At 37.2% G+C, this 71,483-nt stretch overlaps 6 protein-coding genes across 9 annotated transcripts in view; 3 read left to right on the plus strand and 3 right to left on the minus strand.

The window, feature by feature from the left end:
* Window positions 1–362: 362 nt before the first annotated feature.
* Window positions 363–2,211, minus strand: smim20 (small integral membrane protein 20). Its single transcript, XM_007248004.4, has 3 exons — window positions 2,041–2,211; window positions 950–1,006; window positions 363–810 (listed from the first exon to the last, which is right to left on the minus strand). Exons 1-3 carry the CDS (start codon window positions 2,147–2,149, stop codon window positions 770–772), a joined length of 207 nt encoding a protein of 68 aa, XP_007248066.1. The 5' UTR covers window positions 2,150–2,211; the 3' UTR covers window positions 363–769.
* Window positions 2,212–2,666: 455 nt separating this feature from the next.
* Window positions 2,667–10,179, plus strand: plaa (phospholipase A2-activating protein). Its single transcript, XM_007248005.4, has 14 exons — window positions 2,667–2,929; window positions 4,167–4,360; window positions 4,542–4,642; window positions 4,774–4,894; window positions 5,050–5,217; window positions 5,975–6,110; window positions 6,240–6,409; window positions 7,032–7,183; window positions 7,590–7,809; window positions 8,075–8,140; window positions 8,221–8,292; window positions 8,394–8,501; window positions 9,133–9,300; window positions 9,382–10,179. Exons 1-14 carry the CDS (start codon window positions 2,781–2,783, stop codon window positions 9,951–9,953), a joined length of 2,397 nt encoding a protein of 798 aa, XP_007248067.2. The 5' UTR covers window positions 2,667–2,780; the 3' UTR covers window positions 9,954–10,179.
* A 1,246-nt stretch (window positions 10,180–11,425) lies between these two features.
* Window positions 11,426–33,506, minus strand: tdrd7b (tudor domain containing 7 b). Of its 3 annotated transcripts, XM_007248006.4 has the most exons (17): window positions 33,387–33,506; window positions 30,214–30,420; window positions 29,201–29,345; window positions 25,941–26,139; window positions 23,836–23,918; window positions 23,135–23,358; window positions 21,756–22,342; window positions 20,242–20,431; window positions 19,990–20,101; window positions 19,405–19,607; window positions 18,709–18,843; window positions 18,204–18,287; window positions 17,677–17,811; window positions 16,937–17,047; window positions 15,563–16,101; window positions 14,543–14,703; window positions 11,426–13,938 (listed from the first exon to the last, which is right to left on the minus strand). In XM_007248006.4, exons 2-17 carry the CDS (start codon window positions 30,418–30,420, stop codon window positions 13,718–13,720), a joined length of 3,336 nt encoding a protein of 1,111 aa, XP_007248068.3. In that variant the 5' UTR covers window positions 33,387–33,506; the 3' UTR covers window positions 11,426–13,717. The 3 variants fall into 3 exon arrangements, with proteins under 3 accessions (XP_007248068.3, XP_049338862.1, XP_049338863.1); XM_049482905.1 differs by lacking the exons at window positions 30,214–30,420; window positions 33,387–33,506 and adding an exon at window positions 29,998–30,188; XM_049482906.1 differs by lacking the exons at window positions 29,201–29,345; window positions 30,214–30,420; window positions 33,387–33,506 and adding an exon at window positions 27,265–27,687.
* An 11,439-nt stretch (window positions 33,507–44,945) lies between these two features.
* Window positions 44,946–66,070, plus strand: LOC103033299 (SH3 domain and tetratricopeptide repeat-containing protein 1). Of its 2 annotated transcripts, XM_007248009.4 has the most exons (18): window positions 44,946–45,091; window positions 46,067–46,138; window positions 47,072–47,202; window positions 48,992–49,097; window positions 49,260–49,403; window positions 50,299–50,497; window positions 50,583–50,659; window positions 50,954–51,149; window positions 53,384–53,514; window positions 57,414–57,440; window positions 57,586–58,517; window positions 59,747–60,521; window positions 61,419–61,599; window positions 61,682–61,832; window positions 62,485–62,607; window positions 62,786–62,936; window positions 64,249–64,445; window positions 65,220–66,070. In XM_007248009.4, the coding sequence occupies exons 1-18, from the start codon at window positions 44,977–44,979 to the stop codon at window positions 65,490–65,492; spliced, it is 3,981 nt and encodes a 1,326-aa protein (XP_007248071.3). In that variant the 5' UTR covers window positions 44,946–44,976; the 3' UTR covers window positions 65,493–66,070. The 2 variants fall into 2 exon arrangements, with proteins under 2 accessions (XP_007248071.3, XP_015461027.3); XM_015605541.3 differs by lacking the exons at window positions 44,946–45,091; window positions 46,067–46,138; window positions 48,992–49,097; window positions 49,260–49,403 and having other exon boundaries at window positions 47,119–47,202.
* On the minus strand, window positions 53,514–56,658 carry LOC103032972 (gametocyte-specific factor 1). The gene is made up of 6 exons (XM_007248008.4): window positions 56,388–56,658; window positions 56,158–56,261; window positions 55,306–55,432; window positions 54,514–54,597; window positions 54,267–54,339; window positions 53,514–54,088 (listed from the first exon to the last, which is right to left on the minus strand). The coding sequence occupies exons 1-6, from the start codon at window positions 56,641–56,643 to the stop codon at window positions 54,010–54,012; spliced, it is 723 nt and encodes a 240-aa protein (XP_007248070.1). The 5' UTR covers window positions 56,644–56,658; the 3' UTR covers window positions 53,514–54,009.
* Window positions 66,071–67,897: 1,827 nt separating the features above from the next.
* htra3b (HtrA serine peptidase 3b) overlaps window positions 67,898–71,483 on the plus strand; it is a 13,190-nt gene continuing 9,604 nt past the window's right edge. The window contains exon 1 of the mRNA XM_007248010.4: window positions 67,898–68,676. Within this exon, the coding sequence (XP_007248072.3) occupies window positions 68,241–68,676 (436 nt within the window). The 5' untranslated portion in view covers window positions 67,898–68,240. The remainder of the gene's footprint in view (window positions 68,677–71,483) is intronic.

Raw genomic sequence — 71,483 nt, forward strand, 5'->3', positions numbered from 1 at the left:
CACAGCACCCATCACATCTGTTTCCCTGGAGCTTAGTCACCACACCTATCCCATCTTTCAGTGTTGTGTTTGAAAGCTACTTAGCTATGCTCTAAATAATAAATAAATATGCTGCAAATAATGTTAAATGGCCTGTTGGAATGTTGGGTTATTAATATTATTAATAAACAAAATATTAAATAGAAAAACATTTTAAATTTCCCATATCTTCATATCATTTGCAATGGAAACCATTCATATAATGCTACACTGTATCTCATGAATAAGTCACTCTGACTGAACGTGACCTATTGGATCTACAAGGCTTTGTGCTCCCCCTAGAGCTCAGCATGCTTCATTACAAACACAAACATACTAGATAGTTCCAAAAATCACATTTTATTTCATTCAGGAATAAATCATTCTATACATTACAACATATGACAATGAATGACACAATATTGTGGCAGGTATTACATATTACTGATTTTTTCCCCCAATGTAACTTTTTCCAGATGATGGCCTTACTCCAGAATTGTACCATTTTTCCTGTAATACACAGGCCAGCTATCAAAGACTGAATGAGTGTTAACGTGTTACAGCCAAGAAAACTAAACAGGGAAAATTAGGAGTCTTCCAGGGAATAAGCTTCTTTCACTCGCTTGCATGTTAAATGGTTCATTCAGTCACACTGAAGTGAGAAGTGCATAATGTCCCAGACATTTGCAATGATGTCTTTATGTTCATGAATCTCTTTTCCCATCTGTTTCTGCTACTGCCTTGCATCACATCATGACTTCGGTTTGAATGGATCTGACCAGACCTTCACTCCTTAAAATAGAGAAATCGCAAAGCATGAAAAGACACATGCCATACATACTGTTTCTCCATCTGTATGTTTCCTAAGCTTTTAGCTTTAGCTACACATAATACAGTACTTGAATGTTTACTGCAGAAGAACCAGACATACCAGCAGGCTGAATATCTGCTTGATTGATTCCAGCTCGGTTGATTTTCTGGATCTCCCCTGTAGAAGTTTAGGATTTAACATTAGACAGAGTGGTTGAGGTCGACCTCACAAAGGTTTGCAAAGGTTCATATCACTGCAATGCTGGGTTAGGATTAATAAACAAGCCTGACATACAGTACCACTCAAACGTTTTGACACACCCCCTTCTCATTTAATGTTTTTTTTTATTATTATTTTTTATTATTATCTAAATTGTAGATTACTAATAAAGAAATCAATACTATAAAGGAACGCATAGGAAAGTAAACAAAAAAGTGTTAAACAACCCAAAATATCATATATGTTTTATACTTTAGATTCTTAAAAGTAGAATGTCTTCACATTATTCTTTCAGGCGTTTTATGAGGTAGAACCTGGAATAAATAAGTTCCTAGAGGTACTAAGCTCTTATTAACTGCTTTTCCGTTACTATTAGCTCCATCTCTTCCCAAACCACCTGGGATGGATTTTTTATGTCAGGTGTTTGTGAAGGCAGAACCCCTTTTTTATCTTCTACCTAACTGCATATAGAGTTCCACATTGTTTTTGAGTCTTTAATACTAATCTACAATGTAGTAAATAATACAAGTAATAAACAAATTGGGGGCTGGGGAAATTTTCAATTCTTAAATGCATCTCGATTCGGACATGGACGATTCTGTATCGATTCACTGAAAACAAAAATCGATTTTCTGTGTCCAAACTTTTGAATTGTACTGTGGATTGATAGATATTGTTTAAATAAAGTTCCCAACAAAAATACATTTATATGTACATATTTACTTAGCTTACATTGTTACTGGCCACGCCATAAAATAAAATACAATAAAATGTAGCTAACTAGATAAAATAAGAGTTCTTAGTTATAGTCATACATGTTTCTATATAATTAGCGGTAGGGAATCTATCTTTCTAATTAAGAACCTTTTAATATATTGACATACGGTTATATGACAGTTGGTTATTAAAGGGTGAGAGCAGTTAGCTAACGTTATTTAACATCACTGGCAAACTAGTTATTCACAGCAAACTAGAAACGCTGATTAACTCACTGTACTCCTCTTTGTGAGAAAGAGGGTGGAAGAATATCGGGTAAAAAGCTGCAGTCACTGCGGTTACGAAGCCCCCGAATATGAGTGTTATTCTCAGGTTTCTCGACATGTCTGGACCTTGAGAAAGACAGAACAGACAGGTAGCTAGCTTAGCTAACCTAACTCTATCCGGGTCAAGTTCAGCACTCGGAAATTAACCCATTCATTGCCAGTAACTGCATTAGCAGCTATTTATTTTAGTATGCGTTCTGATTGGACTTAAACCTAAAAAAAAAATAAATAAATAAAAAAACAAAAACATAATTATTTAAAAATATCTTGTAAAAACAATGGTATTGTTAAATTAACATGTTATTTCTAAAAAGAAGAATAGGTTGTAATACACCATCGGAGGGCGCTCCCAGAGTCAACAATGAAATTGGTTCATATAGAGCTACTGAGCAAATTGATAGTTTATAAACGTTGAATCTTTTTTATACTAAAAATTGTACTTATTTCCTCATCACAGAACAATATCAAATATTTTAGTACAGGGGACTTTTATGTTGTAGTGTCTCTACATCTCTGCTGCGGAGGTCTTTTCTTTTGTAGAGTGTCTCTCGGTCTCTGCTGCCGGGGTCTTTTATTTTGTAGTGTCTCTCCCTCTCTGCTGGACGGGGCCGCTCGTGCTCTCTCAGTTCCGGGGCTGAATGAGTTTTGTTTTTTATCGTGCTGATTTAGCGGAGCTCTGAATTTACACCATGGCCTCTCCCAGCACCTACCGGCTCAGCTGCTCCATCCCGGGCCATGAGATGGATGTTAGGGGCCTTGCCGCCGCGGTTTTCCCTGAGGGAGGTTTCGTCTCCGTGTCGCGGGACCGAAGCGCCAGAGTCTGGGCTCCAAATTTAAGGTAGCCGGTTTAGCCGGCAGGCTACAGCTAACAACAGAGCCCAGCTAGCCTCGCTAACAGTGTTTATAGCAACCAGAGCGGCCGGCCGGGCAGCTCTCAACACTGTAACCATGGTTTAACTAGCTTACGTTACTCCTTCCACTATGATACTATTTTGTGAACGATATATCGTTCCTGAAATTGTTGCGATAAACGGTATTATTCTCAATTTTAGAACATTTAAATGCCACTGACATAATGATAACAGAATAGCTTAACTAATAAATTATAATGTTACAATTTTAAAGACAACCAATTTCTAATTAATCATTGATTGATAACTATATACTTTACCTACTGTAGTCCACACTAAGTGTAGGGAGTCACAGTTATTAAAACATTGCTCATTGCATGACTGGCTAAAACACTGTTCACTGTTATGACCTATATGTGAACAAACATACAAGCCACACAATAGACAATATCACAGTAATCAAATATTGTTCAGGTATTTACTATACAATAAATCGATTATATAATTATCGTGACAGGCCTAGCTTAGATTAATTGATTAAATAATATTGTTAATAAAGAGGCTGGGCTCTGATATAAAAGTTCTTATATTTTGGTAAATGATCATGCACTGATAGAGCTGGGTGATATGGTAATAATATTATATTTTTATATATGATGTACAGTATTAATATTTTGAAACACAGAGTATAGTGATTCTTATTTTATTTTGCTGCACATCATCCAATTAAACAGGATTTTTTATACTCTCTGTAATAAAATGTTGTACTGATGATATCCTCAATATGGTTTAAAAAACTGATCATAATATAAAAAAATATCAGTATATTGTCCAGCTATATTTGTCACAGTACTTTTTGGGACTATATACCATCCAATCAAAAGTAGTTAATTGTGACAGACCTACCCTAAAACGTCTGTAGAAGCCTTGAGCAATTTATTTTATTAAAAAAAAAAACTACAATGACACTTAAAACAGAAGGGATGTCTGAGGTTTCAGTTTTAGATTTTGCTGTTAGTTATGTACGTGGCATATTTGTGAAATGTCACAGTAGATTTGGAATGTGCATGTGCATGCTCATCGGCTTACTGACTCTATATCTATTAATACTGTCTCTCGCTGTTGTTAGTGGAGTGTTTACTTTGAGCAGCGAGCATGTTGCAGGTGTTCACAAGCTATAATTGAAAACGTGTCTTGGTTGCTTTGTATTTTCTTATTCTGTAGTGAAACTAGAGGTTACACGGAGATGCACTGTATGAACGGCCACACGAACTTCGTTTCCTGTGTCTGCATCATCGCCCCCAATGAAACCTACCCCAGGGGCCTTATTGCAACAGGAGGCAATGACAACATTATCTGCGTCTTCTCCTTAGACAGACCGGACCCTATGTTTACTCTGACAGGACACAAAAACACAGGTGTAGTGCTTTATAATACACATAAGTACAGTCCTTCTCATCTTATCATCAAGAAGAGTCAAGGCTGTGATTATTTGATTTTTCTTTTTTAAATAATGGATTAAAAATAATATATTTATAGAGTGACCAAAACCTTTATGGCCACTTATTCATTCCAAGTTTCTAATCCTGCTGTCCACAGTGTGCACACTCTCAGCTGGGAAGTTTGGGACGTTATTGAGTGGATCATGGGACACCACAGCTAAAGTCTGGCTCAGTGACAAGTGTATGATGACTTTACAGGTAATTCTGCCTTAAGAACTGAAGAATTATTTGTTTTTGAATTCTGTTTGCTTGGGAATTCTTTGTCCTGAGCTATTTTAATATGCGTGTGTGTAATGTATGGGTGTGTCTGCTTTTGTTTCTGTATGTAGGGGCATACAGCAGCAGTATGGGCTGTGGTGATTCTGCCAGAGCAGGGACTTATGCTCACAGGATCGGCTGACAAGACTGTTAAACTCTGGAAAGCTGGACGCTGTGAGAGAACATATTCAGGTGAGCCTCATAGACATTTACATTTTCATTTCTTCTGAGCTAGACTGTGTGCTTTTCTTTTTAAATGATCAGATTCAGTTTCGTTTTTTACACGAACCACAAGAGGTCAGTGTTGAGTTGATTGTGTGTGTTTTATTTATTTTTTATTGTTGCAGGTCATGAGGACTGTGTTCGAGGACTAGCTGTAGTGAGCGATGTTGAATTCCTGTCCTGTAGTAATGACGCCAGCATCAGGCGATGGATGGTGACAGGAGAATGTGTTCAAGTATACTACAGTCACACTAACTATATCTACAGTCTGTCTGTCTTTCCAAATGGACAAGGTGAGGATTTTAGTACTTATAGTAGTTTTTTGTTTAATAGAGTTTTTTTCTAAAGAGAGTAATGTGAACAATGGCGAAAATAATATAGTTTTATAGTCTTATATTTACATTTACAAATGGACAGTGGCACTTGTTATTAGAAAAATAATAAAAAGTCAAATGACTTTCCTAATCCCTAATAACATTTAGAGTATCTGCCGAGTCACGATCCAATACTTTAGAAATGCAGTAAAAAAACAAAACAAAACAAAAAAACACATCCAAGTGGTCCGTTAAGGTCTATTTAATAAATTGTATTTGCAATTGTTATTGAAACTGTATCCAAAAATACCATTTTATTACAAAAATGTGTTTGTGAAAGTCTTATATTGTACTAGGAAAAATAAGAGGAGAATGAAACGTGGATAAAAAATAGTTGATGGATCGATAAGTTTGCTGGCTTAGTGTTCATGCTAGCATACTCGAAAACAGGTGATACACATCACATACCCGCTTTCCTAGCCTACCAGCGTCCTAATCACTCCGCCTGAAGGGTACACCCACTCAGAAATCTGATACATCAGTCATCCGGAACTTTTTCACTCAATTCCGACCCTTTGAAATTATGTTATCGATCCTGATTTCCGATCACATGATTGGATCAGGGACATCTCTAACTGTCAGTTAATTTGAATGATTAGTAAATAATTGTATTAAAATATGAATTCATGACAAAGCTTCTTCTCTCTCTCTCTCTCTCTCTCTCTCTCTCTCTCAGACTTCGTAAGCACAGGAGAGGACCGCACAGTAAGGATCTGGAAAAATGGTGAATGTGCTCAGACAATCCGTCTACCTACCCAGTCAGTCTGGTGTTGCTGTGTTTTACCTAATGGAGACATCGCTGTAGGAGCCAGGTACACAAATGATCTACATTGTGTTTTCACTTACAAAATCAGCTGTACTCAAACATTTCAGACAGTTGATTATTATTGAAAACTAGTGTAGACACTTATTAATTACATTGATTTGCGAACTGTTCACAGTGATGGCATCATCCGTGTGTTCACTGAGAAAGATGAGCGTGTAGCGAGTGCTCAAGACCTGCAGGCTTTCGAAGATGAACTTTCTAAAGCTACTATTGATCCCAAGACTGGAGATTTGGGAGATATCAAGCCTGAGGAACTACCTGGAAGAGAACACTTAGATGAACCAGGTAAAAAAAGACTGGAATCTTTTAAACCCTGTCCTGGTGTTTAAGAAAAACATTTAAACATTTGAAAGCTTCCCACATGTTGTGTTAGACTTGCAATCAGCAGATTTTGTGCCTTCTGCAAATACCATGCATAAATGAAAAAATTCTATGGACTTTAGAACTCAACCTATGAACATGCCTTTACCCGGGCTACAGGTGTAGGTGATACAAAACTCTGCAGTAAAAAAAAAAAAAAAAAAAAAAAAAAACTTATTTACATTCTGAAAATTTGAGGATTTTGAAATCTCCTACAGGAAAGTATTGATTTCAGGAAAGAGCAAATTTTAGGATTTTATTCATTATATTTTGACAGTTGCAGATTTACTTAAATATTATACATTCTATTACAATTACAATTATAATTTTCAGTAATGTTCCTTATCAAACGTTCAGGATTTAGGGGTGTATTGTTATGCAGAAAATTGACAAAAATTCTGGCCTGTTAAGGGTTTGATTTTCCAAAATTATTAGGTATTGAAGCTCAGTAGAGTGTTGACATTTGAAAACCTGCCTATACATTACATTATTCTGTGAATCTCTTGAGCAGTTGACTTATATGTTGTGTTTGTGTTTTTGCGCATAGGCAATAGAGATGGTCAAACACGACTCATAAAGGAAGGTAATAACGTGGAGGCGTACCAGTGGAGCATGAGTGAGGGACGCTGGATGAAGATTGGAGACGTGGTGGGAGGGTCATCCAAGGACAGCTCTAAAAGAGTAATGTATGAGGGCAAGGTAAGAAACCATGCTGAAGCCTATTTAAAGTAGCGCATACAAGGAGTGCACAATATATCAATATATCTTTTCAACAACATCTATGCAAAGTGGATACACACACTAGTGATATCGCAGGATGTGTAATGTCATGTAATACAAGTTAATTCAGTGTAACAGCTTTTTTTTTGCTGCTTGATTCAAAAGAAAACACCACGGAGTAGATCTACCCAATATAATTAATTTTACTCCAATCTTGGGTAAACATGAAAAAAATGTAACGCAGAAAAAGACAGTTTTTCCCCAACACCATTTTTAACACCAGTTGGGTGTTTAGTGTTCAAATTGTGTTTTACAATAAAAACAGACTAAACTGCATAAAATGCTTTAAACATGCACATTAATACCTTTCACTGTTACTCTTCAGGAATACGATTTTGTTTTTACCATCGATGTGAATGAGGGTGGGCCCTCAATGAAACTGCCATATAATGTGGCTGATGACCCCTGGCTGGCAGCACACAACTTCCTACAAAAGAATGATCTGAACCCCATGTTTCTGGACCAAGTGGCTAATTTCATCATTGAGAACACCAAAGGCCACACCCTAGGGCCAGCTCCTGCCTCTGCTGTAGATCCTTTTACAGGCAAGTAGCCTAGTGGTATTGACCCCATTTACATATGGTCACTTATTGAGACTGGTATCTGCATTGTATCTTGATAAGATTTTAGTAACATGCTAAAAATGATCATGCTTGGCATCCAAATGCATCTCCAGTTAGTCTATCTCACATCTGTTGTATCAGGTGTAAATAAGGTCAATAATCTTGTCTTAGACTGGAAGGATTTTGATGGTTTCTGTAGATGTTTGTAGTTGAACTTCACTTTTAACTTCTTCTATATCCTTTCCAGGTTCAGGAAGGTATATCCCTGGGGCAGCAGATGAAAGACCAGGCTTTGGTGCTGACCCCTTTACTGGTAAGGATACACAGTGATCATACTCCATCATCCAAATTAAAACAGTGTATTGTGATTAAATGTGCTAAAAACTTTGGTAGGTGCTGGGCGATACATACCTGGATCAGGATCCACAGGAACAACACCTGCAGGTGTAGCTGATCCCTTTACAGGTATAACCACATACCACAATGTACACACTGAGATAAAGTTACTCACCTACTCATTTACATAAAACACAAATTGATATGTTTCCTGTGTGTATCTCCGTTAGGTAGAAACGCCTACTCTTCTGCTGCTCTCCAGAAGTCTGTCACAAATATTTACTTCCCCAAGATGGATGGCGTTTTTTTTGAGCAGGCCAATCCTACACAGATTTTCGGTAAGTCTAGTGACCCCTACTCAATTAGCATGAATTAAATGCATAATTTATTTTTTAAATAATTATAATTTGCACTGCTCATTTATTGTTCCTTCTAAAATCAAGGATAATATTATTAAAGTCTAAAAAAGGCTTCCTATAGATACTATAGATTCTGGAGCCTTGCTGTGAGAACTTGATTGCATTCAGCAACAAGATCTTTTGTAAGGCCAGGGTGTTATATGATGTCCACTCCACTTCATCTGCAACTCCTTCCACATGTATTGGTGATTTGGTATTGATTGAAAAAAACTACTAAAAATAAAACAAAAACCCCAAAGCTAATGAATAAATAATTAATAAATAAATATATATAATATATGAGTAATTATAACGTAACAAGCTTTTGTACATAAGGTCAGTTTCACAAGCAGGGGTTAAGTCTAGTCATTGACCATAATTTTTCCTATTTTTTTCCTTTTAGTTTAAAATGCTGCTTAGTCCAAGCCTAAACTTAAGCTCTGTCTGGGGAAACTACTCCTTAAACAAATTTAATAAAGTGTAGCAATATTTGTACAGTCTTAAATGTTACATTTCTGCATTGTCTGAAGTTTGTCCCGTGTTCTTAATACCTTGTGTGCATTCACATTAGCTAAGCTGCGTGAGCTGAATGGCAGTGCTCCAGAGGACCACAGACTAAACGACACGGTGCTGAGCAACCTGGAAAAGCTACTGCTCTCCATTTCAGACTGTAAGAGCCCAGATCAGCCCACAGCAGATCAGATCAGCATACTCTGGAGGACCAGCCACTGGCCTGAAGGTAGAGCTCAGACACAAAGCAATAGTGTGCGTGGACTGTGTGATATTTAATTACTAAATTTTATGTTGTAACTGTCCACAGATATTGTTTTCCCTGTGCTGGACATCCTCCGCCTAGCAGTGCGGCACCCTGAGGTCAACGCTCAGCTTTGTGGAGGTACAGAGGGAGCCAGTCTATGCAACCTCCTGCTGGGCCTCATGTCACCTCAGGGCCGACCAGCTAACCAAATGCTGGCCCTCCGCACCTTCTGCAACTGCTTCTCTGGATCCCACGGTCGCTCTCTCCTCCTGAGCCAACGTGAAGCCGTGCTGTCCCGGGCAGCCGACCTCCGTTCTGTCTGCAACAAAAACATCCACGTAGCTCTCGCCACGCTGGTGCTCAACTACGCGGGTATACTGCACGGCCGACCGTCCGAGATCGAAGCCAAAGCCCAGTGCTTGTCTGTTGCTAGTAGTGCTCTAGAGGTGGTGCAGGACAAGGAGGCTGTCTTCAGGCTGCTGGTTGCACTCGGGACTACAGTGGCTGGAGACAGCACAGCCAAAGACCTGGCACGCTCGCTGGGCGTCAACTCTCAGATCACAAAGTACGCCGGCGTGTCTGACCCGGCTAAAGTAGGCGAGTGCTGTCGACTAGTGATGGATGAACTGCAGTGATTATTACTCTAAAGAACTGAGCTGAGCGCTTTCAAAGACCTCACAAAAGTCGGCAAACATCTCCCTTACATGGTCATGGTCTTCTGTTCCCACCACCCACCAAACCCCCAAATACATAGTTTCTATTTAACTTGGTCTGATTTTTGGTGATGAAGGAGTTTGAATGTGGATGTGCATGATGTGAATAATAAACACTGATGTATTAAATTGTTTCCTAAAAAAAAAATGGTTGCATGGTTCTTATTCTTATCACACCCTTACACTCTCACTCAGGGCTAAGATATTTGACTAGATTTCAACCTTTTATCTCCATTTTTCTCCAACTATTCAAAGTTCTCCTTCTGCTGTAAAGTGCCAATTCGGAGATACAAAGTTTGTTGTTTTTTGAGTGTAAGTATATAAAGATTTCTGACCAGGTACATTAATTAACAAAGAAAACATAATTAAATATTGATCAAATACTAAACAAAAATAATTTGTTCTGTTTTGATAGAATTATAAAAAAAATGTCGATTCCAGTTTCTCAAATGAATATTGTTAGGGGTTGGAATATCTGTGATTCGGAGGTCTGTGATGTGATTATAAAATAATTATGAATTCATTTTAATGCATCTTTTTCTTCTTTTTCCTCATTACATGACTAACTGGTCCTATTAAAGTATCTGTAACTCCATAATGAATTCTGCTATTTTATAGGCTCGTTGACACTATTTCTATTTGCTTGAGAAAAAAGCATAGTTTTTTTTAATTAATCAAATAATACAAAAATAAGCTTCAGCCACAAATTTAAAACCAGCTACAAGGAGAGCAGAAAACAATAGATGATAATGTTATGGCTGACTAGAGAAACGTATATACTGTATGGAGCTGGTTTTAATGTTGAGGCTGATCTGTGTTTGATCAGATCTTCGATGACATGAGAGAAATGCAAGATCAAATCCTGTTTATGTTGGCAGGTCTGAATCGTTTTTTGGCATTTGTGAATCAATTCAGAATCGTCCACATCCAACTCGAGATGCATCATAAATAAAAAAATTCTCCCACCTTATTATTGTTAATGATGATTACCATCTGAGAATTCAAAACACTGAAGCTAAATCGAAAAACTGCCCTATTCACATCCAGTATACCACATTTGAACAATTTGTACAATCTATATTACGATGCAAGATGGGATTATTTCAGTGCACTGAAAATTCAGTACTACATTCAGGACATCACTAAAAAAATGCCAAAACCACAAAATAGGGCACTACACAGTGAATAACTAAGGCAAATTTGGAAACAGCAAAGTTTGGCAAAAAAGCTGTTTCTGTTGATCATTAAAACTAGAATAATTCATTCATTAGAATAAAGTACTTTCCCATAAATATTAATATATATATTGGATTTTTTTTTTTCTAAAGTACCTCTTTCTGGCATATTGTCCACCTGTTGTCTACGTAATCATCAATAAATACACTGCTCTCAGTGATTTCTTTTTTCTTAAACTTTATTTCTCAATCATTTTGCATATGCAGTTAACCCCAGGTTGAGTCATACTTGTCAACAAAATGTTTAGTCTACACATAATATTTAGCTAAATAAAACTCAGCTGTTTAACCACGCCAATGCTAAGGAAGTAGCTGGAGGTTGTCAAGTATGCTACTACTGTCACATTATTTGCAAAACCCCAAAAATGTCATGCAATCTGCTTACTCTAAATAATAATAATAATACAAGAAAATGCTAAATAAATAGTGTCAAAACCTGTAAAGCCTTAATTTAAACATGAGGAGCTTTGTCACATTAATGGATGAAAGGGAATGTTTCACTAGCTTTGTAAACAATTTATCAATTTCTCAGACTTCATCATGTAAATCTCTGGACTTTGGATTAGACATCATTGTTAACCAGGTCAAATGCTGAACCAGAAACCTTCACAAATCTTTCAAAAATTAGATATAGAAAGTGAAAATGCAAATGAACATTGTTCAAATTGTACCTTAAATACAACATACGGTATGTCTGGCATAATGCTCAGGCTTGGAGCATGTGTGTTCTTTGTTGGCATGATGCTCAGACCCTCACAGCTGTACGGCTAATGTAAGTAAAGTTATTCCTTACAGAAGAATAAAATAGATCTAACCATCTATAATTCTCTAACCTTCCCATACATCCACTTACCATATCCAGAAACTAGAAACTAGCCCTGTTTACACTTGACTTTAACCCCCTCAGGCACACAGATTTACTGATATAAACCAATTAAAGTATAATAAAACTATTAAACTAAAACAGATTTGTGTTGGGATTTTTAGGTGAAGGGTAAAAGGTACTTTCTGAAGTGGTTTCTACAAGAAGCCGGTTGGAAAGCTTGGGTAAGCCATGCAGAAAATCTACAGTTCTTACATTACTTCTTGTGTGCTACATTTTCTGTTCTAATAAACCAGTCAAAAGTTTAAGGAAATGTAGAGATTTCCTTTCTTTTCCTAAGTGAGAAATAACAAGGTTTCTTACACTGACCACTGTGCCTCAAAGGGTTAAAATGTGTCCTGTATCTGTTGTTCCCCACTTACAGTAATTTACATTAACAACACACCCTGCTAATCACTGGATCTAGCTGTCCTGATCTAGTGGAGCACGTGTGATGGGATGCAGCTAGTTTAGCTACATTCCATATGTGCTCCCACCTCTCTTATTACATTAGATCGTTTTAGGCCTCTTTTTAAAAACACAAAAGCAAAACATTTTAAACCCTTATTATTTTTCAGCTGAGCTTCATTTGTGGCTGCTAAGCCAAGGTCCATATTTCACCAGCTTTTTTCTGTGTAACTTCAGACACCTGGATGACGCATTTTCTGTGCTGCTGTTGATGATAAAGCAAACAGGCGAATGAGATCTGGGGTGCGTTTCCCAAAATGTTCATAACCTCATACTTAAACATTCTTAAAATCGGAGTTTCCAGAAACCCTACGAAATGAAGTATGTAGTAATTTAACTCATTCATAATTCTGTAACTCACTAAGTACTTAACATAAAGTTAATATACTGATATACTCGATATATGCATGGCAATATGACCTTTATATGTATGTATGACTACATTCGTTTTCATTAAAATCAGGTATTCATTTTTAAAATGTAAACTTATCACATACAATACAACCAATGCTCAACATAATCAAATCTGAATTAGCCTAAATTGGGCCAAAATAGTTTGTTTGTTCCTAGTATTACAAAGTCATATAAGTATGAAAGCCAAGGTAGATGCATGAATGAGTGCATTTTAATAGGATTGATACATGATAGGTAGAAAAAAGAATTATTATATTTGCATGTAATTTATTATTAGTTAAATACTAATTTAAAAATATACGTATATCTGTGGTCACATTTTGATTGATGCTGGCTTTTCATCACAGATGCAGACACAAAGTCAACAAAGAACTCCTTTTAATCGTAGAATTGTAAAATTCATACTTTTAAGGACTAAAGAACGTTTTTGGGAAACACTAAAAACTGTGTTCTTAACGTTGTACATAAATCTCTAAGGTTAAACATTTCTGGGAAACACACCCCTGATTAATACCTGAATGATGAAGCATCCACTGAAGCATACACTTCCTTTAAATGTAAACATGCTGTGTCTTGACTGGATGACGACCGAATGTTAATGCCAGAAAGAAATAGGACCTAAAAGCAGCATGTCCAGTTAGAACAGCCCATGAGTGCACACTCACAGAAACCTTATATGAAAACACACCGACAGATAGCCAGGGTCATTATGCTGCTTTGGTGAGCTCATCTGCAAATTCCGCCATGATGTCGTGAACCCAGACGTCTCTGTCCTCCTGAGACGTGTCCACCAGGAAGACAGTCACCTTGCGGTCCCAGGGCTGCGCTGCGTCCTGCACTGAGTCCAGCTGGGCTACCAGGGGCTTCTTCTCCACATGGTTCCGGAACACAATGGAGGCCTCTTCAGACCACTGCCTGGGCTTTACACCTATAAAAGTATGATAAAGGTCAGGGGTACATGATTAACACAGAAAATAAAACAATACAATGCTGTAAAATACTTGTTTACGCCTTCTTATAAGTATGGGTATGAGGTAAACTACACCACTGCTCGTGGAATGTTGGAATGTTGGAAAGTTTTGCCAGGCCAAGAACGGGTTGTTGTATGTTTATATAGTTAAGATTCCCACTGAGTTTCTTTTTTATGTAAATGTAATACTAAATTTTAAATTGTCTTATAGCTGGCCTGACATGGTGCATGTAAAAAATATGTATAATATTAATATATGTATAATGTATAACGTAAAGCCTCATGAAAGTTCACTGGATCAGCTAATCCAGTAAAACCATTTATTTGGAAAATGATGAGCTGAGGCGAGCGAGAACCTTAAAAGAAAATAAATGTAAGCAATACAGTAGCTGAATTATACTTGTTGGATGTAGTAGTAGTGTTCATAGTATTCATGATGTTAAGTGAGTAGTGTTGAGACAACAACTACTAGTTGTAAACAATAAAATAACAAAAAAATCACAACAGTGACAACTAAAGTAAGTAGTAAGTAATCAGAGCCGAACCCCCCCCCAACATTTACCTGCTAGCTGAGCAGTGATGCCTTGGAAGGGGAGTTGGCGAAACTCCTGGATGAGAGGCCTCAGCAGAGTGCAGCTGACCAGCTCATGCTTGCCATAGTCCAGCTCATAAACAGACACCAGGCCATTTGTTAGGACTCCCTTCACGAGCACTCGATGCCAACTGTGGGCAAACAAACATCATGTGATGGCTGATGAGAAACCTTATGTTTGTGGTTCAAATTTTGTCATCAATATTCAAGAGTAAACCTCCAAAGTTATTATGCACATGCCAGATCGTGGTCTGTTTGCCTAGAGAGTTCAGTTTGTTTGGTCAAATGTGAAAACTTTGTCAAAGTCACAGAAACTAGGATCAGACTATTTTCTTATTTTACTGTTTAGCCACTAAATGTGTTTTTACCTACTTTGTTTGGTGCAGACTTTTTGACTTTGAGGCTAAACCAAAATAGGTACTGCAGACCATGTTCTGGCTAAAGAGCCAAAACTGTTTAGACTAAAAGAGGTGGTCTCTTTCTGGATCAACTGAACCATGGTTTGATTTGTTTGTCGTGTAAAAGCACTTTTTATTTGGTTCAAACTTTCAGATTTATTACAGGAAGTTGAGGCAGGCTTTTGTCCCCCATTAAACAACTAACATTGAAAAAGATCCAGTACTGTGCAAAAATCCACCTCCCATTTGAGTGCACACACACCACACAGCAGTATGGGCACAACATTATTCTGGTGATTCCTATTACTACTGTATCTGCAGATTAATCCATGTTCATAAACAGAAATAACAGGAATCCAGTGCTCATTTTTCTGTAAGAAGCACATGCACTTGGACAGAGCTGAATTTTGGCAGAATTGGGCACAACACCTGAAAGGTATAGGGAAGTCGCAGTCTGAAAAGGTGATAATGGATCTGGGTCCTTTTTATCTTTAGTGCAGATTTAAGTAACAACATCTTCACAACAAGTGATATACCACAAAAAGTGGTAAACCATCTGCCATATGGCACTTTCAGCAAAATACACACTCACTTGTTCTCCACTTTGGCTGCATAAACTTGGTTCTTCTCCACTGTGAGTGGTTTCTCTTCCGTTTTGTTATAGTACAAAATCATCTCTCCCATCAAGACCACCAGCTTGTACATATCCTGCCATGGCTGTAGCACGAAATGGCCTGGGTGGCATGCTACAGACACATAAATGTCTATATTGTGTCCAGCGGGTGGAAGCTCCAGAACTGGTGGAAGAGCAAGATTCCTGGGTGGGGTGATTGGAGATGTAGTGCGAGACTGAGGTGGAACCTTTTTTGAGGTCTGTGGAGCTTTGCTTCTGCCATTGGTGCTGGGACTGGAGTTACCAGTGGAGTTGGTGTTGGGTGGTGTTGTGGGTGGGGTTTTAGGAGAACTGGGGGTCTTCAGAGGCCCCTGACTGCTCAAGAAGACGTCTTTCTGGTGCTTCCACAGATCTGATTCAGCAAGCTGGTGGTTGAGGCTGCGGCTAAGATCATGGAAGTTTTTACTTGTAAACAGGTAGACATGGGCCAAGCACTTGCTCTCCTCCACTTTAGCAATCTGAAGATAAAAAAAATGAGAGTGGTCAAACCTTACTGAGAGTCATCCTAAAATAATTACCATTTTAGTTTAGAAACTCAAAACATTCATAGTAGCATTTAGTGAGAGCAAAAATTTCAATTAAATAATTTAATTGTCTGTCTACACTGATTTGGCAAAAGTCATTGGACAGAAAGTAGTATTGTGGTAAGGTCTTTCTCATACTCTGATAATTTACATCGCCTTTCTATGGGCACACTGCCCAGTGTTTACCCTTACAAGATAACACCTTACAACATTCCCAAGCCAACCCCTGAGGCGACATTTTAATGATTCATTTACATACTGCTATCCAATTACTTTTGACATGTCAGTGTAATTAGTATATATGTTAGTCAATAATTACACAACGTAATTATCTAATGTAATTATATAATGTCATTTCACAATTACATAGCAAAATGACAAAAATAACTGGAGATCTTATGGTACATTTGCATTTGCAAATTGTGCAACCAAATATATTCAAAGAAGTGAAGTTGTAGAGGTCTGAGTATGCCTGGACTTCAGTTAATGAGCATTCCGCAATGATGTTTCCAGAAATTTAAACATCCAGCTTATTTAGCTGCTGCTGCCAACAGCAATAGTTGGGAATGTGAAGCTCTTCACAATACAGTCCGATGTCGGCTGCGGTAGGTTGCCATTGCTGCTGGCAGTGGCATACAGTAATTTTCTCTCATTGCTCCATTAATATACATGGAACATCTGGTTTGCTTTTCTTTTAAAAGGTGTTGAAAATTTTATTAAAACACATTATTAATCACCCTAGCTAACCCTAGCTTTGAAAAGGACTAGCCTTTAAGCTGCAGTCGCTGCACTGTAGAGCTCTGTCTCGTAACCACTGTACTGCATCCGGTGTCCATGAGCCCACACTTACAGACAAGTCAGCCAAACAGCACTTCACTGCCTGTGGACAAACAGACAGAAAGACAGACAGAGAGAATGATAAATACACACATTTCAGTGTTTACATCAATACCACAAAAAACACACTTACTATTGTGATAAGAATTCCTGCTGTGCTGAATCAGTACCTAAACTCATGCAAGTCACAATAATTCCGTTATCAACTTATCGTACAATATTTTCAAGGTGAGTCAATAATGTGACTGAGCCAGCAAGTCCAATATGCTTAATAAGAGTCGTTTAATTGGTTTAAAAAATATTTATATTCTTGTTCAAAAACCTAAACAAATGTTGCTATTATATAATCATTGTATCATAAAAAGGTTTTAATTAATGAATTGAATTAATATTGTCCAAATAGAGTTGTGTATTGGCAAGGCTTCGGACAAAATACATATCACGTTACAAGTGTTATGATTCACTATATGACAATATATTGCAATACTGTAAGCTAGGCAATATTCTGTGATTGTTTAAATCTTATTTTTTAGAACAGTAGGATCTAAAGACAGTAATATCTATACTGCAATGCGATAGGATATCAATATTTTCAAAACATACATACAAAAACTGCCAATTTTAACACAGCTTACTTAAACTCTTTGTTGTCTAGCTTTTGGTTGCTCTGACCTGAGGAGGGATTGCTGTAAGGTCACGCAGGAATGGAGGAGGGATTTCCCTCAGCTCAATGACCTCGACAGATGCCTGGACCCCCAGGTCTACAAACAGAATATCCAGCACCCGGCTGCCATGCAGGTTAGTTATCTGAATTCCACATTAAGAGAGATACCAGCTTAGCATTTTATTCATTTAAAGCTCAAGTATGACATCTAAGCTAATTAATAAAAACAACATAAAACCAGTCTAAAACTTAATGCAATAGAATAAAACAGTTAGAAATTTCTATGAATTCTTGAAACAAGATTTTAAACAATTACTAAATTCTGAACACATACAGTATTTCAATCCATATTAAACAAGTGTCTGATTTAAGTCTTAATGGAACAGCCTAGTTAGACCACTCTAAAGTGACTGAATGAAAGCAAATCCCATTTCTCTCTCTCTCATTCACTTCTATCTATTCAAACATTTGTCCTTTGAAAGAGAAGCTTTTGTCCAGACAATATTCCCATGTGACCAAGCAGACACTCTCTTACCTCAACACGAGACCATTTGCCTTTGAAGCGAGCCAGACAGCTTTTTCCACAGAAAGGTCTAGAAACTAGTGACTCTGATGTAACCTTCACACACAGAAACAAGAAAATTCTGAATTTTCACATTGCACACACAAGATGTGAATTTTTTAAAAGTGTACATCTGTTTTGCCAACATATATAAGAAAATAACAAAAATCAGGCTAAATAAAACTATTGTAACACTTCATCTTTTTAAAAAATATTTGGAAAAATAAATATTAGGTGAATGGTGTAAAATAATTTAGGTTTTTATTTAAACACACACTAGAATAACTGCAAAGGCTATTTAAAGTGCACTGTGCCAAATTTATGCCAGCAGCTCGCTGTTTACTAGCGATTACCTAGCTCACGGCTTCTAATCTGATTACGCCCTTTAATCACAATCTGTCTGTCCCTGCTCACACACCTCTACAATGGAACAGTCTAGTAATAACACACATGCACAATCATGCTACGGCCTTTGTACCTGGGAGTGAAAGTAGGTCTCTGCTTTCTCCAGAACCTCATTGAGTTTGGTCAGACCTCGAGAGGGCAGCTGGCAGCAGAATGTCCCATCTGAACTCACACTGGTCACATTCACATTCATATAGGCACTGTTGACCTATAAAACAAACAAATACTATTACTGCCACTGATGAGAGTTTACATTGAACCGATATCATATTTGTGCTTATAAACTTTTGTCTAAAGTTATAATATAAAAAAGTAATATAAAAATAATGTTATACTAAACACAGCATACTTAGTGTATGGATGTAAAAAGCAAAAATACACCAAATGCTTCAAAGCTAAAAGCAAAACAAATTTTAAGACACCATACCACTATCATCATGATATGATTTATTTTTTTACAACATTATTGTGTACATACAATATAAGATATGACATATATATGATATGATGGCTGTCATATATGTATATATACATATATAGTGCTGTCATAAAATTAAAAATAATCAAATTAATTAATCAAATGAATTTTAGCTGAGGAGTAAATGAATAACTGCTAACTGTTTTACCTTACCTTAATTATTTTAACTCATTATTATTATGTGATTTACTAATCAAATTGAATGTTAATTCGACAGCCCTACTATATATATGTATATGCATTTATATGTATGGATATACACACACACACACACACACACACATTTGGTACCTGCATGGGACTTTCTAAAGACTTGTCCTGTAGGGCTTTCAGGCAGGCAGCATTAATATTAACATCATCATCCTGCGACGTGTCGTATAACACCATCAGTGGGATGTCGTTTCGTTCCAGGATCTCAGCCAATAAGATTTTACCACTTGCCATAGAGTCAAACTTCTTCAGCACAACTGGCTCCTGAGAAAAGGGCTCAAGGCCTAAAACAAGTATGCAAAACATAAATGCAAACACAGAAATACACCATGTGATATTAAAACAACACCACAAAGTCACTAAATCTACAGAGTAGGGATGAATACGGTAAAATATTACATCACAAAATGTAAAACTATTTCACAAAACACAGTATAAACAAAAAGTTTCAGTAGGAAACACCATTCAAGTTCTGCTCCATACTTTGTACATTAATTTGTATTCAAAATGTCCTGTTCTTCAAATAATTAAACATAACTAATTACACTCTCTGTAATGAAATGCACCTCCACTATAGAGTCCCATAAACTGAAAGTGAGCAAGCCTGAGGATTGTAACTTACTTTAACTTGTGTACATAAATTTAACAGACCAAAGTTGAACTCACCAGCCAATTTACATTTAGTGGCTTGGAAAGGCAGTCTGAAAAACTTCTCATGCAACTCCAGCAGTTTGCTTTTACTAATGACTTCTGAGAAGCCATGATCCACATAATAAACCTGTAACAACACAAATTAAGAATCACTGATCTAGGATATCAATTATATCAGCATTAGTGATAACATGAGCTAACATTACCTATTAAAGACTGATGTAAACCATGAGCTTCATGAACTGCTACAGTAATTCCTCAACATACCTTGACTTTCTCAGACATGACCTCACACACTTGTGCTCGGAGAATCTCTTCCTCTTCCTCAGCATGGACTGCAGTTAGCTGGCCTGATGAAGGTGAGACCAGGGACTTCTTGGTGTTGTCCTGTCCATAGAATTCTTTCATTTCATCCTCAAGCTTCTCCTGGGCCTTGGAGTATCCCTCGCCTATGTATCTGTCGGCACACATGAAATCATGAGTTATCTTTTGTTGAGGTGTATGGTTTACAAGAAACTGCATGCAGATATTTTGGACATGTAAAAATGATCAAATTAGAGTTTTACAAAAACATTTCATTTTTTAATTAATGTAAATAAAACTAAATTATGAAACCCAAACATTTGCTATAAGGCACACATTTCTATGTGTGGTGTTCCAAGATTTATATTTTAGCATGACTAAAAAAAAACAACAAAGGCAGTTAGTAGAGGTGTAAAAAAAAGTATAAATTGTATTTTTTGTATTGCAATGTAAATGTTTTGTGATACTGTATTGATTACTAAAAACAAATAATTAATAGTTTTAATTGTTAGTTTACATGCAGAGAGATGGCTGACAGTGAGTCCATTTACATGCACTTTATAATCCAATCACTGCAAAACATTTTGATCTAAATTTGACTGTAATCCAATCAACATTTATACATGAACTTGAGTGATCAGACAATGGTAAATCTCAGGCAAGTCAGGCAATAATCTTACAAATACTACCAATGACATACACAACATGTAAAACTTCACTTTAACTAACAGATCTGCAATATGAACACATATCAGCCAGGACATGTTATTTAAATACTTCAGTTTCAGTCTTGCCCTGAAAGTGTTTTGTTATCATCTCACAGGTGTTTTAAAATATGCTCACATATTTCCTGTACCACAGTCTGTTTTTAGACTGGCACACACTGAGAAATATGAGAACATACCAGTTAAGGGGATACATGGACTGAGAAATCCAATTACTAAAATTAGATTTCCCAATATGATTTTTAAAAATTATGCCAATTAAAAAAAATAAGAGTATGCTGTTTGAATGATAAGTAGATAACTGCAGTGAATATGAGTTTTGATTGCATGTAACCACATTCCATCCAGTTCTATTTGTGTTTCATTTAATCCCTAACTGCTACTGTTGTTCTGTGTCTTCAGATCCCACTGTCTCAATTGCATAAAGCAAACTGTTTTAAAACTTAAATTTAATACATTTATTGGAGTGTTTTAAACTATGATTATGATACTATGAACTTTTTTAAAAATGTGATTTTAAAAAAACAGATCACTTTTTAAAGTATTGCTTCAGATTTAATTATAATCTCTGTATCTTTATACAATGTTTCCAGGCACCAGGTCCTTGCCAATACACAGTCCTACTATACAGACACTGCACCTTTAACCAAATTGGTTTGCAGTGCTAAACAGCCACACTATGCTATTAGGTTAGTCAAAAAATAACAGTTTTTTTTTTCTTCAAAAAATCAAATTCAGATACAGGGCCTTTACCTGAGAACAACACTATTCGTGTTGCTTGCTTCCACCACCAGCACTGAAGGATACTCCTCCCTGGGAATAAGCAGAGGTGGCACAGTCTGGTAACTGATACGTCTCCCTGCCTCCTCTCTCGCCCGCAGGTCAGCCAAGTCCTCCTGGTTGCAGTTCTCATCCTCCACTGCCTTCACATACAGAATGGCCCTTTTGGGGTTGTCCGGCATGGGGTAGTCAATGGTGCATATATCTGACAGCAGGGGCAGGTTGTCAAGTACATACTCAGGCAGCTTGGTCTTGTAGGTGTCTTGGTAGAGTTTAGGGAGGGCATGAGCCCACAGACCACTGCTGTACTTCAGAAGAAGCTCCCCCAATTTTTGCTTGAGATCTGCAGACAGAACTGTGGGAGACGCGGGAGGGCTGGATGTGGATGTTGGGGGTGTTCTTGCTGCTTGCTGTATCTGGCTGGGGGGCTTTTGGGTGGGTGGAGACTGCTTGTTTGCAGTAGGAGTCATGGCAGGGCTAGGCGGGGTCGTGGTTTGGCTGATGTCTTTAGCAGGGTACAGCAGTAGCTCTTGAGGTTTGCTACTGCATGGTTTCTCAATCTGTGTGTTGGAGAAAAAACAGCTCATAGATTCAAAATGTTCATGTAGGACTGTACTGCTGTATACAATGAACTACAATGACATATGTATTTATTGGAAAATAACTTTTCAGCCAGAAGGAATCAACCAACAGGAACTAATTGAGGATAGATTTAAAATCATAATACATGTAAAAGATTTAAGGTTTGCGCTCATCTATGCATGTGACGTAAGCAAAGATGAGCCTTATCGCTGTGCATGACTAATAAGACTTGTGCTGTTGTGTTGGTAGCCTCATTTGCAAGTAAAGTATGCCTTGAAGAAGAGTTTAAAAGAAATTTAGTTTTTGGTAATAATTTAGTTTTTGGTCGTAATTGGATAGAAGAATGCAAGCTTCAGCAACATAAAGGATCTGAGAGACCTACATGAACCTCAGAGAGGGAGAACTGACAGATTGTCTGACCCAACAGCTACGATTGTGGACATTCAGCAAGAATGAAGCCACCCATGAGTCATCCTCTTAGTGCCAGTACTATTGGCAGATGGCTCCATGACGCAGGAGTACTGTACACAGATCTCTACAACAAATCAATAAATAGTGCCCTTAACAGTCTAAATATTTAAGAATTTATTGTTTCTTATTTATTGCAATGTTATTTTTGGCAATGAGTATAGAATATTCAACTACCAAAAAAAGCAGATTCTTTAAAAAACATGAACATAAAAAAATAATTTCTGATTTAAGACTATCAACAGTGTCTTACATCACCATAACTATAAGTCAATAAAGAATCAAACAGTAGCTGAACTCACTGTGCAAATATGTGTCCACTCCTCCAGATCTTTCAAGGCTTCACTGGGCAGGTCTTGCTTGTAAAGCTCACGGTACAATTGTGGAAGCTTAGACACCCATAAGCCATTGCTGTGCTTGCTTAGAACCTCTTTGAGGCGGGACTGAACCAGTTTGGGACTGTAGGGGCTTGAATGGGGTGTCCTGGGTTTTGGTGGAGTGGTGCTTTCATTCAGGTTGAAAGGAGCTGGTAATATTTTAAGACATTAGAGCAGAAACACAATCTATTAAATATACATATAAGCTATTGAAAACAAATAAAATGCAAAGCAGAGGCAGGTAAAAACTTCAGGCATACACAAACCCATAGCTGTCTTAGATAAGCCCACTTTCATAGACATAAGCTAGCTTGGAACATCAACAAATCTGAACACTGGGCCTGTCTGTGGAGGAGGATATGCTCTTTTCATAGCCTAATGAGCATCCCATGCACAGTGTTTTCCTGGGATAGAACATTAAATGGCCAAGCCTGGAGCCTTTTTGCAGCCTTTAAAGAGGCTCCTTGTGGAGAAGATGGTCTGTTTTGAACTTTTTACATAGTTAAATTGGAAAAAAAAACATCTCAGCTGCCTGGCATACTGCAGTGAATGCCCTGAGAGTAGAGGAGAATTGTACACAAATATTTCAACATTTCAAGGCCAAAGTCATGCAGTGACTCACTCACCATTGCTCTGCTGAGGGTTTCTAGACAGGTGGGCATGGACTTCTTTTTGGAATCTGGATGGCAATGTCATCCTTTTGTCTGATCTGAAAAAGGTAGAGTAAAGGAATGTCTCTGAGGTTTGGGGTTGGAATAGTGGAGGCAGAAGACTCCTTAATTTACAAAAATGCTAGTGGCAAAATCACTGTTATTACCTCTGGTGGCCTGCCTATCTCCATTCCCTAGTGTTTCAGAGAAACTACATTCAGACAAGACTTCAGAATAGCACTAAAGAACTTTTCTTTCTTCTGAAATCCTTGCACTATTTGGCCTTATCTAAAAAAAAAAAAAAAAAAAAAAAGAATTTCCCCCTGGGGATCAATAAAGTATCTATCTATCTATCTATCTATCTATCTATCTATCTATCTATCTATCTATCTATCTATCTATCTATCTATCTATCTATCTATCTATCTATCTATCTATCTATCTATCTATCTATCTATCTATCTATCTATCTCTCTTTTTTATACCCTACTGAATGGGAACAATGACTGACATACCAAATCATTAAAAAAGAAGGAAAAAACCTTTCTAACGTTTAATATAAAAGTCAAGCATCGTCCTTCTTTCACAACGTTCTGACACAATACGGAAGCATAACAGCCACATTATGTCAAAAGTGGAAAAACTACAAGAATGGCATTTTTGCATTTGTAGTGCTGTAGGAATTCTAGAATAGAATCTTCTAAAGTCTAAAGTCTATTCAGTATAACCCAGAGAAGGAGCAAGACTCAACAACTAATTTGTAGGCCGGCCCTTTCCCCTAGCCTCAGTCTGCCTTCACTGAGTTTACTGAGCTTACCAAATTTAAGCATAATTCAAGCGTGTATTCTTTTAAAGAATAAAGTTTAAAAACTGATTTTGGGGGAAAATAAAATAATATTTTATATTAGAACAAGGAAAACTTACTATTGGAATTAGACACTAGAGATAAAAAGACTAGAAAAGTGGCTGTTCGTTCAATGTAACATATAGGAATGTGTGCAGCAACGCATCAAACTGCAACTAGTCAGCAGAGGTTCTAAACCTGTAGGCTTCACTTTTGAGATACTGCGCTGTCCATTTGTTGTACAATAATTGACTGCTGACCCAGTCTGACTCTAACTGTAATCGATCCTAAGGACATGACATCATTGTTTACAAGGAGTGGATGCTCATGAACTGCTTTGTAGTGATTTAATGTTGTATGCCAGTGTTCTAGACAACATAGACTATTGGATCCTGTTTCTGTAAACCACAGTGGTGCAAAACATGCTCTGTGGTTAGTTAAAGCAGAGAGGGTCTCATTTCATTTGATTCTAGGTGTCAAATGTACAGAGCTTCCACCAAACACTGTACCGAATGAAAAACGCTGATTCACTGTGGACCTGTTTAGAATGGCTAATCTGGGAGAGAATGGCAGGAGGATTAGCGACCCAGGCCCACAAGCTCAGCCATGCCACCCCCGGCTCCCCACACTGCATTGTGTGTGTGCCACAGCAAGTAATACACAAAACACCCGAAAGGGTGAGGTCAGTTGTTTGCTCTGAAAAGCACTGGCTGCTGGCTGGAGATACTCTGCATGCGCACACACACACACAGACATGCACACATACAGCAGTGTTCATTCCACTGCTGAATAAGCACCAGGCTCACTCAACACTCAGCTGAGCCGTATCTGCAATTCTGATTTGAGTCAGGGAATGTCTAGAAAGAGGGGGGAGAGGAAAGAGCAGCAGGGAGCAGAGGAAACAGGGAAGCCTATGAGAAAGAGAAAAAGGGGAAGAAAGAGAACTGTATTCCACCATCCACATCCGCTCAGCTCTTTTGCTGGGTTTCATTTCTGACTCTAATTAAAGCCTAAGGGCTGTGTGTGAGCATCGCATTTCAATTCCTCACTCCTGTAACTACATAACTTGTATGTACTTATTGCTAAACATTTCAATGTAATATTCCTGCATAATTGATAACATCTTCTGACTTATACATCCTTTGATGATCAACTGAAAAATTAAAATAATAAGCCTGGAATGTAAGGGATAAAACCTCATGCAGTCTGTTTTGCTACCATTTTTTCCTTGTCCTACCTGTCAGAGGGCAGGTTGGGTCTTCTGGTGGGCGTGTTGGGTGGTGTGTGTTGGGTACTGTGTGGTTTAGAGCCTTTCCCATCAGGCTGTTGCTCCCTCATGCTTCCCGGACGAGAGTCACCATGACCCCCTGGGCGACCCCCACCACGCCCCTGGCGACCCCGGTGCTCAGGCTGCCTTAGAGATGTCCTGGGTTTGGCTAAAAAAGAGATCATCTTCAGTTAGAGGGATGTATGAGGTTAAAAGCAATCATTAGTAAATAGTAGGGCTGTAAGAAAATACTGATTTATTTAAGTATCACAATATAATATTTTTAAATAATTTTATTTAAAGTAAATTTGATTTTAAAAAGGATCACTGCATTATGCCCTGCTTACAATATTACAAAATATTGCTAGATGTTGTATCGTAATTGCTGTATCATAGTATGTTTTGCTTCGCCAGATTCTTGCCAATATACAGCACTACATAGTTATAGTCATGGGATCCCAGAACTTTTCTGGACAATACCGCGGGGAATGTGTCTGTATCAGTATCGGACATTACCGACCCCTTCTTTTGCTCACAAACCAAATCTCTCTAAACTCTATGCAATTTCATTTAAAAATACAATAATGGAGGTACAAAGAACAAACTACAAGCACTTTTTTGGCAAAGTACTTGATCTTTTCATTTCGCCCAGTACGCATACAGTACAATACATACGCAAATACAGTACAGTATCGCCTATAAAGTACATACCCTGATTAAAACCATTAAAATTAGGGCAGATCATGTTTCAGAAAATGAACATTCACTGTTGCCTACCTAAACCACGCAAAACATTTCCAGTAGTGAGAAAGCATCTGATCCAGAAAATCTCCAGCTGTACACTATATGTGTGAAAAGGCAGCTCCTTATAATGTCCGAATCTCATTAATGAACATGTTTTAGAGTCCATGTAAACACTTATGAACATTCTAAGAATATTTTGGTTATAAATTGAATTAGTAAAAATGCTTAGTTAGTAAAAAGTCTCATTAAATTCATTAGTAATTTTTCTCAATCAATAAGATTGTGACGTGTATTATGCATATGCATTTACGTTCACAGAACAAACATGACTGGTCATTTGCACCAAATGGAAACCATCATAAAGCTTGTAAACCCCACACTTTCTTTCAAAATAAGCACAAACATGAATTGTTTCCAAAAATGTAAAAAAAAAAGTTTCCTTGAAAATAATTAAGCATGCTATCTAACCTAACTTCATCATCCATTTATTTCATCATACAAGTCCCTGACATAACCTCTTGCTTACAAACACCATAACATGACTTCATACCTCTCGGCTCCACTGTAAGACGATGACATTGTACCTTCCAACCTGGAATAGACCAGAGACTTCTGCTACACAGAGAGGATCAATAAACTGAAGAGCGATAATGCGAATAAATCTTCTTTCCAATCCTCACAGAAGGAGAAGAGGTGTATAAAACCTGCTGCCAGCGGGTGTGTTTCTATAGTCAATGCTCTGCAGGTTGGCAGCCACACCGAGCAAAACAGACAGAGAGAAAGAATAAGAGAGAGAGGGAGAGAAAGAGATAAGCTGAGGAGAGAAGAGGAGAGAGCAGACGGCGGAGCCACTGAGTATTAAAAGGAAGGGAAAAAAACAGGTGACTTCCCTGACGAGACACCGCGGCGGTGTCAGCCAAGTGATGAACCACTTCATTCAGCTCTCTCTCTCCTCTGCACCGTCTGTCTCTCCCTCTCTCTCTCTCACTCCCTTTCTCACCCCTTCTGTGTCTCTGAGTAGTGAGCAAGAATACGGCTGCAGTGTTTCTGCTGTATCATGGTACAGTTTTGGTGCCGTGCTGAGATGCTGATCCAGAATCAGTGTGTAAGATGAGTGTGCCAGCAGAGGCAGAAGGCCAACAGTTCTGGGCACAGGTTTCCAGATGGCCTCAAACTGAGCTTTATTCTTAGCGTCTCCAGAACTCTTGCCACATTCTCAGAGGAGTTTAACTAGGACACCTTCAATACAGTGCTGTACCCCAAAATACGCAGGGTGCACAATGCAACAAAAGCAGAATAACCTAAGGAGAAGCAGACTGCATTTTTATTCCACAAGAAAAGCCTTCAAGTTTACATCAACAGAAATTCTTTAATGTCTAATTAATCATGATGAAGTAACTAGTGAGCCTTCTAATTCATTAAGTGAGCTCATTCAACAACCAGCTCTCATGGACCCACAAATGCTCCAATACATAGAGAAAACGGTGCACCTTCTGAGAACCCTGAGGATCAGTTGGAGAACCACTGTGTCAACACTGTTTTCTTCTTTTATCAGCACTTATCAGTGCTTTGTTTGTGCAGGGGCAGTGGTAGCTCAGCAAATAAAGAAACTTAGAGCAACTTGAGCAGATTGTATCAAAGAAAAAAGTTAAAGATAAACTGTTAAATTAATCATTATATTGAATATATATCGTTCAACAACAGCACTTTTTAAGAAACTGTTTAAAATGCTTTGGATTCACTCTTAGGTAAAGAGTAATGTTTTCGTTATGATTACCCTCTCATATCTGTTCTACAGTAAACAACAAGGACATACAGTCTCGATCTAAAGGGTTTATAAAGTGTTTTATACCTCAATTTGCGTTCAGAGTTCAGAACATGCCATTAGGAGATAAGAGGGAAAATAACTTTTGGGCTGTACTTCAAGTGGTTCCTGCTCATTGTAGGAAGCCTGTCCCAAAAAATTAAAACAGGCACTATTCCAAGGCTGGGTTAAGCAGGTAAGAAAATAGTTGGATGCGAAGACTTAACATAGGGTGCATCAACTTGGTAGATGGTATTTATGGGGTGCTAAAAAAGAGGTGGGGCAAGAGACACCATTCAATTACCATGATTCAATAAATGTTCCCCTCTGACAAGTGCAGTCATAGTTTTAGAGGTTGCAATGCAAGATACAGGCCAGTGCCAGGTCAGGGTCGTGGTAGCTCCAGAATCTACTCAGTAGGCCAGCAGTTCATAGGGACTATTTAGCATAGCTAATCCACCTATGTTTTTGCAAGATGGGAGGAAACCAACACAGACATAACGAGAACAAATCAAACTTCTCATAAACACTTAACAGAGTGAGGATTTAACCCACAACACCAAGCCCCTAGTGTTCTGCAGCACACATCTGTGCCATCATGGACACATTTTAATACTGTATTAAAATAAACATTAAATCTAAATATAAAAAACATATAAAAACATTACTTTGTCAGTCCTACCATTTAATACAAGAGGAGCAGAGGGCTTGACTCTCATCTGACAGTTGACCACCTGAGGCCGACCAGTCTTCTTAGCCGTATGATGACGAGCCGCTAGTTTTGTAATGTGAGCCATCTCATTCCCAACTGTGGCATAACACATCACCTGCAGAAAAAAGCCAAATGTGATTATAACACACACATATTGTCACATCTTGGCCTCATCTCGTGTCTCTGTGTGTCTTCCCCAAGTGACCTGTGCTCCCCTGTGTCTCCCGTCTCAGTACTTTTCCACCTGTGTCTCATTTGTAGCTCCGCCCCTTCCCCAGGTGTTTCTAATTATAGTGTGTTTCCTGTTTTTTTAAATAGCCCTCCTCTGCCACTTTGTCTCGGTCGGTCTTTGCACCTTCCCCTGTTGTTTTGTCTCACCGCGTTTCATAGCCCTAGTCCTTGCTCTGTGTTTACCTCTGTTTATCTCTTGTGTATATTTCTAGTTTCCTTTATTTCCATTGTTTTCTCCCTTGCCCTGCTTAGTTTAGTTCCCCTTGTCTAGTTTAGTTTCTTGTTTAGCTCTATGTTCCCTGTATTTAACCTTAGTCATTTGTTTCTCGTTTATTTCTTGTTTTCACGTTTATAGTTTATTGCCTTGTTTATTTTCTAGTTTATTTCCCTTGTATATATATTCCTTATTTGTTTATTATTATCATCGCTCGTTTGTTATTGGTTATTTGTGTTTCTTTGTTACATGTTTACTTGTTCCTCGTTTCCTTGTTTCTTTGTTATTTATTTTATAAATTATTTATTTATATCGCCCTTACCTGCACTTGTGTCCGCTTTCCTCGTCACCCTGCCTGGGTCATTCCGTGACACATATAAACATGGTACAACCACAAAGCTTCACACACACAAATGCCAGCTGTTGTTACAACCTTATTCAGTTAAATCTAAACAGGAATTTTATTTAATCTTCCCCTGTGAACAACTAATCAGTAGGGTTTTGGCAGAACAAATGCTTGCAGTAAGTTAAAGCTCACCTCCCCGGAGCGGCCCCTGTCCAGCCGCACCACAGAGGACATGCTGTGCAGTAAAGTATCCAGAGTGGCATGACCCAGCTGCTTGTGGGGTATGGCTTCACCTGTCAGCTCCTTATATTCGGCCTGCAGGCGAGACAGGGGCAGCCCGGACTTACTGGACTGCAGAATTGCCCTCAGCATCTTCTTCACCAACTCATAATCTGCCATCTTTTACACAAACACACAAAGAATCACTTTTATACACCTAAAAAAAGAGCAAAACAGCATAATATCTGTTTCTTGGTACATTATTATAAAATAAATTTAAATAAATAAACAATTACACTGACATGAAAGATATTATTTGATATGGGACTAGTACTGTGTCTAATAACTTTTGCCATGTTGAATGGAAGGTATGGAAAGCTGCACTGCCCTGTGGGATATGCATGAGGGGCCTCCTGCATTGAATGAGCAAGTAAATTGTAAAATAGTGACTGAATGAATGATTTACACAAAAAGGGCTCCTACTGTTGTGACCATCATAACCTTACGAAATCATTAATTTTAACCAATGATTAAGGCCAAGCAGACAATGACGGCATTGGAAACTAATCAGTAAGACAAACCTAAAACAGCAGTAAATCAATAAGGTTTAGCAAACCTAATCAGCCTAACTTAAAATAGCTTAATCTGGCAACAAGCATTTTAACTAGTTTTATGCAACTCATATTTGAATAACCAAAATAAGACATTTTGTTAACTTGGAATATTTACTACTTGAATCGCCATTTGAGGTTTCGCATCAATGTAATTGTACCATTTTTATTCACATATAGTCCCTGGAAAGATTATTACAGATTATTAGGCGACAACATGGGCACAATATAAAGCAATACAATACAAAAAACAATTCAAATACATGCTTACATACATACAAAAAGATAAACAAAAGCAATATTCTACATTCATTTCTCAAAACTTCAAGCATATTCCACTTCTCAGAATGTGCAGAACTTAGTTTTAAGTCATATTCACTGGCTGAGGTGTGATTAGTACAGCTGCCAATTGCCAAGCATTTATTTATTTTATTTTCTAGACTCTAAGGCAGAAAATACTGGATTAACATAAATAAAATAAAACATGGGTTTGGTCCAAAAACATGAACTGGACAAAGCAGATAAGTTCATTTCGGTGGAAGATTATGTAGCGTTTCCCTGAGTAAAAATATTTTAACCCAAGAGAACCCATAGTGACGTACGTATGTATCAAATATCATTTAATAACTGTGTAAAGTTCCTTACAGTCTCATTACACTCTGCCCTTTACTTTAACTCATGAAGAACCTAAGAGACATATTGCTCCTGAACATCCTGAGAGTATCAGAGTACCGTGTGTGAATCTGTGTTTATTCATTTCAGCTTGATTAACAGAATGTAGCAGTGCTGGGTTAGTTCTGGAGATTTAACTAGATCCTTTAAAAAGAGTATTTTAGCTTCTACATCTCTGTTCCAGCCATTTAACCATTCAAATGTTTAATCCTCTATGGCATGAATTATATATATTTTCTCGGGAGTAATTTTTGAAAGCTTGAGAGCCCCTGCGGATAAACTATAAAATATATAATTCTATTTTCACATTTCATAACAAACTAAACAAATAATTTGAATTAGATGTTGAAGAGTAAGGAATCACCCAAAACATAAATGACTCTAGTTCTACCTGCATAACGTTGCCCAATTGCAATAAATAAGAAAAAAAAACACTGTTTTAGTAAGTTTACAGCAAGAATACAGTAAGAATATAAACAGTCAAATATAATTCTTTACATACTTGCTCATATACATATGTTTATTTATGACCCACTTGTATGTTTCATTGTATTGGACATAGATTTGTTACATTATATTAAAAATAAATAAACAAATAAACACATAAAAAGAATAAGGTACTGTATGGTATGGTGTAATAACCCAAACTGTGCGGCTTCTGTGTGGGTCACATAAAGGTGCCAAGAGTTAGATTAATGTTTTACATTCCATAAAACTAGTTCTAACTTGGTTTCTAGAACAAAATGTTAATAGCTACAAAATGTGTGCTGTGTAATTTATGTTATTATTATCATTTTACTAGTATTTTTTTGTTATTACACAACATTCAGAACTATCATTGGAATTTAGTGGAGTTTAAGTTTTGTCAGGACAATCAGGCTTAATATGATAAAGCAAGCTGCAAAGCACCTTTTTTTCACAATTTCATTGGTTTCAAAGTACATTAATCAATCTCAACAAACTAACAAAAACATTTGTTGGGAATAAGAGAATAATCACCAGTGTTTATAATTAGCACTAAAATATTCTATGAAAAAAAATAAAGCTTTCAGTCAGACAGTCTACAGGGCATTCAGTAACAACAAACAACACAGTCAATAGCAATAAAGCCAATAAAGTCAACTTTGTCAGTGTTAACTCACCACTGCCGGTGTTCAGCTAAACTATGTGTGCTGTTTAAGGTTTGTAGAGTAAAGGAAAGTGAAAGTGTGGATAAGGAAGGCGCTGGAGAGGCTGTGTGTAGTGAGTAAGTGCTCTGGGGCTTTAGTGAGCTGTGTGGAGGACAGATGACAGGAGACACACCCTGCAAAACACTGAAGCTCGACTAGCAGAGAAAGTTCTCACCACTCACACTCTGCTCCACATGCACCCCTCACATTTCCACCTTTTATAAAGACTTTTCTACCAAAAATTCAGTAATAAAGGGAGTTGTATTATTAACACCTCCGGGGTTCAATAGTGCAGTAAATCCACAGCGGGAGCTGAGGAATTTGTCGTGGTGACGTAAGCCGGCTAGTCCCCGGCTCGGAGCTCCGCGCGGACCGCGGGGCTTCGCTCTCGGTTGCCACTGACAACAAGCTGAGCTTCAGCTCGGGTTTTATTAATGTAAACTACAACAAAACTGCTTTAATAAACTACACCAACACCTCAACAACTAGCTAACTAACTACTGCAGCATAAAATAAACCCGAGAGCACGAGCAAACTCTACACTTGTCACTCCTCCTGTCACACTCTCTGAACCCGTAGCGTTAGTTATCTTTCAGTCAGACAGTCTACAGGGCATTCACTAACAACAAACAACACAGAAACACAGCTCAGCCAGGAACTAAAATACCTCTAAAAGATATATTTACCCCCTTACCGTGCTGTTCTCTGTCTCTACGCGGCTCTCTGCACCCTCTAACCGGCCGCTCTGCTCTCCCTCGCGGCTTCACCGCCACCTCTCCGCCGCTCAGCAGCTCCTGTAAACGGACACACCCGATTGGTCAGCGAGGCTCCATCATCATCGCCTGTTAATTAAACGCTACAGCGCACGCGCGTCCCCAGCACAGCAGGACTGCTTATTTATGATTCTTTTTATTATAACCAAAAATACTAGTATGACATTAGAATATCATTGAAAAGTCTCCAGCCCTGACCCTGACATTATGTAAATAAGATGAGATGAATAAACACATTCACACATTGTCCTGTTATGCACTCAGTTTGTGTCACTTTGGAAATGAATGTGTTAGAGTAAAGACACAATAGTTGTTGTAAATAACTTAACACAGTTTTTCATGAAAAATTCAATTCAATATTTGAAACTCATATTATATAGATGTGTTACAAGCCAATAAAAAACGAAAATCAGAAAGATTTTGAAAATCAGAATATTATATAAGACCAATTGGTATATTTGGCAGTGTGGGCAATATGCCAAGTCCTGCTGGAAAATGAGATCTGCAGTGGTCATTTTCTTGGAAAACACTACACTTTGGACACTTTAACACAGTGGACCAACACCAGCAGATGACATGTCTCTCCAACCATTATTGACCTTAAGTAAATTTTGCATTTCATTTAGAAATCAAGGGACCAGATTCTGGAGGAAGACTGGAGGGAGGCAGACAGTCGAAGCTGCTTGAGGTCTAGTGTAATGTTATCACAATCAGTGATGGTTTGGAGAGCCATGTCATCTGCTGGTGTTGATCTACTGTGTTTTATGAAGTCTAAAGTCAGTGCAGTGTTTTCCCAGAAAAGTCTTACAGCACTTAATGCTTCCCTCTGCTGACTTTTATGGAGATGTGGATTTCATTTCCCAGTAGGACTTGAAACACTGCCCAAACTGCCAAAAGTACCAAATATTCTTATATAATATTCTTATTTTCTGAGACACTGATTTTGGGGTTTTCATTGGCTGTAATCATCAACAATAAAAGAAGTAAACACTTAAAATAGATCACTCTGTGTGTAATACATCTATATTATACACAAGTTTCACATTTCACAACTGAATTACTGAAATAAAGTAACTTTTTAATGATATTCTATTTTTGTTATGCACTTGTAGCTCATGGTGACATATGCGGCACTTTAAAAACTATGTAAAGTTTCTTACAACACCTTTTCTGTCCTTCACTCTAACACATGAACTTCCAAAGTGACAAGCATCCTGGGTGCATAACAGGACAGTGTGTAAATGTGTGTTTATTCATCTCACCTTACTTACCGAATGTAGGTGTACTGGGTCAATGTTGGATCAATGTGCTCCTTTAAAAGTGCATTTTCTGCTTCTACAGCCCTACAGTTCCAACAACTTATAAAAGTCTTTTTGTGTCACTAAGCCATAGTGTCACATGTCTGAACTTGATTAAAGGGAAATCGGCTGCTGCTGCAAAATCATTATCAATACTGATATTCTGTTACTTTGCATACACATGCTGTCAATATTTATATATCACTAATGTAATAATGCACTGAATGGGTAAAGCTTTAAATTTTCCAATTAATTTAGACTTTAATGTGGTTTAAACAGTAATTATGTTTTCTACTACCCCTCTGTGCTCCTGATAATATAGTCAGAAACAAAATTTGTAACTAATCTGTGCTCACCATCTTGTCCTAGCAATACATCACTGCCTCCCTCTGGCAACAAGACATCATTACATGACAAAACATGTCCTGCCAGCTTAATCTGGTCAAGCTGGTTTAAGACATATACCATATACAGTCTAAGGTTTAAGCAGTTGACCATTATAGCTAGTTATTGCTTGAGTTTGATGGTTTCGCTGGTCTTAAAAAACTATCAGCCTGATTAAGGTAAACAACCAACATGACCAAACTTGACCATGCTGTTTGTCCAACATGACCAGGCATTGACCAGCATGACCACACAGGTTGTCCACCATCACTTTTAACTGCGGTCAAGCCAGCCCCCACTTCAAAACGCTTGGTCAAACTAGCCCCCACGCTGTTTCTTAGAGCGCGCATACACTGAACATTGCGGCAAGCGTGAGAAGGAACACATTTCAAAATAAAAGTCCCCCCCTTAATATCACGACATTATGCTGTGGAGTGGTATTAAAAGGAATCCACATAATATCACATGTTATGTCTGATATCACATGTCAATTTCAGGTAGTCCTGGTAGTACACAAAATAAAAGCCCTGTAAATTATAACAATTATGTTAATTAAATAATAATAATACTAATAATAATAATACTAACAATACTACTACTAATAATAATAATACTTGTATGTGTCACTCACTTAATAGCAGGGCATTATAATGTGTCATTTCAAAATAAAGGCCCTTTAAATTGTAACATTTATGTAATTTGTTTAGACTGTTATTAAAAGAAATCTGTCTGATATCACAGTTCAATTTCAGATAGTCCTGATAGTACACTACTTGTATGTGTCACTCACTTAAAATCAGAACATTTTGATGCGTCATTTCAAAATAAAGGCCCTTTAAATTATAACAATATTTTATTTCAACAATGTTTAGACTGTTATTAAAAGGAATCTGTCTGATATCACAGCTCAATTTTATATAGCCCTGATAGTACACCACTTGTATGTTTCACTCACTTAAAATCAGAACATTTTGATGTGTCATTTCAAAATAAGGGCCATTTAAATTGTAACATTTATGCAATTTTACACAATGTTTAGACTGTTATTAAAAGAAATCTGTCTGATATCACAGTTCAATTTCATATAGTCCTGATAGTATACTACTTGTATGTTTCACTCACTTAATATCAGAAGATTTTGATGTGTCATTATAAAATAAAGGCCCTTTAAATTATAACATTTATGTAATTTTACACAATATTTAGACTGTTCTTAAAATAAATCTGTCTGATATCACAGTTCAATTTCATATAGTCCTGATAGTACACTACTTGTATGTTTCACTCAATTACTATCAGAACATTTTGATGTGTCATTTTAAAATAAAAGCCCTTTAAATTGTAACATTTATGTAATTTTACACAATGTTTAGACTGTTCTTAAAAGAAATCTGTCTGATATCACAGTTCAATTTCATATAGTCCTGATAGTACACTACTTGTATGTTTCACTCACTTAAAATCGGAACATTTTGATGTGTCATTTCAAAATAAGGGCCATTTAAATTGTAACATTTATGTAATTTTACACAATGTTTAGACTGTTATTAAAAGAAATCTGTCTGATATCACAGGTCAATTTCAGATAGTCCTGATAGTACACCAATTGTATGTTTCACTCAATTACTATCAGAACATTTTGATGTGTCATTTTAAAATAAAAGCCCTTTAAATTGTAACATTTATGTATTTTTACACAATGTTTAGACTGTTATTAAAAGAAATTTGTCTGATATCACAGTTCAATTTCAGATAGTCCTGATAGTACACTACTTGTATGTGTCACTCACTTAAAATCAGAACATTTTGATGTGTCATTTCAAAATAAAGGCCCTTTAATTTATAACAATATTTTATTTCAACACAATGTTTAGACTGTTATTAAAAGGAATCTGTCTGATATCACAGGTCAATCTCATATAGTCCTGATAGTACACTACTTGTATGTTTCACTCACTTAAAATCAGAACATTTTGATGTGTCATTTCAAAATAAAGGCCCTTTAAATTATAACATTTATGTAATTTTACACAATGTTTAGACTGTTATTAAAAGAAATCTGTCTGATATCACAGTTCAATTTCAGATAGTCCTGATAGTACACTACTTGTATGTGCCACTCACTTAAAATCAGAACAATTTGATGTGTCATTTCAAAATAAAGGCCCTTTAAATTATAAAAATATTTTATTTCAACACAATGTTTAGACTGTTATTAAAAAAATCTGTCTGATATCACAGGTCAATTTCATATAGCCCTGATAGTACACCACTTGTATGTTTCACTCACTTAAAATCAGAACATTTTGATGTGTCATTTCAAAATAAGGGCCATTTAAATTGTAACATTTATGTAATTTTACACAATGTTTAGACTGTTATTAAAAGAAATCTGTCTGATATCACAGTTCAATTTCATATAGTCCTGATAGTACACTACTTGCATGTTTCACTCACTTAAAATCAGAACATTTTGATGTGTCATTTCAAAATAAAGGCCCTTTAAATTATAAAAACATTTTATTTCAACACAATGTTTAGACTGTTATTAAAAAAAATCTGTCTGATATCACGGGTCAATTTCATATAGTCCTGATAGTACACCAATTGTATGTTTCACTCAATTACTATCAGAACATTTTGATGTGTCATTTTAAAATAAAAGCCCTTTAAATTATAAAAATATTTTATTTCAACACAATGTTTAGACTGTTATTAAAAAAATCTGTCTGATATCACAGCTCAATTTTATATAGCCCTGATAGTACACCACTTGTATGTTTCACTCACTTAAAATCAGAACATTTTGATGTGTCATTTCAAAATAAAGGCCCTTTAAATTATAACATTTATGTAATTTTACACAATGTTTAGACTGTTATTAAAATAAATCTGTCTGATATCACAGTTCAATTTCAGATAGTCCTGATAGTACACTACTTGTATGTTTCACTCAATTACTATCAGAACATTTTGATGTGTCATTTTAAAATAAAAGCCCTTTAAATTGTAACATTTATGTAATTTTACACAATGTTTAGACTGTTATTAAAATAAATCTGTCTGATATCACAGTTCAATTTCAGATAGTCCTGATAGTACACTACTTGTATGTGTCACTCACTTAAAATCAGAACATTTTGATGTGTCATTTCAAAATAAAGGCCCTTTAAATTATAACAATATTTTATTTCAACACAATGTTTAGACTGTTATTAAAAGGAATCTGTCTGATATCACAGGTCAATTTCATATAGTCCTGATAGTACACTACTTGTATATTTCACTCACTTAAAATCAGAACATTTTGATGTGTCATTTCAAAATAAAGGCCCTTTAAATGATAACATTTATGTAATTTTACACAATGTTTAGACTGTTATTAAAAGAAATCTGTCTGATATCACAGCTCAATTTTATATAGCCCTGATAGTACACCACTTGTATGTTTCACTCACTTAAAATCAGAACATTTTGATGTGTCATTTCAAAATAAAGGCCCTTTAAATTATAACATTTATGTAATTTTACACAATGTTTAGACTGTTATTAAAAGAAATCTGTCTGATATCACAGTTCAATTTCAGATAGTCCTGATAGTACACTACTTGTATGTTTCACTCAATTACTATCAGAACATTTTGATGTGTCATTTCAAAATAAATGCCCTTTAAATTGTAACATTTATGTAATTTTACACAATGTTTAGACTGTTCTTAAAATAAATCTGTCTAATATCACAGTTGAATTTCATATAGTCCTGATAGTACACTACTTGTATGTTTCACTCACTTAATATCAAAAAATTGTATGTGTTATTTCAAAATAAGGGCCATTTAAATTATAACAATATTTTATTTCAACACAATGTTTAGACTGTTATTAAAAGAAATCTGTCTGATATCACAGGTCAATTTCATATAGTCCTGATAGTACACTACTTGTATGTTTCACTCACTTAATATCAGAACATTTTGATGTGTCATTTCAAAATAAAGGCCCTTTAAATTATGAAATGAAATATGAAATTGACCTGTGATATCACACAGATTTATTTTAATAACAGTCAAAACTTAAAATAAAATAAAAATATTGTTATAATTTAAAAGGCCTTTATTTTGAAATGACACATCAAAATGTTCTGTTATTAAGTGAGTGACACATACAAGTAGTGTACTATCAGGACTATATGATACTGACCTGTGATATCAGACAGATTCCTTTTAATAACAGTCTAAACATTGTGTAAAATTACATAAACGTTACAATTTAAAGAGCCTTTATTTTGAAATGACACATCAAATGTTCTGATATTAAGTGAGTGACACATACAAGTAGTGTACTATCAGGACTATAGGAAATTGAACTGTGATATCACACAGATTTATTTTAATAACTGTCTAAACCTAGTGGTAAAATAAAAGATTGTTATAATTTAAAGGGCCCTTATTTTGAAATGACACATCAAAATGTTCTGATATTAAGTGAGTGACACATACGAGTGGTGTACTATCAGGACCATATGAAATTGAACTGTGATATCACACAGATTGTTTTTAATAGCAGTCTAAACATTGTGTAAAATTACATAAATGTTACAATTTAAAGGGCCTTTATTTTGAAATGACACATCAAAATGTTCTGATATTAAGTGAGTGAAACATACAAGTAGTGTACTATCAGGACTATATGAAATTGAACTGTGATATCAGACAGATTTATTTTAATAACAGTCTAAACATTGTGTTGAAATAAAATATTGTTATAATTTAAAGGGCCTTTATTTTGAAATGACACATCAAAATGTTCTGATTTTAAGTGAGTGACACATACAAGTAGTGTACTATCAGGACTATATGAAATTGAACTGTGATATCACACAGATTGTTTTTAATAACAGTCTAAACATTGTGTAAAATTACATAAATGTTACAATTTAAAGGGCCTTTATTTTGAAATGACACATCAAAATGTTCTGATTTTAAGTGAGTGACACATACAAGTAGTGTACTATCAGGACTATCTGAAATTGAACTGTGATATCAGACAGATTTCTTTTAATAACAGTCTAAACATTGTGTAAAATTACATAAATGTTACAATTTAAATGGCCCTTATTTTGAAATGACACATCAAAATGTTCTGATTTTAAGTGAGTGAAACATACAAGTGGTGTACTATTAGGGCTATATAAAACTGAGCTGTGATATCAGACAGATTTCTTTTAATAACAGTCTAAACATTGTGTTGAAATAAAATATTGTTATAATTTAAAGGGCCTTTATTTTGAAATGACACATCAAATTGTTCTGATTTTAAGTGAGTGGCACATACAAGTAGTGTACTATCAGGACTATCTGAAATTGAACTGTGATATCAGACAGATTTCTTTTAATAACAGTCTAAACATTGTGTAAAATTACATAAATGTTACAATTTAAATGGCCCTTATTTTGAAATGACACATCAAAATGTTCTGATATTAGTTGAGTGAAACATACAAGTTGTGTACTATCAGAACTATATGAAATTGACCTGTGATATCAGACAGATTTATTTTAATAACAGTCTAAACATTGTGTTGAAATAAAATATTTTTATAATTTAAAGGGCCTTTATTTTGAAATGACACATCAAAATGTTCTGATTTTAAGTGAGTGACACATACAAGTAGTGTACTATCAGGACTACCTGAAATTGAACTGTGATATCAGACAGATTTCTTTTAATAACAGTCTAAACATTGTGTAAAATTACATAAATGTTACAATTTAAAGGGCTTTTATTTTGAAATGACACATTATAATGCCCTGCTATTAAGTGAGTGACACATACAAGTATTATTATTAGTAGTAATATTATTAGTATTATTATTATTTAATTAACATAATTGTTATAATTTACAGGGCTTTTATTTTGTGTACTACCAGGACTACCTGAAATTGACATGTGATATCAGACATAACATGTGATATCATGTGGATTCCTTTTAATACCACTCCATAGCATAATGTCGTGATATTAAGGGGGGGACTTTTATTTTGAAATGTGTTCCTTCTCACGCTTGCCGAAATGTTCAGTGTATGCGCGCTCTAAGAAACAGCGTGGGGGCTAGTTTGACCAAGCGTTTTGAAGTGGGGGCTGGCTTGACCGCAGTCACTTTTACCAGCTGAAGTTTCACCATCACCAAACTGAATTGCCAAGCATTACCAGCATGATCACGCAGAGCGGCCAGCATGAGCAGCATGACCAAAATAAAATGAAACATACACTGTGCTGGTCAAGAGCTGGTTACCTAGTTTGTTTATTGACATAGGGTATGTTGTTACATGGATGATGGCTTTTCAGCCTCCTTAACAATCAAAGACCATCTTAGACCATCTGACACCAGCTAAATCAGGTCTTTAGCGCACATTATTTCAGTTTTGCCACCTGCCTCGGACTAGGAGCTTAATCTCCACTAATTAAACTAGGAATTTCTAACTGCTTCCTCTACTGGTGTGGCTATCCATCTGAATATATTAGACATGTGTGGATGTATAAAGACTTTAACTTTAACTCATAAGTCATCTGACCAAAGGAGGATGGTCCCCCTTATATATTAGCCTTAATAATATACATAATAATAATATACAGTATAATATAAGGTACATGTAAGCCCTGGTTCCTCTCGATGTTTCTTCCTTCCCCAGCTTTGAGGGATTTTTTTCTTGCCTCTGTCGCTCGCTGGTGGTTCTATGTTGTATGTTCAATGTTTTGTCTAATTTTCTCTCCTCCAATCACATTTCTGTAAAGCTACTTTAAGACATCAATTGTAAAGAGCACTATAAAAATCAAATTTTTTTAGATTTTCCAGAACAATTATGTTTTTTTTTTTGCGTTCAAGGAACTTATTGATGAAATAAGTTTGAATAAAGTGGCACACTGTAATATGAACAGTAAACAACCGTGGCAGGTCGTTTTACCGGGTTCCAGTTTGTTAGGCACCTAGTAATGAAAAGAATCAAAGATATGAGGAAACATGAATGTGGGAAAAAAGGTTTTAAGGCCCAAACACACTAAGGACAAACTAACATAACCCACTGTCTGCTCAGTCTCAGCTTCTCAACACAAATATACACACACATCACTAAGGTTTTGTGTGTTCATTGTTGATTATAGTGGTTAATTTTTAATCATCAAAGGAAAAATGAAAGACATGATTTTTGAATGATTTATCAGTAATATCTGGAGAGTTTTACTCAGTAAAACACACGATTATCAGTAAGAAATCATGTAATCTAGTGAGATGATGCAAGACCTGGACATGAATAGGTTATTTGGTTATTTGCTCTCACTCACAAGTTCCTGCTGATATAAACAGGTAACAGCCTACTCAGGTGTACTGTAAGCAACCTACACCAAGTTGTACAGCTCAATATGTAGCCTAAGTTTAACCAACACAATGTCTATATTATATGACAAGCAAAGTATAAAATGAGCTTGCAATTGTTGCAATTTGTGAGTTGTGGAGAATTCAATTCTACTTGCTTAAGCCTGAGAAGCAGCCAGCAAAGGAAAAGGAAATGCTGACACCTTTCCTTGGGGAAAACTGGTTTTAGCACAGCACAGTGCTGTCAGGTTTAAAACTACCAGGTCATTAGTGCTAGGTGAGACACTGTTGGGACTCTTAAAAAACAGCTTTGTGTCTTTAAATTCGTTGTTTGCTTACTTAATGATTATTAACTTGCTAATGCACCAAGCAAAGGTCAGGTCTATTCAAATGGGCACGTTAACTAAAGCCCGGGACCTCGGTTAAACAGCTCGAGTTACTGCTTTCTTAAAAAGAAGGCTGAGAGACATTCACTCCTGGGTTTGTGAATGGACCTATTTTATCCTCTCTTCCACATAGTTGTTTGTTGCTTTTTACACGTGTATTAAGAGGCTACAAAATGTTTAACAAAAGGTTACTTTTAATACATTAAAAGCGTGCTGGAGAAGAGTACTATTGGTTTCGGGTTTCGTTTGTTACCTGTACACTTTTATTAGTCTAACTGCAGGAATAACTCGTGACATGCAGACGCACTGTCTGACTGCGGGGCGTTTTTTTACTCCGCCTGTATTCCGACAAAGCCACGCCCTCCGCACCAGGATTGGCTAGTTTACTGATTACTTCATGAATAGTTTTCTAAGGACTAAAAAAAAAATAATTTAATAAAAACTAATAATTTAATACAATATAATATTTATAATAATGTTTATATGAATAAATAATCACTACATTGAAAAATAATAAACGATTTGGTATATATTAGAAAAAGATATATATATATACATATATATCATATATATATATGTTGTTTTTGCTACAGTGCATAATCATACAATTTTCCTTTTTTTTGTAAGTTTAATTGAGCCAGAAGATGGTATAAATATTTCCTGTGTAACAATGCAATTCAGACAAATAATAATAGTTGAAGAGATTAAAATCTACCCTAGACTATTGCAATTTATATGCATTTTTTTATTTATATGTATGTCAATTTGCTTAAACGCATGTGAAATATGAATTACACTGCCTGGCAAAAAAAAAAAAGTTGCCACCAAAAGAAAAAAAGGTCACACACTCTAATATTGTGTTGGATCATTTTTAGATTTGATTGCGGCACACATTCACTGTGGCATTGTTTCAATAACCTTCTTTAATGTCACAAGATTTTTTTCAATCCAGTGTTGCATTAATTTTTCACCAAGATTTGCATTGATGATGGTAGAGTCTGACCGCTGTGCAAACCCTTCTTCAGCACATCCATACGATTCTCAATGGGGTTAAGTTCTGGACTCCATGGCCAATCCATGTGTAAAAAATAATGATGATCTTATGCTCCCTGATCCACTCTTTCACAATTCCAGCCAGATGAATCCTGGCATTATCATCTTGGAATATGCCCATATTATCAGGGAAAAAAAAAATCCATTGGATGGAATAACCTGGTCTATATTCAGTATATTCAGGTGGTCGGCTGACCTCATTCTTTGAGCACATACTGTTGCTGAACCTAGACCTGACCTGTGGAATAGTGTTCTCTGGAACATGTATTTGGGGAATTGAGGCATCATTCCTAGTAGATTCTTCTGTAGGAACCTGTAACTGAAGTTTACATCTGCATAAAAATAATCATTTACTCCCTTAAGACATTTTTTCACTTTTCTGATTGATATTACTCACCTGTATCTTGAGGATTTGTATCAAAACATTACTTAAGGTTTCATGTTTAATAAGACATGTTACTGAAAATCATAACTGTAATTGTAATAAATATAAAAATTTAAAGAAAATATGCAACTGTCAAAATATAATGCATAAAAAGCATAAAATGTCACTGTCCTGAACTTTTCATGAACATTTTGAAATTGACATTTTCCTGAATAAAAGTCAAACATTTTGTGTCCTACAAACCTTTAGTTTTGTCATGGATGTCTAGTTTTTATGTCTATTGTCAAATATGCAGCATTTAGGGTTGATTCCTCTTAATGATCTAACATTATTAAGTGGAGTAGAGAGTGAACAAACATGTTCTCTAAGTGTCCCGTAGGAGAGTCTCCAAAGCCCTCAATGTTTTCAGAATGTAAATAAATTAGTTTATTTTACTTGTAGCCTGTATACGGGCCGAGGCCTGTTAAGGGGTTAAAAGTATAATAACTGTAATACACTTGTTGGATAAGCAGGCGTGTACACATACGCGGATATTTAGGGGAGCTGGCCAATCCTAGTGCAGGGGGCGGGGCTTGTCTAAAACCAGGTGGGAAAAAATCATACCCCGCGGGAAGGAAAGCAACTTTTGACAAGATGTCAACCGCTGATGAAAGCAACACTGTGAACACAGTGGATTCCGAGCTTTCCACAGAGAACTCCAGCAATGATTCGGATATGAATAAAGACGAACCTGAAGTGATGGAAATGGGTAAGTTACAGGGGCATGGATTTCATTATTAAGGGAAATTCTGCTGAACGGTTTTGGTCACAGGCTGCTGCCGGGTAGACTGTAATAAGAGGTTGAGCTGTTTAAACATCAGGGTCAATGACAAAATTTTCTTCCATTCTGGAGTCCAGTACTAGCTAAACTTATGCTGACAGAGAAAGTGATTATTGTCTTATATATCCTATTAGATATACTCTAAATCATCAGTTTTTAAGTGGTTATTATAAATACAATGAAAAAATACAGGTTATTGGACTTATAAACTCATATAAAAAATAACATTTATATGTGAAATACATTTGAAATACATCTCAAAAGTATATACTTAATTTCAAGTATATATAAATTCAAAATACATTTACATATATTTATTTTTCAAATGGGAAATAGTTCTAGCCTATATTAAATATTTTTTAATCTTGTATATTTTATTGAGAATCAGTCATTGAGTAACATATATGTCAAAACAAAAGCAAATTCCAAAACAAATGTTTTTCATTGTTTGCTTCTTGAAATTGGTTTAGAATGTTAATATATAACATTCATTAAAAAAAACATGTGTTGGAACATACAGGCATAGGCAATTTTTTTTTTAATGAGTAGCTTTTGTGTCACCCTCCAACCAAACACACTCACATTTTATAAATGATTTTGACATATGCACACATTCACACACTATCCTGTAATGTATCCAGGATGTTCAGTATATGTCACTTCAGACTTGGTGAGTTAACAAGGTGAAGGGCAGAGTACTGTAAGGAACATTCTTTTCACACCTATAACTATGTGACATAATATTTGACCATGATCTCTTCTGGTCTAAGTTTTTGATATGCTTCTTAAGAATGTAAATTCAACCTCAGAATTAATTCATGAACATGACGTTAACAAATTTAGCAATTATAAGATCCCAAATATTCAAGCTATTTAGATTACATAGATGTATTTTCTTCCTAGAATGCAAGCCATCGAGAGGAAGAGACAGTATCAAGAGGACCTCAGCAGCATCTGAAGACAATGTTCCCACAGGTAATGTAATTCAACGAAATGGGACTTCACAGATCATTTCACAAATACAGTATTACTAATGTGCACATAGAAAATTTTAGAAAAGGCCTAGTCTGCAGACCTCAGGTAAATCAGGTTTGCTTCTCAGATCAGATTAAATTTGCGTGTCCAGATATCTCAAATTTATATTCATGGGTTGTGGTCGTAGCAAGGTTAGCGTCAGTAACTAACCCTTTTCCTTGCTCTTCTTGGACCCTCCGAACTTCTCTCGCTCTGGATTTAATGAGGTTGTTGTTTGTTGCACTGTAACTGATGCTAAAGACATACTGAAATCCAATTTGAGCACTCTAGCATCCAGACAATCTGACTGTAATCACATTTCAAACCACCTCTAATTTCTGGCTGTCCAGACTATCATCATATCCATTCAGTAAAAAAGGCCTCAGTACTGTAGTCACAAAGAATGTCTCCATGATTTGTTGACACCAAAAACAAACTCATGATGTGGGCTGATGACTCCTATACTAAAATAGCACATGGCAGTGTTTTAAAAGAAAAAAAAGTCTACATTGAACGCTACTTTGAACTTTACACTACCCATCAGCTGTCATTTATTAACTCCTTCCGTCACAGTACTACAACATCACATGATTAGAGTGATGTCTTGTCCCCAATCGGTAATGAATTAAGAGTTTATGTGGCCAAAATGAGTTAGCTCATTCTAAACACAATCCTTGTACTTTAACACTAATGTTGATGTATATACACAGGATACAGACACAGGTGAAGTTGTAAGCTTTATACTGTAAACTGAATTAGTTCTCTGGTAGCAAATCTCCTGTTCAAACAGTACAATCTGGACTGACTTGTTTTCCACATGACAACAGTTTTTTTGCGGCTGAGCGGAGGGACAGAGAGCATGAAGCGTTAACTTTCAGGCGTTTCCTGTTGCAGTGTTGGCTCTCCAGCTGGCTGTGGCAGAAGGACCGGACCGACTTCCTGCTGACAAGAACACACAGGAAGTCCTCTGCGGGAAGCTACGCATGCTGGAGGCTGACCTCACCAAAATCACAACCCTGATTGATGTAAGCTTTACAGTATTGAGTACATAAATTAAAGGTACTTGGATTAATAGTTCAGAATAAATGTTGAGATGGACCTGATGAGATGAAAAACAATTTATTGGCAATCAAATTATTTTACTTGTCACAACAGTGGAACACTTTGGGGCTCCAAAAAATAGTTTGGACATGTGTGAATATAGTAATCACACTTAGACATGAACAAAAACAACCGAAAACAACTTCTACAGCAGTTAAACCTGCTATATTGCACAGATAATTATAACAGCAACGAACAAGTGCAATCTTTTGACATCGCTTCTTGTTAAACTGCAATAAATACACACTAGTTCACGGCCTTCTTCCTGTATTTACATTTTTGCTCCTGTCCCAAACATCTCAACTTTAATAAGCAGAGAGAACATTCTCATATAGCTTGTTGTGACATTTGAGCTTTGATTTTTCACTGTGTGAAAACAAACCAAAACAAAAATAAACTGTACAAACTAGTTACCTAAATTAGACCAGAGCAAATTAACTATAAGTGTGAAAACACCCAAAAACCCAGAGTAAACCTGTTAGAGTAAACCTTGGCTCAGCTCATGTTCACACATTAGTTGTGTTGGTTCACATCCGAATGCATACACACCTGCCCAAACAAACAGCGACAAGGGTAAAAATTTGTCTGATTTAACTGGACTAAAAAATGCATATTGTCACTGTCCAATAAAAAACGAGTATCTCCATTTTAATAGATTTCATTCAAAAACACAAACTATGCCTTACATTCTGTTAAACTTGATGAGTGGACTAACAAATTATCCCAAATTACCTGAAATAAACTCTTCTTACATTCACTTGCATTTGAAGTTAAGGTTTTAGCTCTCTTTTGTAAAGTTGCTGTTTGGTAGATACATTTTTCATTGAATGATGTGTGAAAAAAATCTAAAAAAAAAAACAAACATACATTCCCTCCACAAGACCTCTAAAAATGTCCTGCGATATCTGAGTCCACAATGTTAGCAGCAGAAACTTTTAAATTTCTTGTAATTGCAAGTAAAATCTGCCATGAATTGGATTTTAATCTACACGGGTCCCATCTAAGCACATCAATGTGCAGTGTAAACAGGGATAAAGCCCATGTTTAAACTAGCCTGGTCACATCACTGACCCGAAAAGACATCCATATGTGGGGCTAACATGGAACGTGGGATGGGCTATTCATACAGGCCCCACACAGCTTTGTTATCAGGGAGCATACCACATGGAGAATGATGTGGAGAACCCATAAAGTTGTTTCTACTAACAGGCTCTGATGATTGGCCATATTGATTTGTTGTTTGTCAAAGTTGCTTAAGCCTTTAAATATACCCAGATATTTTTCACACACCCAGTACAACTACAAGAACCAAGTGTTCAGCTACCACATAACCCAGGCCAAGACATCTGCTGTTGTTTCACTGAGAGAAAATTGTTTTTTGCTTTGCCTATAAGTAGTCATAATATATTGGCTAATCAGTGTATAATCATTGTCTTTACTAAAAAGCAATTTTTAGGCTTGCAGTTATTTTACGGTAGTTTGAATGTTTGGGGGCACTAGACCCTTCCATTTTCTATTCTTTATCTGAAGAATAGCTCTTGGTTTGTACTGTTGTCAATGTAAAGACTAAAAAAATAAGCCTTGGACTGTAATACACTTGGGACTGTGGGGTTAATGAATATGAAGAAAGCTGAAAAATGATTCCCTGTAAAACCAAAACCTGCTGCAACATACTGCTTCCAGAAGATTTACAGCCTCCTTCCTGTGTTTAAGGAATTTTCAGCTCATTTGGTGTCTGTCAACAGCGAGGAAAGGACTATATATATCACTTTTAAAACATTTGAGGAAATATGGAAGTTCACCTCCTACCACAAGATGGGTTTGTACTTTCTCCTTCTGCCAATAAACACAATGCTACAGCTTCACAGCACGCCCAATATAATTTTTTTGCATTTTAACCAAAACATTCAGCTGACAGAATGAAACTACTGCATATTTTCATTCCTGAATATCCTTGTCCGTTTCATGGAATGCCCTCCAGGTTTTGTGGGTCAGTCTTTGGAGAATCTTCTTTTGGAACAGGAGTTCTGGTTGACCACTTTAGACCAAGAGCATTCAGGAATTGAGGTGTCGTTTAAAGAGGAGACACTAAATCTAATGTACAAAGGCTTTTTAATGCAAGAAGGTAAGATACTATATGCTTGACTGCATTGTGTCACATTGTATCATAAATTATGGTAATGTTTCTCATTTTTTTAAATAAAAAAAATCGTATCCATATCATGATGATGCTATTTTCTGTCAGTCAATTTTGTGTTTGTTTTGCTATTTACAGTGAAGTTTTAAGGTTAACTTTTGCATAACTGTTTATGTTTGCAGTTTATATGTATTTACTGAATATTCAACACTTAACTATTTTTTGTTAAATTAATTTATTTTAATTGTATAAGTAGGACTGTTGATTGATTAAAAGAAAAAAAATATTTATTTTATTTATACTCAGATATGTTTCAGGTATGATTAATCATTACAAATGTTTGCTTCAGGGAAAGAACAAGAGTGTCCTTGTGGGAAAGAGAGAGGGCAATGCGAGAGGAGAGAGAGGCAGTGAGAGTTAATTATGAGATTTAATCTACCATCAACAATAACAATGCTGTGTTTACACCTCTAAATAAAACTGCCAATACATCACTAGGATTTGTAAAAAAGAGGGAGGTACCACAGGAATTTGTTAAATTAGTAATTTGTTTAAAAAAACTCATTAAAGTTTCCAGATTAGTCACGTGCATTAATATTGACTGATCTTGTTACATTATTATTTTATACAAAATCAGAGTCTTGGTATTTTTTTTTTTATAAAATGGTCAAAGGTTTAACGATTTTTTTGTCTTTACTGAATGTTTGTAATGATTATACTATATAGAATATCATAAAAATACCCTAAAATATCATGATCACCCACTTCTATACTTGACACACCTATACTATGTAAAGCCTACATGGACATAAGATTTCACTGCAGAAGATGTGTCTTTCTACTGACAGTTGAATAAAGCACTGTGGACTCTTTTTTTTTTTAGGCTCTTTTTTTGGGAGCTGTACGGTTAATCAGATGTTCGACAGCTCCACATCAGGCAGTGACCTTTACCTGGAGAAGGGGGACATCGCTCTGTTTGAGCCTCCTTTCCTAGGCTCAGGATGGACTGTGCTGTCCTTGGCAGATGGATCAAGAGGAACTAAACCGAGGCCAGCCCTGGAACCAGTCATTCCTTTTCATGAGTGAGTGGGATAAAGATGTTGCTCTGTAAATATTGACACATTGCACACTGATTTATGTCTATCTTGAATTTCCTTTTCTATTTAGGTGGTTTCTGAAGTCCTGTCCTGAGAGTGTTTTGGTTGGCAGTGGAAAGGCAGGCTGCAATCTCCCATTCCAAATGGGTAAGGAGAGATTTTATGCTTACTATGCTTCTATACCTACTTAATGGTTGGCTGTGTATTGTCAAGAACTTAGCGATACAAGATGTCATGATACAGGAATTATGTATGATTCAGTATATCATAAAAAATTTAAATTGTTCTTATCCAATCTTAGTAAAACTGTCATAGTATTAAACACTTTGTTTTTGAGAATTGATAAAGTACTACAAAACAAAATTTCACATTACTTTGAAATTTACACCCCTACTTTACACTGGGAAATCATGTGAAAAAGAACTGCATGTATTGTATCAGCTGTAGGGATCTGCGAGGCAACAGAACTGTATGATGGTAACGGACCAGACGAGCTGAGTTTTGAGGCTGGTGATCGCATCATCATCCTAGGCCTACTAGTGACCTGCTTTGAGTGGTTTATGGGCAAGCTGGAGCGGACTGGTGATACAGGACTTGTCAGGACGACCCTGGTGAAAGCAACAGATTCTCTTTGTGAGTAAGTGCCTGCATATTGAAGGAAACTATTTTTTCTGTTTAAGCACTGTGATAAAGCCTCACTGACAGTAGTTTGTTTCAGCAAACAGCCTGTAACATTCAGTGACTTCAGTTACCGGCCAAAACAAAGATGTAACTGTACATTAACTTGCAATGAGCACTGAAAAACTACAGAAAACTAGTAGCAACAATGGAATGTTGTTAGTGTGCATGGCAAACATAAATATAACATAAATGGAAACATAACAAATGAACAAACCAACTCTGCAGGTGTTTCTTAATTTGATACAAGCGTATTGATATTGATAATCTTTTATTTTTTATGATGGACTATGTTTATGTGCACTAAATAAGCCAACCATTTGTGCAGTTATCCAATTATTCATATGGTCATGTCAACATGTAAAATACTCTGATCAGATAATGGCAGGGTTCTTCAATCCTAGTGCTGGCAAACACCTGATTCAACCGATTAGCTACTTAACAAGCCCTAACAGAATTGCCCATTAACTGCAGGCCTTGCAGTTAAGTGTGTAAAAGCAGGCAATCCTCTAAAATTTGCTAAGCAGAAGGCGCCAGGACCAGGATTGAAGAACAATGAATTAAAGCCAACAAATCAAATTTAGAAATGAGATACAAGAGCTGGGATTAGACTTGTTAGCTCATGTATACTTACTCTGGTCACTTTTTGTTTTAAGGTAAATGAGATAGGATATCCACTCAAAAATGCTAGACGCTTTCTTTGCAGCTATATAAAGAAACAAAAAGCTGTGGCAGGACGTTTGAAGTTTGTTACATGCTTTTGTGAGATTACAGGCTGGTGGCAAAGTAGACATCCAAATCTTGCCTGCCTCATTTAAACAATTTCCTATGATCTGATTACCCAAGTACATGTAAATGTGTGGATCAGATTACTGACATGATTTTTCTGCAGTCATTGGCATATTAAGTGTCATGTCTTAAGCTTTCAAAAGAGCACTATTTAACATAAGTGAGCCATAGAATTAAAACTACTGGTGTGAAGTGAATAACACTGAACACAGTCTTGTTATAATGAACTACAAAGGAGTGGGACATGATTATCAGCAACTGAACAATCATCTCTGAAATTTAATGTGTTGGAAACAGGAAAAATTGCCAAGGGAAATAACTAGAGCAAATTTCCATTTTATTTCCATCACCAAAAACAGGTATTTAGTGTCACATGGATCTACAAGCTAATTGGCTCTGCTCCTGTCACAAGCATCATTAGTAAATTCAAATTTGTTTGCCTTTGTTGTGAAGAAAATATTAAATGTACTTATTAAAAAGAGAAACAACAGGAATCACAAAGGCAATCTGTTGCCCCCATATTGCTGCATGACATGCATGCATGCAAAAGGAAGTCAGATTCAGGTAATGAGTCAGAATTTGGCACAACACACAGTGGCTGTAAGCAGGCAACAAGACATGAAACCTGATCTGACTGTTCACATTTATGTCGCATGACACATCTAAAAGTGACTCAAGTTACATCTGTCACATAAAGGAAAGAAAATCTATTCAGCCTGGTAATAAGAATGTGCTGTATGATGCTAATAGAAAGTCCTTGGGTTCCCATTCTTAAGAATAAAATTTTCCATGACTTCCATATATAACATGCATACCCAATGAGCATAATAAGGCTTTTCAGTTTAAACTGTTTAAACACATGGTTATCACCTAATATTGTAGTGGCTTAAGAGCTCATATCCTTTTTGTCTTTTAGTGTTTTATAGTTCTAAATGTTCAGATGCATATGATCCCTGAGCTCATCTGTTCTGAAATGCCACTGTAGCACAGATTTTAAAAAATGATTAAAACTTGCCTTGTCTGTGCCTAAGCATATGCCTTAATGGTTCAAAGCTATTGTCTGCTGCATGAAGGAAGCATACGCAAATGTATAGGTTACTATGGCTGATTGGTGTACATCAATTTAACATTTATCTTTATGTTCTATGTAGATGTAAAAGGTTAGGATTATAGTCTAGCATACACAAAAACATACATTCCACAGCTGGGTTTATTAAAATACTAAACAAACTTAATTGCTGACACATGAAGAGGGACACATACTCTTTTTTTTGTAAAGAAATGTATTTCTTTATGGGCAGTATGTTTGGTTAAACCAAAAGCAACATAAATGCTACACAACACTTGGCACTTTAACACAAGAACAGGGGCCTCAGTGTGCTCTGTTTTTTTTTTTTATAACAGATCAGAGGAAATTTTTTTGAAAGACGAGGATAGAACAATCTTTAACCTGAACCAAGAAAAGATCAAGGAGGAAACAATTGCTTTTCTGAAGAAGACATGCCAAAGTGATGCTGCTACTGTCTACAAACTTGGTAAGTTGTCACAATTTTTATGCAGCCTAAATATGTTCTTAATTTAAGTTAAACTAACGGTACATAGAAGTCCAGGCCACAAAACATTAACCAAAGGCTAGCATCAGTAAGTGCACGTAAAATGTCAGTAAGGCTTCAGAATCATACAGTTTTTTTTGTAAACGTCATCAATTGAAAACTGAGAAGTATGAAAACATCCTGGCACTTGAAACACAAAAGCAACCCATGACAATGTACTAGAGGTCACAGTTAACTGCTCTTAGATCCTGCTTGCATCCTTCTCTTTTGTTTGACACAATCTCACATGCCAAACCAAAAACTAACTTAACTGACACACCTTTAAACATTCTGAAACCCAGTCTGAAAGCTATTCTGAGTCATTCTGAGTGATTCTCTTGGACTTGGGTCGTCAATAAAAGATTCAGTGTGTTGTAAATTAAACTCAAAATAAGATGAACATGTTCACCAACAGTGCTTTAGAGGAAATAACATTCTTCACTTGTCCAGTTTCCAAGGAAAAACTCTTGGTGCTCTGAGACTGGAGGACAAACTGTTGGTCACAGTTGGTTCAGACCTGATCAACAACAATACCAAAAATGTGTTATTAGTACTTCAAAAATGTTCAGTGGGAAGTAAGCACTGATAATGATCACAAAGATGAGCACACCGCTTAACATCTCTAGATGTACACAATTAAACAGCCTGTTTTCATAATCCTATCAAACCAATATCAGTAATGTAAAATGACTGACCTTTCTTGTCCAAGTTGCGAGGTTGACAATCCCCAGACAAATGGTGTTGCCGGGACTACTGTCTCCTCTTCCTCTGTGGTAAACAGAAGTGTTCATTAATACTCATGGATAACCTTGTCTAGTTGAGAGCACACCAGATTCCTAATGTTTTAATTGCATGCAACAGCAGCTAATGCCTAATTTATATAAAGTATATGCATGTCTTTGAGTAAAATTATATTCATTTTGAAAATACAAAGAGTCTGACCTTGGTCCCAATCTTCATCACACTCCGGGGTTGTCCAGTTATTGACAGGTACCTGAAATTTGCGCTGTGTCTCAGCACTTTCCACTAAAACACAGAAATGCTGCTTTAACAAGACACTGTTGCATTAATAGAGCAAAATCAAATGTAAAGGCTTTAAATACATGGAAAATACACTGACATGCAGTATATAAACTGATCATAAAAGTAATACCTTGGACATACTATAAAGTCAAAGTAGATTATAAACAGACTGGACATATTACACTACACAACTGCTTTGACAATTTTTATAGCATCTGAACCAATACAGAGCACACACTACATGACTGGACATGATACACCACACGACCTATATTCCGATATTCCATCGTGGGGTTGCATGAGCTTGCTGGGTTGGGTCATGGAAAGAGAGACATGATCAGCATAGTCTCTACACACTGTCAGCTCTGCAGATTAGTACAGACTTAGAACACTGAGTGCGGCTGAACACTATGCAGCATGCTCATGGCAAAGCCACATGAATTACCATGACATGAGTTTGAGCGATAAATGATTGCGGGTGTCACTATGGAACATTGCGTTTCGGAAATTGTGCAGGCATTTAACATTCCTCAATTCACGGGGTCAGGGTCCACCCATACTGGGTTATAATAATTGTGACCGGTGGTCTCTGACAAGCAACTCTGGCAGAAAAAAAAATTCCATTCACAAGCATGATATTTGATATGTCACAGTATACATAATTTGTCAATTTGTCAGTCCTGACATTCACTCCACAAAATCGGTTCTTACCATAGTCAGCACTCACAGAGCACCTGTCCACACAGTTCGACATGTGATGGGATAACTCATGCTTGGGCATGAGGTGACGGGCATTGAATGGGCACGTCCACAGTTGATTGGCCAATTCAGGATGGTTCTGGTAAAATGAAATGCATAAATCACATCATTCATGCTTTGCATTATTAACGTTACACAAAACATGTCAAGAAGGACAAGTTTATATAATCTAGCTGAGTTTTCAGTAGTTTTTTCTTGCTGAAGGAGACAGGCCTTAGGAGTATATCACCACCACCAGCATCACCAAACTTGGCCAAAATCAAATCCAACATACACTGTATGCTGGTCAAGAGCTAGTTAATCAGCTTGCTTACCAGCAAAGGGTATGTTTTTAGCTGAAATTACAAACTTTACAATCGAAGAACAGCTGTAACCATCTGAAACCAGCTAAATCTGGGCTATTACTCTTTTTTTTTGTTTGATTGTCTACTATTAAGCATTTTCCCAACAGAAAGTATGCTCTCATACAGTTCAGAGTTTCTTTTTTTTCTGAATGACCAATCATTTTAACAATTTGAATCCAGCTAAATCTGGAATATTACTCTTTTATTCTATTTGATTGTAAAATATTATTTTTCCATCAGAAAATATGCTGTCATACAGTTTAGAGTGTTTTTTCCGAATGACCAACCATTTTAATCGCACGAATGCAGCTAAATCTGGAATATGAATCTTTTATTCTGTTTGACTGTATAATATTCATTTTCTTCCCAACATAAAAGATGCACTCATACAGTGTTGGCTGGCTAGTCAGGGGATGAATCACTTTAATAAAAGTAAAATAGATTTCTAATCAGTACTGACCTTCTTGCACTTGAGGAGATGGTAAGGGAAGCGACAGGCGCGGATCTGGTGGTTTGGGTCGTAGGGACACACAAGCAGTTTGTCGGGGTTACAGAAATCCTCGTCTATCGCCAGAAAACATACAAATCAGTACAATGAGGTGATGGTGTTAAAGGTAGCTAGCTGTCTTGTTACTGTCTTGTTTTTGTTAGGAGCTTTAATAAGTAAACTATAATTAACTTTAGCTTTACCTTCCGCTTCTTCCCATCGACGAAGAGGGGCTTTCACCTCAGATTTTGGTGCCTTGGGCTGCTTTAATTTCTTGGACTCCATTTTTTGCTGTCTCTTCGGGTTTGTGGAGGTAGAACGGTGGTTTACTAAGCTACAACTCCGACAAACAACGTTCAGGTAAAACCAAACAGCTAACAAAGACCTAGTTAACTTCGTTAAGCCCGCTAACCTAACTAACAAACTAGAGGCTGAGGCCGTGTCCGAATTGTACACCATGCTGCCTACTTAGGCAGGATTCTGAGACAGGAAGACGCCCAGTCACCTCAGAATTAAAGTCTAGTAATCTAGTTAACTAGTGAGCTAGTTATCTGTTTAATGGGAGGAAATGCTCGGTAAAATATAAAGATAACACAGCTGAACACTCATATCTAACAGTAAGCAAGACGTATTGGAAATATTGTGATTTTGAGACAAAGTATATCTAAAATGGCTAGCTAGTTAGCCAGATTAGCGTATTAATAATTATAGTAAGCCAGCTGGTGGTAAGGCTATAGCTAGCTAGCTTATAGTAATATGAATTCAGGATCTTTTTATAGAGTCTACTGTTCAGTTCCGGAGTGGCTTCTCAGAATTTTTGTTGCTTAACATAACATGGAACAGAATACTACAAAAATAAATTATAAAATACAAAAATTCCATCTAAATAAGACCCAAGTGTACAGAGCCCATTGGGTGGCATCATTTAATAAGAAAATGCATGGCCATTATTAAGGCATGGAAATGAGATGCTGAGGCATGGCCACAATATATTAATGAGTGGGAATGAGATAATTAAGGCGTGGCCTCAACTTATTAAGACGTGGGAACGAGATATAGCCATCACTTAAGAATAATAAAGCTTACTTTTTCTGTAAATTAATGCCCACAAAGAGAACTGAATATTGCATCAAAGCTCCAATAGAAGGATAAGATTTTCTAAAAGGTGTGTTAATATGTTTATCTATCTGTGTGTTTGCTCATATGTCTACATTGTTTGTTTATTACAGATTTGGCAAAGCCAGAATCATTTCAAAGTAGGTAACATTTGAATGTTCTATAGTCCTCCTTAAAAAATATAATGATTCTAACATATATAGAATATAATCTATTTGTGTAATCATATTTGTTAATTTTATTGTTAATGTTAAAAATAACACAATTCCATTTTATGTCCTTTAGATAATTCCAATGCAGACATTGTTGATCATGTTGAAATGTACGCAGACCTGAGAAGAAAAATCACCAGCGTTTTGATTGAGACAAAGGAGCCAAATAGAAGTGAGAGCTTGCTGGGCAGTGCTGGTCTCCAGACTGATTCAAAGTCCACCGAGAAAGAGTCATCCCAGGAAATCCCTCATTTCACTGTGTGTTTAGAGCAGGGTGGTTCCAGCCCAGATGGACACCATTCCCTCCTGTCCTTCCTCAGCAGCTGTGACCACCGGCCAGAGTACCAGCTCCTCTACAGTGCCTACCCGGAGTTCCTCCTGCTGCACTTTGAGGGCCATTCTGATGAGGAGGAGCTGGTGGCATACATAAGTGATGCTCGGGAAACAGCAAGAAAAAAACGCATGTCTTGGGCACAAAGTAGACTCTGCTTTCTTCTGGGACAGCTCTGTGCGGGCAGGTCCAAATTCTCCCAAGCTCGGGTCTATTATGAAGAAGCCTTGAGTGTACCCAGAGACTATTTCACAGACATGCACCTTCTCTCTGCTCTCTATTCCAACCTGGCCCTCATCTATCTCACTCAGAAAAACACAGATAAGTATTTTGCCCTGTCTGAACGCTACACTGCTTTATTGATGGCAGTCTGTGACTGTTTATCTGGCTCAGAAGACCCTGATGTTTTAAAGTTTGCATTAAAAAAGGCGATTCTGTCTGGGAACAAGCCAGCAGAAGCCCGGCTCTGCCTCCTGTTAGCCAAGCTCCATTTGAAGCTTGGAGAGGGCATGAACGCCTTGCCTTTCCTTGAACGGCTGCAGATTTTAGCTGATGAGATACCAGGAGCCTGTGAGAAGATAAGGAGCCATGGTTTCTTACTCTTAGCGAGGCTTTTTAGTGACCATCATCTTACTCACCTGGCTGAGAGCTCAGCAAGACAAGCATGTATACAGGTATGTTCTACACAATGTGTGAATTATGCTGCTTTAAAACCTTTGGGTACACCTAGCTAATAAGATTATGCATTATCATATATTAACACAGACTGACATACACTGCCAAAAATCCTAGGATAGCAGTATGTAAACATTCCCATGAGTCACATGTGTACTGGAAATACACCATAGAAGCCATTACCATTCACAGTGGACAGTGCAGTGGATGGTAATGACTGTGACCGGCGATGTCTGGCTAGAAATAACTGTGTGAACAGACAAGTGACTACACATTCACATTCAAAGCATTCAAAAGGAGACCTTATATGAATATCAGTATATCAGTGAAGCCTTTTTTTTAGCTTCCAAAAGACATGGAAAAAGTCATGGAACATTATGCTAATTCCTGTACCATGACATTTGGCATGTCGATGTACAGTTTATGATAGTGCTATCTTGTTAATAATGCCACTGCACGTATTTCCATGTGATGCAAAAAATTATCTAAATCTTATTGGGAGATATATGTGTTTGAAAATGTAATGCCATTGGGTAAGTATTTAGACTTGACCAAAACCAAATTAGACAATTTAAGAAATGCTGGGTGAATGTGTTATTTAATTAAGTGCATTTTTTACCTACAAATAATTTGCTCCATTTATCTGTAATGCTAATTCAGTAAGATATAGTCTTCTTAACGTGTCAATTAAAGAATATATATCATAAATTGGGTAATTGTAGTTTTCACTTTTGACATTATTTTAAACTATCTAGCCTTTTAAAGCCATGTAAACTCTGAAGTTAAGAAGGCTAGGGGTCCCCATATGTATTTCAAACAGTTTACTATTACAGTTATTATTTAAAACATTGTAATGGTACACTGACTGTGATAGGGGGAATAGATTTTCTTATCATTCCTACTCCAGGCCAAGCATCATGGTTTCTACACTATGTTGCACTTTAAAGAGGAAAAGTAAATGTTCTTGAACACCGTTTAACCCAAAACAAATGTATGTAGCATTCTGAAATAGTACTCCACTGCCTTAGTTCTTTTTTCATTGATGGTTCTGTGTCTCTCTCTGCTTGTCCAGAAGTGCATGTCCTTTAAGGGTATTTACATTTAGATCTTATAACTGTAGGAGGAGCCCAGGAGCAATAAACACCAGTACCTTTAAAATGCTGCTTTAAACCAAAATAGTAAATCACAATTCATTCATTGACTTCATTCATTACTGTTTTCTACACAGGTGTCATCCTCTGTCACTGACTGTTTCTGTAGCATCTCTCTGCTGTTGGAGAACGCTCAGGAGTTGTATGGAGTTGACATCCCGACACAAGTGGCCCCGTGTTTGATGCGAGCTGCTGCTATAATGTCTGATAGTTTGGAAACCATTATGGAAGCCAGCCTGGCTCATGCTCATGCGCTGTGCCTGTCATGGCTTTTTCAGGAGCATGGCATGCCTGACAGAGCTATTCACTACATGTGCAGCCTCTTCATCCACGCATCTGCTTCCAGCCTCAGCCAGCATGACACCAGCAGTTCTCTCATATGGCTGGCCTGGCTGCATATCTGTGGCCTGCAGCACCGTGCTGCACTGGAAATACTGGATGCAGTGCTGTCCACTCTCCCTGAGCACTGCACCACCCAGCTGGAAGGGGTGGTCTACAACATGCGGGCCATCGCCCTGAGGCATTCCGGCAATGTGAAAGAGGCTGCTGAGGGTTTCCAGGCTGCGGCTGAAGTCTCCGAGGAGTTTGAAGACAGGAGCAACTGGGCCATAGCCCTGGCCAACTTTGGCTTCTTGTGTCTACAAGTGAACGCCAAGAGGCTGGCTGAAGAGCACCTCACACAGGCAGTGGAGCTGTTCTCTGAGTTAGAGGATGATGAAGGCCATGCACTGAGCTTTGGTGCTGTGCTTCTGGAGCTGGGAAAGTTCTACGTGTCACAGGGTTTCTGTGAGAAAGGGAAAATCTGCTATGAGTGGGCCTTGCTGATTGCCATCCTCAATGATAGCTCAGAGAGTAAGTAGCAGTTCTTGTTCATTTTAGTAGTAGTTCTACATAATTATTACACTATTTTAAGTCCAATATTTAGACAAATTAAAGCAATACTAAACTGCTTTAGAACCAATTGGAATACAAATCAAACACCCAAGGTCAAACCAAAAGTGAAGGTGAAAAGTGAAACTGCTGCTGATCGCAGAACATTTCTGAACAGGCATCTGAACTCAAGCCTAAACAAAGTGAGAGACCACAAAACAACCAAAGCTAACCAGTTGCTAACAACAAACACAGCATGCAAAACTTTTTTTAAAACAATTGCAGCTTTTTCTGCGGTATCAGTTTTGGAGGGGACCAATCCACCTATTCTGATTCTCACTTTCATATGTGGTCCTAGATTTGTGTCAGTTAGTTATTTTGTTTATGCACTTTTTGCCTGTATTCATGCCCTTAGTTCTGCCATCATCAGCCAGCACCAGTTGGTAACTGAGGCGACCTGCAGAACTGTGTAATCTGATCTGAGAGAAAAAGTCTGATTTAATTATTGAATTATTAAAAACCATGAAAAAAGTGCATTGTATTCTTGTAGATCATATATATTTTTATTAATCAACCATTTCCATCTAAGAATGTCCTTAATGGTTGTTTCAAAATCATTTAAAATTGTTTTAATGTGTCACCAATGCATTGACCTGAAGGTACTGATTCAACTGCATTAATGTTAAACAGTTAGAAAAGTTCCTAGACTTTAAATTTACATATTATTTTATGTGCACAAATAAGTTTGAATCACTAAAAATAATTGAGCTGAATTTCATTGACATTTCAGATTTCATGATTTCATCTCCACCACTATTTATGTGCGTGTTCACTGTAGTTAGTGTGCAGATATGATTTAATTGGATGTTCTCTGTTAAGGTCAGCTGCAAGCCACCCGTCAACTGTGTCACCTGTATGGAGAAGTTTGCCCAGATGAAGCACAATGCATCATATATAATGAGCACCAGCTGAACCTGCTGCACCAGAGAGGAGACAGAACCCTGGAGGGGGAGATACTGGAGAAGATCAGTCAGCTGTATCTGAGCCTGGGCACAGAGAGGTGAGTCTGTATTATAAATGATCCCTCTGAACTGAATTAGAGCATTGAGAATATTAGAGTCCATGCTCTTGTTATGTCTCAGGGCAAACAGAACTGCACTGGACTACACCAAGAGAAGTCTGGGGATCTTCATTGACCTGGGGAAGAAGAGGAAGGAGGCTCATGGTTGGCTACAGGCAGGAAAAATCTACCATATCCTCCAGCAGAGTGAGCTGGTGGACCTTTATGTACAGGTAACACTGAACTTCAAAATATATATACACAGCTCTGGAAAAAATAAGAGACCACGTAAAAATGGCGAGTTTCTTAGATTTGACCAAATTGAAAACCTCTGAAATATAATCAGGAGGAAGATGGATGATCACAAGCCATCAAACCAAACTGAGCTGCTTGAAGTTTTGCACCAGGAGTGGCATAAATTTATCCAAAAGCAGTGTGTAAGACTGGTGGGGGAGAACATGCCAAGATGCATGAAAGCTGTGATTACAAACCAGGGTTATTCCACCAAATATTGATTTCTGAACTTTTAAAACGCATTATTTGAGGTTTGTAAGCTCTGCATCTTTTTTGTTATTTTAGCCATTAGCCATTCTCATTTTCTGCAAATAAATACTCCAAATGACAATATTTTTATTTGGAATTTTGGAGAAATATTGTACGTAGTTTATAGAATAAAATAATGTTCATTTTACTCATTTTAGTTTTCTTTTTTCTTTTTTGGTGGGAGGGGTGTGGTTGGTCCAAGTCCAGGTCCGGGGGTACCTCCCTGAAATTAATTTTTAGGTCATGATAGTTATGAATATCCATATAATATATATTGCTGTTGAGCTACATTAGATTAGTTTATTTGTGATTCGTGTCGGTTTCCTCTATCTTTGGTGGCAGGTTGCACAGGACATTGCTCTGAGCACAGGAGATACACTCTTCATCCTGGAGCTGCTAGAAGCAGCAGGTGATGTGTTCTTCAACAGTACACAGGAAAGAGAGAAAGCCATCTGCTTTTACAGGGTAGGTCTTACACAGTTTTGACAGAAAATGTGTTTTTAGTTTAGGGACATGACCGTCCCCACAGCATTGCATTTTAGAATTTCTCTAAAGACAATGCCAAGAAAAAAATCTAGTGTAATAATGATTTCATGATTGTTTTGTTAAGTGTTGTTTGATTCTGTGTGTGTTTGTGTGACAGGATCGTGCTCTCCCCATCGCGGTAAAGTCGAGCAGTGTGCGTTCTCAGCTCAGGCTGTGTAATAAGCTAGCCGAGTTGCTGCTACAGTTGGGACAGTATGTGGAGGCTGTGGAATATGCACAGACCGCACTGGACATGAGCATAAATCTTGGTGCGGGTTACACAGTTAAACACATTCTTACACACAAGCTCACATTATCATCCCTTTTTCGTCCACCAGGGGTCACTAGATAAGTTTAAGTTTTTAAGTCTTAAGTTATACCTTAGAGGGAGTTCCAATTATCTGACACCAAAATTGAAAACCTGAGGTTTTTCATTTCAACTTATATATATATATATATATATATATATATATATATATATATATATATATATATATATATATATATATATATATATATATAAAGTTTTAGAATTTGTATAAGTAAAAATATTTTTTCATTCTTTGTTGTGGCTTTGTTTGCAATAGTCTGGAATCCTTTCCAGCTGCATAATTGCCTTGCTTTCAGAGTATAAGCTTAGGCTTGTGACCCACTATAACCCTGATCAGAAAGAAGCAGAAAATTAGATAAATGGATAGAAAATAGCATTTGAACACTGTATAATGACATATTTAAAGGTGTAGCCACTGCTGATACAGGAGTTTAGTCACACTGAGCTACTAAAATCTTCACGTAAAATACTTGCCAATAGAATAAAAATACCTGGAGCAGCTACAAGTGGGCCGAATGTGTTCATGCCCAAGTATTGACTAGAGGGGTGGACAGTGTTGGAGTGAAACTATCTTACCAGAAGATTAAGACCTACTACAGTTAAGATACAAACTCCCTGTTAATACAAATGGCATGCAAAGAAATGTTACATAAGAATGTTGTCTCTTGGACATATAGGGGTAGTTTCTCAGATAGGGATTAAGGTCTTGGACTACAATTCATTTTGAATGGAGATTCCCCATTGAATAGAAAATATAGTTTACAACTAGGCTATTTTCTCTGTCAAAGGCTTTATCTTCTTGGTAGGTTTGTCATAGGTTTCCCTTCTGTGCTTAATCTGTTTTGTTAGGAAGTCAATTTCAATAGATCCATGTTAAGTACTGCGTTTATGATGTATTTACTATTTGGGCCAATTGTGACAGACTGGTATCTCTGGTATGTTTTTCTCATGCCACACCTGTTAAGCATATGTGTAAATCCATCATAGTACTGTAGACTGTATCTAAAGACAGATAATTTACTGCACTGGAAAGTGTGTGTTTTTGTTTAACGGGTGGGTAACATCAAAGAGTTTAAATCTAGAATCTCCTGCCCCTCGTAGTGCAGTTCTAAACCTAGTGTCTAATCTAATGCATCTGACACAGCTAAGCAATGTAAACAACTGTGTGGCCCACATACTGTACTTAAATCTATATGCATACCGTTACCTATAATACCTATATCTAATGAAACTTATGTTTTCATTTCTAGCTGACCGTTTAAATGAGCGAGTGGCGTTTCATCGCCTGGCTACACTGTATCACTGTCTGAGTCGGTTTGAGATGGCAGAGCATCACTTCCTGAAGGCCCTCTCCCTGTGTCCTTCACCCCTGCAGTTTGATGAAGAAGCTCTTTACTACGTCAGGGTGTATCAGACACTAGGGGATATCATCTTCTATGATTTGAAGGTAAGCTAGAAAACCTCTTTTTAGTAAACTATTCTATAAAAAAAGTATAAAAAAAAGTCCAACCAGCAGAGGGCAGCATACACTACTGTTTCAAAATTTTAAATCAGTGTTTTAAAAATATTGTGAAAAATCTACAATATTTTATATAATAATGTATTGGAAGATCTTTTCATACACTTAAATTCTTAGAGACATTACTAGTTTTATAGTTCTAAATATAAAATAAGTGCATATTTGTTCTGTGTTCTACTTCACATGTATTGTATTTTATATTACAAAGTTAAAAAGAAAGTTATTAGAAAAATAAGAATAATAACGTTTAAACAAACATCTGCCAAGAATGTTGAGTTGTAGGAGACTGTAAGATTATTGTGTAATATTATAATGCAATAATATACATGATTAATCATATTTTAAGGCAGATCACCTGAAAAAACATACTCTTAAATAGCTAATTACAGTATAATGTATAAAATATTACATTTGGTTGCCAAAACATACTTTGGTCTTTTAATCTGTATTGTATGAAATATTTTTGTATGTAAAATAAATAAACTTTTGAACAGTAGTGTAAGTGCACAAATAAACTGGTAGCTGGGTTATTAAATGCACCACTTCACATATACCTAGAGAAGTGTTTCTTTAACCTACATATTAGCTTAGTAGACCAGCAGTTAGATGTTCAGTAATATGATGCATTAGAAAAGTGTAATCTGGAACCTCTTATTCACCTTCAAGTTCTAATATCTCTTCTGCTCTTTCTCCTTACCTCAGGATCCATTTGATGCAGCTGGTTACTACCACTTAGCCCTGGCAGCTGCTGTGGACCTGGGCAATAAGAAATCCCAACTGGAGCTCTGCACTCGCCTGGCCACTATTTACCACAACTTCCTGATGGACCGTGATCTGTCCCTTCAGTTTTACCAGCGCGCACGAGCCTTCGCCTCTGACCTCAACATCCGCCGCATCAACCTGGCTCCAGATCAGAGCTTCAGCACTACATCCCAGTACAAAATCCCAGCCTTGCAGGCATCGAAAGAGACCTGAACTGTTCTTCACAGCTTCTTTAAACTGACTTGTATTTGAGAGTCTGTGTTTACTTTCTTCTAGCAAATTTTGCTTACTGCTTGATTTTCTAATGTCTGTGTTTTTGTAATCAACATACCCCAGTAGTGAGAAAATGCTACTGTCATTGCATTGATGAGCATCAAACCTGTGTTTTTTCCCCAGTCAGTTTTAGTTGGAGCGTTATCCAGATGATGAAATGTAAATGTATGGCACAAATCACAGAATGACTTTTTACAAATATATATAAAAAATAATTAATTAAAAATATATGGAATTTTTATTTAAATGCTATTTTCTAGTTCAGAGCCTAATGACATAGTGGTTTTATTTAGAAATAAATTAACATTTTATTTATTTTAAAATGTGAATTCAATGGCACACATACATGCACACACACACAAACAATTGCTTTATTGTGTTTAATGCAACACTCTCCGTAAAACCTTTATTTAGCAAATTAAGAGTTTGTAAAAATCTTATAACCATTGACTAAATTATGATATTGTAATAAAATTTTTGCGAGCCCAGTAGAACACATAAAAATGCATTGGGTCATATGCAATGTGCAAGGTGTTTATTAAATTCCAGTTGATTGCAAAAAAAAGTGAAAGCTATCATAAATAAATAAGTATTTGTAAGTTGCTAAGTAAAACCAACCACTCAAACAAAAGGTCTAGACAGATGGCCGGCACACGTCTAAAATAGCACCAAACCGGAAGTGTTGTGATGTTACCTCCTGCTAATTTGGAGGGAAACCTGTCTTTAAATGTCCCCCCAAACAAGCACACTAGTTTTCCCCTCTCTAAAGAAGACATGGATGATACCCACCAATGCAAACGCCTACAGATAAGTATGTTGTCTTTCATTCTTAGATTAATTAGTTAAAGTTGTTTACATTTGAATAAATGCAACTTTAAACAACTGAAGAATGTTCTGGCCAATAAAATACCAAATATTCAAACAATAAGCATTATATTAATTATAATTACAGTTTTTTTTTGCAAGTTTTACTCTCTACCTATTGGTGGTTTACCTTTTAAAGGCACAAAACCGCTTATCAATTTATTAATAAAGATAGTTTTAACCAACATGTTTATCTTAAATCACCATGTCCATATTCAGATATAGTGGCATATAATATTTCTGTCACAAATTGTGAAAGTTTACTCTAGCCAGTCTAGTGTGACTGAGACTGTTTTAAGCCTAGACTCCAGGATCTCGTTACATCCTGAAATCGAGTGGACTCATTTTCAAAAAATGTATGCTCAGTTTTAACAAAGTGCTGAAAATGACGGACATTACACCTTCAAATAAACAAGGTCACGGCTGGTGAAGTCTGACAGCTTGACCTGAACTGCTCTTCTCTCTCCAAACAAACAGCGAAAGCTAAAGCTGTGATTATTCCAAGTGTGTGTAGTCTTCATGTCCTCATGCATGTTAAAAAGGGAAAGGGATCAACATCTGTAGCCATGGCCTGTCTTACAGATGGACCATAAAAGGGCCTGTGGCAGATCAGACACGAATTACTTAACAGCTGAAACCTGCATATGGTGCTAAACTTCCAAAGACAACAGACCAGCACTGGATCTGCCTCATTTATAACTGTTTCAAGAAAAGGAAACCTGTGAAATGTCCTTGTTACTTTTTTCCAGTGGAAAAAGAAAGTATAACACACAATTAAAAGTTTATTTATGGTTAAAAAATCTGAAACAGGTTGTTTTTACTCTGAAACTCATGCCATGTATCTAGTAGTATTTAGGAACTCTCATAATTTGTGCATTTATCTACTTTAAACCTTGGATTTGTTAAATAATGAATGATAAGTCGTACCACAGACTGTTGTGTTCTTTTAAAAGTTTTTAAAAATTGGTGGGTGATATGGCACAATATTTTTAGAGTATAATATCGTTCACGATATTCAAAAATGTCAATATTATCGCGTATGATATGATATGGCACACCCCTAATCTGTATCTCTGCTACCAGTAGAAAAACCCTGTGTAGATGCTGGCATGGTTGTGGTATGAGTGGATCAGTTTTTAAACGCTGTGTCTACTCACTGTGCACTCTATTAGACACTCCTATGTAGCTGCACCACCTTGCAACATTAGAGACAAAAGCTCATTTGTTGCTGTACAGTATGGGTTGGTCAACAGCAGTGGCATTGAGAAGTTTAAAAACTCCAGCAGCACTGCTGAGTCTGATCCACTCACTACCACCACTATGTAGGTAGGCCATAACCACAGTGTTGAGAATGACCCACCACCCAAATATATTCATATATGGTCTGTAGAGCTGATAAGATCTTGCTTTTATTGGTATTAAGTGATCTTCAATCGTCTATGGTAATGTGGTCCAGCATTCACGTTTCAACTCATCTGGGGATCATATCATTTCAGACTGGTCTAAAGGGGGCTGAGTATCTGTATCTCCGCCTCCAGTAGAAAAAGCCGGGGTGTAGATGCTCATTTCAGAGGTCACACACCGGCCGGGGCAGAGAGGGTGTGTGTGTTCTCCTGCTGGAAACAGAAAGACCTCCTAAAAGTTGTGCAGCTGGATAAGTCTACTGTTTCCCCTCAGAGTTTTAGAGGAGAGTTTTAGTAGTGGGTGATGGGCGGATCCACATGATCTGACCAGCTCCTCTGGAGTAGTTAACTTTTTACTGTAAGAACATCTATCTGGCTGGACTGATCTGTTCTGCTACCTCTTCCATTCAGCAGACATATCATGGGCATGCACGTCCTCCTCCTGCACCCCGCGCTTCTCCTGCTCCTTCTGCAGATCTCCCCCTGGGTGATCGCCGAGCCCAAGCCGAAGTGCGCCGCGCGCTGTGATGTGAGCCTGTGTCCGAGCCCGAGCTGCCCGGCCGGCTACGTGCCTGACCGCTGCGGCTGCTGCCTGGTGTGCGCCCGGGCGGAGGGCGAGCCCTGCGGCCGCAAGGAGCCGCTGCTTCCCTGCGGAGACGGGCTGGAGTGCAGGAGCCCGGCGGGGAAGCGGCTCGCTAAAGGCGTATGTGAGTGTAAATACAGCGGCGAGGTGTGCGGCAGCGACGGGCTCACCTACAGCAACGTGTGTCAACTGAAGGCCTCCAGCAGGAGAGCTCTACAGCAGGGTCTGCCCAGCATATCCAACGCCCACAAGGGACCCTGTGAGAACAGCCAAGGTAAGGTATTAGTTGTCGGCAGTGGCCTTGTAAAGGCGCTCGGGGTTGCTGTGGGTCTCCAATACTACAGTATCTCCAGTAGGGATGGGCGATATGGCCCCTTAAATAATATCACAATATTTTTTACGATGACGGTATTTTTGGCGATATGTAAAAAAATTAATTTCAAGAATATACTGCTGCAACAAAATTAAATAGGTGGCCCAGAAAGGCACATCACAACAATATTTACAAAGCAAACAAAAAAATGACAACGCAACTACATTAAGAAAACGCAGCAGAGGAAAAAAATGATGACCATGCAACCATATTAAGAAAAGGCAGCATATCAGGGAAGCAAATACATTTGCCACACCAGAAATGCTCCCAGCCGCTAGAGGGCGCTGTTTAGCTGTTGATGTTGTACCAAAACATTGAACCACTGAGCCTAGACAGGTGAGCGGAGGACAAAAGCTTGTTTACAGGCGTAATTCTAGCCAACGGGAAGCATTTTGGTGTGGGTTCTGAAGGTTTTTCAGTAGCAAATAGCTACTAGCCAGTTGGCTAGAATTACGCCCGTGAACAAACGTTTCTCCTCTGCTCACCTGTCTAGGCTCAGCCAGCACAGCAAAGCAAGCTTCTGGCACGGGCTTTTGGTACAACGTCAACAGCTAAACAGCGCTCTCAAGCCTCGGTTTGGCACTGCCGTGGTGCAGAAAACGGTGCGTTTCCCAGCCCATAACCACACTTCCACTGCACTACTGCTCACCGTGGCCAAAGTTCTGATATTAACGATTAGTGAATCCCCTCAGCTGAACATCATTTCCCTAAACTTATGTAGAGATAAGAAGAAGAAGACCAATATCAGAATTTTTATTCCGACAGTGAGAGACAGATACAGGTCACAGAGGTGACGCGTTTTAGAAAACTGCCTATTATCAGCAGGCCTTGCTTGACGTCAGCACAATGCAACCACAACTGACCAGCGTCCAGCAGAGCGGAAAGCGTCACGGCATATCGTCACAGCATACCATTCGGTGTGTAAGCACCTGATTTCAGTAAGTCTTGCCACTGAGTGGCGAGACCTGTAAAGCTAAGCTAAGTTAAGTAAACAAAGCTGTAACTCTTAAAAAAAAGCATAATTAGTATTAGAAGCTAACCACTAGCACTATAATGAAGCAATTATGCTGCTTTGGGACAAATGTATGGAAGGAATAACCAGTCCAGGTTTTGGATCTACCAGTATTGATCTACAAGATCTAACTGTTGTAAAGTACTTGTTGACTGATGTCTGTCAGTGGCTTGTAAAACCATGGGTCTGGGTGACTTCAGAATTCCTTACCACTAGAGGCCTTGAACTCTGAAGTTAAGCATGGTATAGTAAATTTCCCAACTGCTCAGTTGAATACATTGTGATTTAAGAAGACCCAATGACACAAATTTACATTATATGCATTGACGTGTTGGCATTTGGTCCCTTAATTGCTTCTCTGACGTTTCACATGGTATTGGAATATGGCTGTGTACAACAATCCAGTCAAACCACAATGACAGCAAGTGAATTTAGTGGGTTTATGGTGTTGAAAATAACTTTTCTTTCTGACTTACAGTCTTCTTTGTAAATTACTCACCAAAACAGAAACTGACACACTACTGCCTACACCAGTGCTTTGCAGGTCCAAATAACTGTAGTCCTTGAAGTGTAGCTGGTATGAGTTAATGGCAACAAGTGTTTGTTTAGATTTCTATTTTTGTGCAAGCTAAAGTATTCTGTCTCCAGGCAGTCTGGATCCAAAAGGACTTCACAGGCACTCAGCATACCAAACATCTGGACACATGACCTAGATCCTACACTCCCCCCTCTACACATACCAGCCTCAGAAACATCCACCAACACTGTAGGCAGTAAAAGCTCATGCACGACTCCATATATCACAATGAATGTACCTTGCTGTGTGCATAGCTGCTCGCCATCTCCCCATAACATCCACGTAGCATGACACCAAGAATAACAGTCTCTGAGGACTTTTAGCCCAGCAGAACTCTGACATCAGCCCTGACATACAGGTGGTGGCTGGAGATTCATTATATGAGCAGGCAGTTAGGAAACAGAGGTGCACTGTAGTCTCCAGACCAGACGTGAATTCCCAAGTGACTCTCGGCATGATCTCAGAACAGCTCTACACCAAAACTGTCAACTTTTGACCAGCTTTGAGCAACTGTTTAACTGTGTATAGGTAAAGAAGAAAGGGTAATTGTGGACGGGCAGGAAGCAGGTGGTGTTAACAGGCTTTAGCTCTGAGCTTTGCCACTCAGAAGCATAGCTGTGAGTGGTGGTGACCTAGAATCAGCTTCCGTGAGAACCGGTGTGTTTTTATAGGACCTGCCCCTAGGTCAGCAGAATGGTTGTAATTTATAACATCAGAAAGACACATTATTGCAGAAATTGGGGCAGAAATGTGGCAGGATGGGTGTTATTGTCTGGATGGGTATGACATATCCTTCCCATGGCCTTCTGACATGAATGGTCAGACATGAGGCCAATATTTCAGAGACACAGCTGGCCTTGATTTGGAGCTTTACGATTTGCTGGTAATTGCTTACGATATCTCTGCTAGGATAGTCATACTAGCACAAATATTTGCACAGTGTTTTTATTTACTAAAAAAATCTTAAGAGGATTAAGGGCCTTGCTCAAGGGACCAACAGCTTGCCAGTCCCAGGTATCAAACAACCAACCTGTCATTGATAACCTGGTGCTGTAACCACCGAGCCACCACAGCTACTGCTACTGCATACACCAGTAAACCATCGCATTAGCTATATGG

Source organism: Astyanax mexicanus, chromosome 8, assembly GCF_023375975.1.
Source record: "Astyanax mexicanus isolate ESR-SI-001 chromosome 8, AstMex3_surface, whole genome shotgun sequence".
NCBI classification, from domain to species: domain Eukaryota; kingdom Metazoa; phylum Chordata; class Actinopteri; order Characiformes; family Acestrorhamphidae; genus Astyanax; species Astyanax mexicanus.

Bases quoted from the DNA above. Each gene is read 5' to 3' on its own strand.
- smim20 (XM_007248004.4), bottom strand. From the start codon at position 2,149: ATGTCGAGAAACCTGAGAATAACACTCATATTCGGGGGCTTCGTAACC. The intron at 1,007-2,040 runs GTGAGTTAATCA...AAACTTCTACAG, and splicing joins TTCTCACAAAGAGGAGTACA to GGGAGATCCAGAAAATCAAC. The intron at 811-949 runs GTATGTCTGGTT...CTCTATTTTAAG, and splicing joins AGCAGATATTCAGCCTGCTG to GAGTGAAGGTCTGGTCAGAT.
- LOC103033299 (XM_007248009.4), top strand. From the start codon at position 44,977: ATGTCAACCGCTGATGAAAGCAACACTGTGAACACAGTGGATTCCGAG. The intron at 47,203-48,991 runs GTAAGCTTTACA...CCTGTGTTTAAG, and splicing joins AAATCACAACCCTGATTGAT to GAATTTTCAGCTCATTTGGT. The intron at 61,833-62,484 runs GTAACACTGAAC...CTTTGGTGGCAG, and splicing joins TGGTGGACCTTTATGTACAG to GTTGCACAGGACATTGCTCT.
- plaa (XM_007248005.4), top strand. From the start codon at position 2,781: ATGGCCTCTCCCAGCACCTACCGGCTCAGCTGCTCCATCCCGGGCCAT. The intron at 7,184-7,589 runs GTAAGAAACCAT...GTTACTCTTCAG, and splicing joins GAGTAATGTATGAGGGCAAG to GAATACGATTTTGTTTTTAC. The intron at 7,810-8,074 runs GCAAGTAGCCTA...TATCCTTTCCAG, and splicing joins TGCTGTAGATCCTTTTACAG to GTTCAGGAAGGTATATCCCT.
- LOC103032972 (XM_007248008.4), bottom strand. From the start codon at position 56,643: ATGGTGTACAATTCGGACACGGCCTCAGCCTCTAGTTTGTTAGTTAGG. The intron at 55,433-56,157 runs GTCAGTACTGAT...TCATTTTACCAG, and splicing joins ATCTCCTCAAGTGCAAGAAG to AACCATCCTGAATTGGCCAA. The intron at 54,340-54,513 runs GTCAGACTCTTT...TGTTTACCACAG, and splicing joins TGATGAAGATTGGGACCAAG to AGGAAGAGGAGACAGTAGTC.
- tdrd7b (XM_007248006.4), bottom strand. From the start codon at position 30,420: ATGGCAGATTATGAGTTGGTGAAGAAGATGCTGAGGGCAATTCTGCAG. The intron at 23,919-25,940 runs GTAGGACAAGGA...TACCTTTTTCAG, and splicing joins CCCAACCTGCCCTCTGACAG to ATCAGACAAAAGGATGACAT. The intron at 16,102-16,936 runs GCTAGTCCTTTT...TTTTATCTTCAG, and splicing joins GCAGCGACTGCAGCTTAAAG to ATTGCTAAAGTGGAGGAGAG.